This window comes from Myotis nattereri (assembly GCF_964212035.1).
Source record: "Myotis nattereri genome assembly, chromosome: 4".
In the NCBI taxonomy this organism is placed as follows: Eukaryota; Metazoa; Chordata; class Mammalia; order Chiroptera; family Vespertilionidae; genus Myotis; species Myotis nattereri.
In genome coordinates this window covers 43,356,744-43,428,589 of record NC_138079.1, presented here as the reverse complement: position 1 = coordinate 43,428,589, position 71,846 = coordinate 43,356,744, and the positions used below count along the sequence as shown (strand labels likewise).

The 71,846-nt window shown below is 44.3% G+C and overlaps 1 protein-coding gene and 1 long non-coding RNA gene across 2 annotated transcripts; one reads left to right on the top strand and one right to left on the bottom strand.

Moving 5' to 3' along the window:
- The first annotated feature begins 23,374 nt into the window (after positions 1 to 23,374).
- LOC308517485 lies at positions 23,375 to 27,807 on the top strand. The gene is made up of 3 exons (XR_013995831.1): positions 23,375 to 24,269; positions 25,943 to 26,012; positions 26,938 to 27,807. It is a non-coding gene; the product is annotated as an uncharacterized lncRNA (long non-coding RNA).
- THBS4 (thrombospondin 4) lies at positions 23,375 to 70,930 on the bottom strand. Its single transcript, XM_081088638.1, has 22 exons — positions 70,687 to 70,930; positions 64,275 to 64,478; positions 47,518 to 47,765; positions 45,097 to 45,205; positions 44,633 to 44,715; positions 44,254 to 44,305; positions 43,841 to 44,043; positions 42,235 to 42,372; positions 39,574 to 39,642; positions 38,570 to 38,722; positions 35,507 to 35,611; positions 34,803 to 34,910; positions 34,228 to 34,387; positions 33,107 to 33,225; positions 32,214 to 32,266; positions 29,545 to 29,738; positions 28,196 to 28,374; positions 27,543 to 27,591; positions 27,247 to 27,443; positions 26,477 to 26,649; positions 24,085 to 24,224; positions 23,375 to 23,592 (listed from the first exon to the last, which is right to left on the bottom strand). The coding sequence occupies exons 1-22, from the start codon at positions 70,769 to 70,771 to the stop codon at positions 23,531 to 23,533; spliced, it is 2,883 nt and encodes a 960-aa protein (XP_080944764.1). The 5' UTR covers positions 70,772 to 70,930; the 3' UTR covers positions 23,375 to 23,530.
- Between the last annotated feature and the right edge of the window lie 916 nt (positions 70,931 to 71,846).

Below are 71,846 nucleotides of genomic sequence, written 5' to 3'. Positions count from 1 at the left end.
GCCATCACAGCAACAGTAACTCTTCTAATTTATGGTTACAGCTTTCATGTATATAGATCTTTTAAATTTTCCTTAGTAGTATTGTATATCACTCCTGTTTTTATTAATCTTGATACTTCTAATCCTCATTTTTATGAGATTAGTTTCCTGAGTTTTACTAACAAAATTTATCATCTCAACTGTTTAAAGTGTGCAGTCAGTAGGGTTAGGTACATCCACGTTGTTGTGCGATCAACCTCCAGAACTGTTTCCATCTTTTGAAACAGACTGTATCCATGAAACAGCAGTCTCTCCTCCTCTCCCACTAGCTCCTGGAAACCACCATCCTACTTTTTGTCTCTGACTTTCTCATCTGCTCAGTTTTTCCCTGTTTCTTCCCTGATAGATGCTGACACTGTTGGCTTTGCATGTTTCATCCATCCCAGATGTACTTTGGGGTTCACCACTTTTTTGTGGTAAATGTTGTCCATGGGTTTCGGGCCGTGTTCTTATGTGGGGATTCAGGAAGATCCATTCACTCTTGAGTTGAACTGCAGTAAGGCTTTCACACACACCTTTTCTCAGACGCTGATTTTTAGGGTCATTGGTAGCCTCCATGTTGCTGAATTCATTGTCCTCATCTTATTAGACCGATTGGACTCGACATGGTTAATTCAATTGCAAACCTTATTCAGATTTAACTGATTTTTACATTCACTCATCCCCACATTTGAAAGTGATTATTGTAGTTATTCTGTTTCTGTTCACATTGCACTTAAAATCATGGGATTTTTTAGTTCTCAAGTCTCTGCTCCCACAAAACCACACCCCAGGAATCACCCCAGGAACATCATCCATCCATGACTGGACCTGATTTAGTTATTAGCTCCTCCTTTTGGGTCCTACTAACTTATTCCATGTTGAAAGGCCTGATTTGCAGCTGAATAGTTCAGCCTGCTCCCCACTCACAAATGGTTGGGAGCCCAGTGACTTCAGTTTAAACTGTTATTTTAGTGCAAGCTGGTTGCGTTTCTGTTCAGTTCTCTTAAAAACATTGTTGTCTGTGAATCTTCACTATGTTAACTAAAAACCATCCCCACCAGTCTTTTCCAGATACAGCACCCCTCCACTTTGGACTACAGGGCAGAGCTTGATATACCCATATTCTTGCACAAGCTCTTTGCTCTATTGTCTAGCTGACAAGATTAGAAGGCACACTTTTAAGATTCTTAGAAACATTTTTCCAGCCAGGAGTACATGAGAAGCATTTTCTGAGATCTTTTTTTTTTCTTCAATATATTTTCTTGATTTTTTTACAGAGAGAAAGGGAGAGGGATAGAGAGTTAGAAACATTGATGAGTGAGAAACATCGATCAGCTGCCTCCTGCATACCCCCCACTGGGGATGTGCCCGCAACCAAGATACATGCCCTTGACCGGAATTGAACCTGGGACCCTTGAGTCTGCAGGCTGACGCTCTATCCACTGAGCCAAATCGGTCAGGGCATTTTCTGAGATCTTAACAAGGGGTTTTATCTTGACCCTGAGGTCATATTTATATATATATAACTTTTTATTTAATCCAATATACCCAAATTATTATTTTAACCTCTGAGATCATATTTTACTTGTGGCATCTTAGAAATTATAAGTAGCTAATAATAAAAGTGTTGTTGAAAAATACTTCATTGAGTGTTTCAGATGTTAAATAAAATTAATTAAAAAAACTACAGGGTGTCCCCCCAAAAAATATATATATACAGACTTTAATAGCTGATAATAATTTTCATTCCTTTTCAAGTTTAACTGATTTGAAATGATGGGTGAAGCCAGACTAAGCTTTGAACAAAGAAAATTTGTCTACTAGTCTTTTTTATGGGGATACATAAAAGATAAAGTTTAAGGTACAAAAATGGCAAGTTGACGAACAGAATTATTCTTGACGTTTACGATTCCATTGCTTGGCATTATCAGCAGTGCCTGGATCAGGACAGTCATCAGTTTGAAAACAGGCATTAACTAAAAAATTACTCATTTCTGTAGATTCTTTTTAATTTTGAAAATGAACTGTATGTTAATAAACACTGTCTTTATAATCATTCAAAATGTGTATACATTTTTTGGAGAACATATGTATACATATATAGTGCAATCCAAATCCTGTGTGTGTAAAGTATTACAGAAAAAGTTTTTCAGATAGTTGTTACAATGGTAAGACTTTATCAAGACTATTGCAATGGGGGTTTTGCAATAGGGCAGAGAGCTTAGGTTCAACTCTGAATACAAGGACAAGTGGGGATTTATAGCTAGTGAGCAGAGGGAGGGGATCCAGTGGATGGAAAATTAAGGAGACACCAGGGTAAGGGGATTCTTGCTAAAGGTAGGTCAAGGATTTTTACATCGAAGGAGGGGGTTGAAGAACTTGATCAGATTTCAAGGGTGGGGGCACTCTTGCTAAGTTTGGCTATATGGGCATGGTGAGGACAGGATGGCCACAGAAGGCCAAGGTCAAGGTGGAGTCAAGAAGAGGGCTCAGAGGAGCCTGACTGAAGTTTGGTCCAGGAGGGAGTCTTGGTCAGAACGTACACCTTGCCCACTCAGAAAATGTGCCCGTGTTCACCTCCTGTTTTGTCTCCACAGCAGTGCCCCCACCCTGCTACCACCCCGCCCCCCCCCCCCCATATTTTTGGAATTGTTCTCAAGGTTATAGCAGGATCAGCTATGTTTTCATTGACCCAGGAGAGGATTTTCCGTCTAAGCTGGCCAATCAGCCTCTCTGGAATTTGGACTTGGAACTGACAGTGCAGCCTTAGACTGACTGTTAACTTGAACCAAGGAGTCGGGAAACTTGAAAGATGTTGTTAGTGGCTATTTTAGGCATTATGGAAAAACCAGTTTGCAGGAAGACAGGGGATTAAGGCGGTTGTGCAGTTGTGAGAGTGGGGCACAGAGAGAAAAAAAGAATGGATTTCTTAAGGTGATCCAGTCCCCAGTTCTATTACATTTCGGAGGCCCAGCTTAAATAATGATGATAGCTAATGTTTATTGAGCACTTGATGTGTGTCTGGTGTAATTATTACAGTGATCCTATAGACATTCTAGTTCTCATTTTACACATGAGGGGGAAAAGCAAACTTCTTAAAATCCTTAAGTGCAATTGTTACAGAGGCTGCCAAATCTCACCTCTCCCCCTACCCTCTTTCCCATCTTCTTTCTTTCCCATCCCCAACCTCCACCCACCCACCCCCACTCAAGGTCTTCCCCTTTAGGTCAATTTCCCACTTTTCTATGGAGAGCTTTTTCTCGGCTTCTCTGTTTGGATGATGATTATATCAGTAAGGAATTGCAGTTGAATAACAGACTGGACCTCAGTAACTTAAAAACCTTGGATTTGGGCCCTGGCCGGTTTGGCTCAGTGGATAGAGCGTTGGCCTGTGAACTGAAAGGTCCCAGGTTCAATTCTGGTCAAGGGCACATGCCCGGGTTGTGAGCTCGATCCCCAGTCGGGGACTTCCAGGAGGCAGCCGATCTATGATTCTCTCTCATCATGGATGTTTCTATCTCTCTCTCCCTCTTCTTCTCTGAAATAAATAAAAATATGTTTTAAAAAACCCTGGGATTTGGGTTCAAGGACGTCAGACCAAAGGTTACTGTGAATTCCTGGCTTTTCTTTTGTGGCCTCCAGGGGCTGCTTTGCAGACACATCTTATTTACATTCCAGGCCAAAGACCAAGGAAGGACTGAGGGCTCCCTGGGGAGAAGCACATTGAACATTTTAAGGCAGGAAATTTGAGGGCCTGGAATATCTTGTTTTTGCCAGAAAATAATACTTTCAAAGACCCTTTTGTAACAAGCTAAGTTATGTCTAGTAATTGTTACAGTATTTTATGTGCGTTTTTCTGCCTTTTGAGGTGAGTGAAAGACTTATGAATAGGACATAATAATAAAAATTCCAAAGAAGATACAGGTAATTAAATTTGAAATCATTGTTTAAGTTATAATTTATTAAATTCATAAGGTTAAACTTTAGATTTAGTGTGTTTTAACTGTTTAGGAAGATTTTGTCTATAGAAATATTAGTTCTTTTTGGGTGTTTGAAGGGCTTGAGAAAATTAAATGTATTAAAATTAGATTACACTTTAAATTTTCCAAAATTTAATTTTTTAAATTTGATAAACATTTGAATAGACTTTATCAAATGTATAAATAGGCATAAAATAAAATACAATATTAACAGAAAATTAATTCCATTTGTAAATAACAAGTTTAAAGGCTTAGAAACTAAGTTTTAAAATATACAATTTAAATATGTAAAACATAAGTTGAAACTCAACTTATTTATATCAGTGCATAAAAGCTCTCTTTAGACATAAGGAAAACTCAGGAAACACTTGGGTGTATAGGTCAGTGTAGGTAAGTTATAGTTCTGTGTTAACAAGCAACTCCAACAGCCTCAGTGGTAGACAGTGATAAATGGTTCTGACTCATGTCTCAGGTCTACTGTAGTCTAGTTCTTACTCATGTCATAGATCTATTGTCTGTCTGCAGCTCTGCTCAGAGTTCTCTTCATTCTGAGAGCCAGGCTGATGCTGATAAAGTGTTGCAAAATAGCCCATTTCGGCAGAAGGATTATTTTGAACTGAAGGCAATTGAGAAGAAGCAGATACAAGAAAAGTTCTGTGCCTTCCCCCTATTTTCCTAAAAGCAGAACATTCTTTTATAAAGGTGTGCTTCCTCCTCTCTTTACAGAAAGGACAAAAGTTAATCCCCAGAAGCTACTTTAAACCCTTATCAATGGAAAAGGCACAACCTTAAATCTGCATAACAAACCTTATTCTTGTTTACCACACTTTCCCTGGGTACTTCCCCATAATTGGCCTCCCCACAACTTTAGCAGAAGATATTTAAGCCTGAGTCCTGAACCACTCCTAAGAGTTATTCTTTTTCCCTGGATATCTCCCATGTGTACATGAGGTACACGTTAATTAACTTTTATTTTTTTTCTTTTTGTTATTATGTCTTTTATTATAGGGGTCTTGGCTAAGAGCTCAGAAAGGAAGAGAAAAATTATTTCTTCTCCCCTACAACATATCAATACATTTTTGTTTGTTTTATTTTTCTCTTCTTAATCTCTTTTGTTGTATAGGTCCCAGCCTAGAACTTAGAAGGATGAAGGAGAATTATTTTTCTCTCCTACACTCATGGAAGAGAAAGAGAACATGGTGGAAACACATGGTGTCTCCTAGAACTTCTGCTTAAAGGTGGCATTCTTCACTTCTATTATCACTGCATTGATCAAAGCAAGTCTCATGAACAATCTTTTTTAAAAAACTTATTCATTGATTTGAGAGAGAGAAACATCAATTGTTTTACCACTTATTTATGTGTTAATTGGTTGCTTATATGTGTCCTGACTGGAGATCAAACCTGCAACCTTAGTGTATCAGGACTATACTCTAACCAACTGAGCTACTCTGCCAGGGCCTCGTGGACAATCTTGAGGTCAACTCAGTGGGGTTACATAATCCTCCCACAAGGAGTTTGCCATAATCACATACCCAAGTCTGATGCAGTGAGGCAGGGAAGTATTATCTTCTCTCAGGCAGGGCAGCAATTATTTTGAATAATAATGCACTCTATCATAATGGGAATTGAAATTTTTAAAAATTCTTGCAGTTTACTTTTTTCCTGTAATATATGTTGTCAATGTATCCTAATGTATAGACGTGATTATTTTATTCTTTGGGGAAATGTCTATAATGAATATATATTTCTTTTGTAGCTAGATTAAAATTTATAAATTTCATTTGGACAAAATAGGCAATGTATAAATAATTTGTGGCTTTTAATATAGGAAGGGTGAAATGTATAAAACAGGGTTTTAGAAAGATATAACTCACAACATTGAAGAAAATAATATACTTTGGAGAGCTTGTATTTTACATATGTCTCTATTCAACCTGTCTGCTTTAAAAAAGGGTGGCTATGAAATGGAATGTGTTTGTTAAATAAATAAGTAATAAATCAGTAAATGATGAATGTTGGTTAGTTGGCTGGGGAGAGCATAGTCTCCCAATAGCTTAGAGACAGCCTGTATTACAAGATGCATTCTTTTGTGGTTATCTGGCTGATGTCATGAATTCTGACTTTTGCCAGTAGGGAAGATTATGTTTCTCCTTGGCAGGAAACCTCATATTTAGTACATCTTGGATCTCATTGCATATTGTCACAGCAAAACCTCAGTGCTTAATTGACTCTTCATTTGCTTCTGGCTTTATAGTCAGTACTGTACTGATCTTACTAGCTTTTTGTAATCCAAATTGGATCTCTGCCTAGTTGTATGTTTCTGTCCCAATTCTACTTGGTGGTCGAAATTAACTCATTTTTAGTTCGCCCCCAACCCCACCATTTTGGTTTTTCATTGTATTGAACTGAATTTTCAAAATGATGACCCTAAAGGATTCTTTTCTTCCTCTGAAAAATAGGTATGGTGGAAGGAAATGAAGACTCTCTAAACAAGAACAATAAAGGCTACCTGAGCTTCTATGTGGCTGGGGAGTCAGCCACCTTCACTTGCACTTGGCAGACTCAAAGGCAGACAGGAGCGTGGAAAAGCTTGACAGTAGAAAAAAGGCAGACTTCATTCGGCTCTGATTGGCTGCTGGTGGCACAGGGAAGCTCTCGGTGGGCTGACTAGCAGTGGGGCAGTCCATGTTACTGATCGGAAGGCACTTCTAACTTTCTCCAGTCAGTCCTAAGTTGGAAGGAGGGACAAAAATTAGGGAAGCTGTGAATTATTAATAATCAAGTCCTGGCCATTTTGGGTTGATTGCTACAAAGGTTATTATTTGGCTTCCTGGAATAGTTACTACAGGTTGTGGATCAGAGTTCTATTTTGATGTATAAGCAGGCCATTGTGCATTTGTATATTCCATAGTTCATAATGATACCTTTACTGGGAGCTTTTAAAAACTTAAACTCGCCTAGTTAAGGAAGGGGGGGGGCAGTTGGCCCTACGCAATTATCAGTAACTTTTCCTTTCTCTTGTTTGTGTCAGATATCATCGTCACCTTCATCGTTACTAACATTGGAGCACCTAACATATGCTGGGGACCAGGCCAGCCTGTGTTACAAATGAGGTGGTTCAGCCAGTAAGTGACACAGTAGAACCGGGACAAAGGCAGGATAAGAGGAAGTTAGGGGGAAATCCTGACAAGTGGGATGAGTAAGGGGGAGCTGACATCCTCTTATCGGAGCCTCCATTGCTGGGCAGGATCGAAGGGAAACAATTAGTGGCAGGAAATCCCTCCCAACCAGAAGGCAGAGTCACAATTTGACACCACAAAGCTTGGAGACACCTCCCCCACCCCCACCCCCTCCGCCCAAACACATAAAATTCCAAGAACTGGCCACGTGCACAACTCACTCTCCAGTTGGCCCGTGTCCCCGCTGCCACATACTTTTTGCTTCTTTCACAGTGGACCTGTGCCTGGCCTCTTTCTTTTTCTCTATTCCAGCGGTTCTCAACCTGTGGGTCGCGACCCCTTTGGCGGTCCAACGACCCTTTCACAGGGGTCACCTAAGACCATCTGCATATCAGATATTTGCATTATGATTCATAACAGTAGCAACATTACAGTTATAAAGTAGCAACGAAAATAATTTTATGGTTGGGTCACAACATGAGAAACTGTATTTAAAGGGCCAGAAGGTTGAGAACCACTGCTCTATTCGAATAAAACTCGCTCTATTCTTATTCTGTTTCATCCTTGAAATCTGTCCTGGGCAAGTGAAGGACCTGACTTAGGACTGACTGAGGTTGCCCAACTAGGGAAAGGTCCCGAACTGTGCAGGGGCAGGGCCAGCTCCCAGCTCCAAAGTGGTCTGGTAACCAGTCTGTCTACCCTGAGTCTCAGCCTTAGCCATTCCCTGGGTCACTTTCCCTTTCAGTTAGTTTTCACGCTCATGCTTAGTCATTGTAGTTAAGGGCTCCACCATTTCAGGTGGCCAGAGCCAGAGTGTGTGTGTGGGGGGGGGTGAGTAACAGTCTCCATGAACCTGAGTCTTCTGGAGCTGTTCAGCGGTTTCCAATCAGTGCCCTGCAAGAATTTTTAAAACACACAATACCTGACTTTAGTCAGAGGCACTGACCTCTTTTCCCTTAGTCTGAGAAATAAAAAAAATGACAACAGCCAACATGACAATAGCCGTTTAGTGTGAATGAATCAAATTATATCTTTTTTGTGTGTCTGTCAGATTGGCAAAAAATATATTCTGGTGTGCCGCAAAATTTTAGTAATTAGTTTATGTGAGCCATGAGAAGAAAAGGTTGAAAATCTCTGCTGTGGTAGATGGCATCCCCCACCCGGCCACCCGGCCAGCAGAGGCCTGGCTCCCAGTTCCCCAGTTCTGTTGCTGAGCTTCTGCCCACAGTGGTGGAGAACGCAGGTGAGGACGCCCTTGCCCTCTGTGCCTCACCCACGGGGCACGGAGATACCACGTGCAAGTCCCAGAGACAGAAATGGGGAGAATGGACTGGAGTTTCCTGTGGCTTTTGTAGTGATCTGGGCTGACCGGGCCTGTGCACCTTCTGCTCGGTTAGAGGATGTGCAGTTCTGTCCCCTTCCCAGAAGCGATCAGTGTTACGGATGGGAGACCCAGGTAAAAAAATACCCTCAGCACAAGAGGGAATGGAAAGTCTCTGGCTCTGACTCTGACAGGAGAGCCTGGTTTAAAGTTTATAAAGGTGATTGAATTTAACTTGCTTTTTTCCAAGGAGGAGAGAGACAAGCCAGGGTGGCCGAGGGGCCCCAGGCGAGGGGCCTGGTTTTGCGTCTCTGCTGTAAAGGGGAGCCTTTCCGCTCTGCCCCTGGGCCCAGCCTTCCCGGCCTGGGCTTCCCCCGGAGGCCAGATTGTGGGTTTCTCTTACACGTGTGTGGAATTGACAGCTGCCAACCCTTCCAGTGTTGAATTTCTGGTGTGACCAATCCATGAAGCACCCTATTACTTTTAATCTTTAAAGAATTAAAGATTATTTTTTTTAAAAAAATGTTCCCCATTTGCCAGCAGGGGCAGGAATCCCCTGAGGTTTGCTAGAGCCTAAGAAGAGTTCTCGATGGCCTGACCTCTGCTGATAGTTTTTTTGTAATACTCTTGCCAAACCTTCAGAGATTCAGCTGGAATTGAAATCATATTTCAGCACACTGATACCTTAAAAGAAGTGAAAAATAGCAGAAGTATGTGGTCTTTTATGCAGTAAACAGCAAACTTAGAGGAAATTTTCATTTATTCAACAAATTGTTGAACACCCCCTGTTTGTCAAATGCTAAGAATATAAAAAGGGAACAAGTCCTGCCCTCCACTTGTGCAAAGCCTGTTTGGGAAAACGATTATGCAGCTGTTGAAAATCCTGCTTTCAAAGAATTTGGGAGCCCAGTGTGGAACTGTATACCAATTATACTTCAGCACATAAAAGATCGGAAGAACATTCTTCCAAATGTTAAAACAGAGTATTTCTGAATTGTAGAATTGCAAGGTCATTTCCTTTATAGTTTTCAACATTTCCTACATTTTCTAGGGTGAGTTGCACGATTTTGATAATTAGGAGGGCAAAAAGGTGTCATTAAGAAGTGATTGCTCCTGATTAGCTACAGCCCTGCTCTCTGTTGTCTGCTGATCCTCTGCCTTGGGCAAGAGATGAATTTCATGAGCCTGGAAGCCCTGCCAGGAAAAGTGCAATTAACCAGCATGAATCCGCCCTGGGGCCTGGCCAGCCGGGGCTGGAGGGAGGGAAGGTGCACAGAAGCCCATCTGGAGAGGGGCTGCGTCGTTTCTCAGGGACGTGGTTTCTCAGGGATGCTCTAAAACTGAGTTGTGCACACGGATGGCGTCCCAGAGCCCTAACCAAAGGTTAATTGCTGGTGCTGGGCTGCAAGCCTGCCAAGCCCTGCCCGGACTCTGGGGCAGTGTGCCCACCGTGAAGTGTGAGGAAAAGCGGCTGGCCAGGAGAGCTCAGGGATCTGCATCCCCTGAGTCGCCAGGGAGAGCATCACACTTCCCTCCAAACAACCATCAGGCTGCCTGCTTGGGATCCAGGTTTCTGCCAGAAAGCATTTGAGATGAAGTACCTCCTGCTGTGTGTCTAGCGCCTTTCCACTCTGACCAGTAACATTTACATCGCCAGGGCCAGGGCGAAATGCAGAAGCTCAGGACGTTGGCCAGATGGGCTGAATCAGAATCTGCATGCTAACAAATCCCCAGGTGACTCAAGAGCTCACTGAGTGCATAGCGGGGCTGACTCACCTGTCAGGTGGTTGAACCTGCAGGGAGCCCTGTGGGCAGCTCACCTCCAATCAGGTGGGCTAGAAGCTTCTGAGACCAGGCCAGGACAGTTGGAGAAAGCTCGGATTAGTGTCTTGCTTATGCCATTTAGGGCAAAGTAGGCCCAACAATAGCCTATTCCAGGGCAACCTTCTCTAGGAATGTGGGGGCTTAGTGGCTAATCTCTCCCTGTCCCTCACAGGGTCCCTGGAGCTCGGTAGGAAGCAGAAGATATTATTTTCATTTTCCAGATGGTTTTGTGGGGGTTGGGAGGAGGGAGCTGGGACGTGGCCAGCCTAATGAGAAAGCTCAGAGCCTTCTTTGTCTAATGGTGCCAGCTGGCTCTCAAGCAGATCTGCAGGCTGCGTCCAGGCACACCATCATTCCAGCCCTCCAGTTGGGCTGCGGGGTTTTCTCCGGCCGACGCCCTGCACTGGGGCTGCTCACAGGTATATAGAGACAGCCCGGGCGTTTTCTGAGGGGTGGTGATGGTTTCAAATATATTATATGTAAACTGGCTGACATGTTGTAGTCTTTGTAAAATATTTACATTACAAATGAATGTTTAAAACACATACACTGTGGATGTAAATTTAACATTGTATTGGTTTGCTAGGGCTGCCATAACAAAGTACCGCAGACTTGGTAGGCAGTGGAGGGAAAGAGACCACACAGAGGTGAGCTCTGAAGAGTGAAGAGAAAGACAAGTAGGGTGCAGGCCTCAGAGCTGCCCCCAGCCCCTCTCTCCGCCATGAGAAGGGAAAGCCTGGGTGAGAGGTGCCTGCTCTAGCTTAGTCACCGAGGGTGGGACCTGTGACGGATTAAGCACCAAGGGCATTGTAACGACTAGGCCCGGTCTGGAGAGTGGCAGGAAGACAATGAAATATTACGTATCTCCCCACTTTGGCCCCCACGCCCCTCTGAAAGGGGCTGGTGGCTGACTCGCAGGCCCTTTGCCGCAGGTGAGGAATGTGACAGAGGAGAGCGAGACCCGGCCTCAGACTCGAAAAGCCTAGCATCACCGCCCCCTGCCCCCCAAGGACAGGCCTCTGGATCTAGCCAAAGTATTCAGGTTATGGGGGTTCGATGAGAGGGTAATTTCCTCTGGACACAACAGAAAAAGAATTCCTAAAGGGCCGGGGAAGGGAGGAGGTAGGAAAAGCCAAGACAGTATAGGAATGGTGGCTCCTATGGTGTGAGGGGAATACACTCTGCTCTGAGCCTGGACGGAGCCCCGGAGGCCCCAGAGAGGAGTGGCTGGTGCGGTGTGTTCAGACAGAGGTTCTCCTCCTGGTGTGGTTCAGGGCTGAGCGGGCTCCTTCCTGAGACAGCCACAGTAGTGGCAGCCAAGCTTCAGCCTTAAGGGGCCATGACCTTGAAGGGTACTGATGTCTCACTGGGCGTGGGGGGCAGGGTCTGTGTGGTAGGCTGAATTTCAGAATCCCTTCCCTCCCTGCACCATTCTCCCATCCCCTGGTTATACAACAAAACACCATTTAGTACGGCTGGGCAGGGGTTTCACAGGTGGAATTACGGTCACTAATCAGCTGACCTAAAATAGGGACATCAGCCTGAATACCCAGGTGGGCCCAATGGAGCAGCAGAAGGGGGAGGCGGAGTCTCGAGACGCAGCAGGAGGAGCCAGAGGTCTTCCAAGTGTGAGGAGGCTTTGCTGCCCCGTAGCTGGAGCTGAGGGGCCCTTGTGTGTGCAGGGCCCAGAGAGAGACCCCGTAGCTGGAGCTGAGGGGCCCTTGTGTGTGCAGGGCCCAGAGAGAGACCTCTGGGAGCAAAGGGTGACCTGGGCGGACAGCCAGCAAGGGAACCTCAGTCCCTCAGCTATGAAGAACTGAATTGGACCAGAGGCCTGATGATCTTGGGAGACCACAGAAGTCCTGCTCAGCTGGCACCGGGTTTTAGCCCCGTGAGACCCGTTAGACTTCTGACCCACAGAAACCGTGAGCTAGTATCTTTGTGTTGTTTTAAGCTGCTAAGTTTGTGGCCATTTGTTACCTTAACAACAGAAAATTTTGGGATGGTGTACCTGAGGTTGTGCAGGGCACAAAGTAAGTGACAATAGGTTACACCCTATAGACACATGGGCAACCAGAAGGCACTGAACACCCCATCCCTCAACGCTCGGACAGTTCGGGGGGATAGGCAAATTCCAAACTGAGGCCACGTTTCTGCTAAGTCAGTGGCATGGGGATACAAAAAAAAAAAATTCAGTGATAGGAAAGGTTTGTTTTCTGAGCACCTGAATTTGTGGCCTGAAATTGGGACCCACTTCAGGAACGTTTATAGAGATCTCACATTCATGGAGTTAGAATGAAGGTTTCCTAAACCCTGAGAACTTCTCTGTCCACATCAGCATTTTAAAGGAAAGGAGCAGGGGAGAGAGACAGAAAAGACAGCGCTTTAAGGGGGCCGCACCCGACCCACACCTGTGCCTGGGAACCTCCCAGCAGCCCAGGTGCTCCCTGTGTAACTGCTCTCCTGCTGGGGAAGCACGGGGTGGGGGTTGGGGGGCTTGTCTGTTGTATAGGGGGCTCCCCAAACTTCCCAGCTCCTGCTCTGCCTGGCTTCCCAGCTGGGAAAGAGCAGGGGGTTCTCTCCCACAGCCTGAGCACACCTGGGGGCAGCCCCTGAGTGAGGGGGAGGGGCAGGATTGGTGGTTGCCAGAGGTGGGTGGGGGGATGAAATCGGTGAACGGGGGGTCAAAAGGTGCAAACTTCTAGCTATAAAATAAGCGGGTCATGGGATGTAATGACAGCATGGTGACTGTAGTTAACAGGAGTGTATTGCTTGTTTGAAAGTTGCTAGGTGAATAAATCTTAAGAGTGTTCACCACAAAAACACTTGTAACCGTATGTAGTGACGGATGGTAACTAGACTTATTGTGGTGATCATTTCACAATATATGCAAATATTGAATCACGTTTCACACCTGAAATAATATACTCATACATGCAATGTGAAAGTAACAGTGATGGGGAGCGCTGACGGCCTCCTGTGGGTGGCCAGGGTGCCCGGGGCTCTGAGGCGAATGCTGCGCTATGTGCCCTGGCGCACGGCTCTGCTGAGGCTCCCACGGCCATCGACCCACCTTAGGTCCTCTTAGGGCCCAGTCTGCTGGGCCCCTGGGTCTCTGGGAGCCCTCGGGACCTCCTGGGGAGGGAGGCATGTGAAGTCCTGTGTTGTACGTATGGGTCAGGAGGCAAGCCCCACAGTCAGATGAACTCGGCGCGAATCCTGGCTTTCCTCCTCATTCGTTGGGTGAAGTTGCTTCTTAACCTCTCTGGGCGGTAGTTTTCTCACTTGTAAAATGGGGCGAGTAAGAGTATCTTCTATTTGCTTGGTTGTAAGGCTGGAAGGAGATAACCCATGTGAAGGGCATGCACAAGAACCCTTCCCCAGGGCGAGATTTTACGTTTGATAAGCTTCGAAGATCCTATGTGAGGTGTTCTATCAACAGAGAGAAGAATGTCTGTTTCCTAGGTGTCAACATGTGCTCCTGTTTGGTGATATTTGTAGTTCTGGGCTGCCCATCATCTACCCCTCACTTCCTAAAGGCACCTATCACTTTCCCTTGGGGACCCCACTCCTGGGTGTGGCCATGTTGGAGACAGTGTCCTCACCCTATAGAGCCCAAAGGGGCCAGATTCTCCCCTCCCTGCCCTACTGGGGGCGGGCAGTTAAACTCTGTCCTGAACATTGTCTCTGCTCTCTCTTTCTGGACTTCTATTAGGTAGATATTGATATTCTAATTGGTCTTTTTTTTTTTGTCTCCCATTTTCTATCTAAATATATACACACTTTAATAGCTGATAGCTCAATTGTGAAAATGAAATGTGAAATGTGTTTTAATAAACACTGCCTTTATAATTATTCAAAGTGTGTGCATACATTTTTGGGGACACCCACCCTATGTTTATTTTGTTTCCTTTACTGGGTCGGGTCCTCTATCTTCCAGAGTTTCTGGTGAATTTATTATTTTAGCTATCATAATCCTAACTCCCACGAGCTTTTTTTCTGTTTTCTGATGATTCCTTTCCCTCCCTAAATATAGCCTCTGTTCTTGTTTATGGATGCATATTGTCTTAGTCCATCCGGGCTGCTAACACCGAGTACCATGGACTGGGTGGCCCATAAGCAACAGAAATGTGTTGCTCACCGTTCTGGAGGCTGGGACGTCCAAGGTCACGGCACCAGCATAGTCGCCTCCGGTGAGGACCCTCCTCCTGGCTCATAGCCGGTCCTTTTCTCTCGGTGAAAGAGGCAAGGGCTTTCTCTGGGGCTTTTTTTTTTTACAAGGCACAAATCCTGTTGATGGGGGCTCCACTCTCATGACCCAAGTACTTCCGAGAGGCCTCACCTTCTAAGACCATCTCACCTTTGGGGGTTAGAATTTCAACATATGATTTTTAGGGGGAAGGCACAAGTATTCATATCTTATATTTCATGGGGAATATTACTTATAGGGTTGTTTTTTATTTCTTTTAAGTATTCCTCTAATCCTTTTATAGCCTCTCCCCTCTGAAGGGCTTTTATTCTGCTTGTTTGGCCCATCATCTTTTAAAATGAAGCACTAAAAAGCAAATTGAGGCTCCCTGGATATTCCTACCTTACCACCCCTTAATTTACAGCAGTCATGATGTTGCTTTCTCTGTTCCCCTTCTTTCTGCTGACTGTTAAAACACTTACCATTGTTTGATATGTTCCATTATGTTACTGACTATATTAACTTGTACTTTCCCAATTGGCTTGAAAATTTTTTATTTTTACTTTGAGAGTATGTTTATGAGAGCCGGGACAGTGAAACGGGAAGGGCTTAGAACAGAAGACGCAACAGGAGAGCTTGGGTGGGGCTGCTTTGGCGTCTAGATGGCTTAGAGCAGTGGCTCTCAACCTTGGCTGCACATTAGAATCACCTGGGAATCTTTTTAAAATCCTGATTTCTGGGCCTCATCCTCCGGAAATTCTATTTCTTTGTTATGGTGTGGGGCCACAACATTAGTAACAAAGCAACAGAATTCCTGGAGGATGGGGCCCAGAAATCAGGATTTTAAAAAGATTCCCAGGTGATTCTAATGTGCAGCCAAGGTTGAGAACCACTGGCTTATAGGAAAGGAACGAACCAAGGTGGGGCTGCTGGCTCACCGGAAAAAGGGCTTGGAGACCGGTTCAGGGGTTTTGCTGCCTGCTCTTCCCCTAATTGCAAGCCCCATGGTGGCCCCAGGTTTTTGTGTTTTTTAAAGAACGTGCCCTAGAGAAGGGCACACTCCAAAGAGGGCACGCCTAACTTCCCGATTGTTTAGCTGGGCGTTCAGTTTTTCCTCTTTTTCTCTTAGAGGTGAGTTTGCTAGATTGTCTTTCCACATGTGGCTTTCATTTCCATCTACCCACTGACTTGGAATCTGGGAATGGAATTATCAGGTCAGGAGCTTGTGGGTACTTTCATCACTCTTCCCTGTGTGCTGCCAAATCTCTTCCTAAAGGTAGTGCGTGCAGGCCCAGCGTCAGCAGAACAAATGAGCACACCCCTTCGAGCACGTGATTTTTGAGTCTTTATGGTTGCGAGCTTCAGAAGTACAAAATAGCACTCATTATTGTTTTAATCTCATTCTTGTTTAAATTCCTTTCTCTTGGGTCACTGGTGAGGTTGAACACTGCGTGTGGAACTGTAAAAGTGTAGCCTGGGGGAACATGAGGACGTGGAAAGGGACTTCCAAACAGACTCCACAGCAGCCTGTTCTGTGGTGGTGTGTTGGCGGCGGTTCCTATCCCGTGCGCCAGGGGCTGGAGTCGGTTGACTCCCTGAAATTATACGCAAAAATTTGGGGCCGTATGCACATGGGTAAGGGGAGGGTTCTTGGCTTTCTTCATAATCTCACAAGAATCTGGGTCTCCACAGGCTAAGTCATGTGGTGGGAGATTTCTGCCCTGGATAAGAAAAGGGCAGCCCCAGAAGGTCTGGAGGGAGACCTCCTCTGTTTGAAATCTCATTCTGCCTCTCTTCCGCTCTGTGGTCTCGGGCAATCTGTGAACCTCTCTGTGCTGGGGATGGTAACAGGGCAGCTAGTTCATGGGGTTGGTGTGGGGATTCAATGAGTTCATACAGATGAAGCACATTTAATAGTGCCCGGCACATAGTAAATGTTTAATTAATGTCTGTTATTAAAAACTATTAATAATTAGAACCTTCCAAGGATAGGGTAGGCTACCTCATGGAGTAGTGAGTTTCCTGTCGCTTATTGTTTGTGAAATGGATGCAAACTGCCAGGGAGACTCCTGAGAGGATCCCTGAATCGGGAGGGAGTTTCTGTGAATGAAGTTTTCCCTTTGGCAGGTGGCAAGGGTGAGGCACCTGCCAAAGGTCCTCACTTAATGAGCCAGCCGCCTCCACAGGGCGACAGCTGCGCGCGCTGCAGTGGCGCTGCGCTTATCAGCAAGCAGGCTGCTTCGAGAGCGTGCTCCTGGCACCCTCTCCTGAAGATGCAGAAGAGTCGTTTGGGACAGCAAGTGCAGTTTCTGCGCCATTATGCGTGGAGAGAAGGGGTGGGGCGGGGCGCTGGGAGCCGAGGTTACCTGCTTCCCTTGGCTTCTCTGATGAGCAGATATTTAAGGAGTGCCTATCAAGGTCTGTGGGCTTTTCTACCACTAATCCCTTATGTTCTTGTTTTCTTTTTACTCATTGGATTCTGGGCTAGTCACAGAGGGCATGGCTGCCGGATATGGATGCCTTTGGGATGGTTGGTTCAGAGAAGTTGGAAATGTCCGAGTCTCTGGGTGTGCTCACGAGCACAGGGCATCCATTCAAACATCTGATTCTCGAGCTCTGGAGTAAAATCTGTGTGGGCCAGTGCTGAGGGGGGTTTACTTCTGCTTTGTTTACCCAGAAGCAGACCCTGCGATAAGCATTGTAACTTGTATACCTGGAAGGAACCCTTGGTAGGGGAGTAGAGATCAAGGCAGGGACGGGAGGCAGTGACACTGAGGCCATCAGCTGGGGCTGATTCCAGTACATGGCTCAGGGCATTCCCACAAGGCGAGGGGCTGGTTGGGGACATTGCTGGGGGCTACTTGGGCAGAAAAAGTGGCCTCAGTCCCAGAGAAACTCTGAAACAACTGCAGGTGCTGGCAGTTTGACATCAGTGAGTGACAAAGGGTAAGAGAAATGGACAGGCCACCCAGAGCATCGGCGACAGTATTTTTTTGTGGGAATGAGTTTCCCTGCTGTGAGCAAGGCCATGTGTGTACTGGGAAGCAAGATGGAGCCCAGTGAGGTTTTTTCCAAGCCCGAGATAATCAGATCCTCTGTGTAGAGTTGTTGGGTCTGCCCTGGCCGGTGTGGCTCAGTTGGAGCTTCCCATGCACCAGAGATCCTGGGTTCAATTCTGGGGCATGTACGGGAGGCAACTGATCTATGTATATCTTTTTCTCTCCCTTTACCATGTCCCCCCTCTTCCTTCCTTCCTTTCTAAAAAAAAGCCACAGCCCTAACCGGTTTGGCTCAGCGGATAGAGCGTCAACCTGTGGACTCAGGGTCCCAGGTTCAATTCCAGTCAAGGGCATGTACCTTGGTTGCGGGCACATCCCCGGTGGGGAGTGTGCAGGAGGCAGCTGATCAATGTTTCTCTCTCATCAATGTTTCTAACTCTCTATCCCTCTCCGTTCCTCTCTGTAAAAATCAATAAAATATATTTTTTAAAAAATAAATAAAAAATAAAAATAAAAAAAAGCCACAAAAAGTCGTTGGGTCTTGTCCTTCATCAAGGCCACTGGCCAAGGAGGCTTTTGAAGGAGAACAGTCATCTCAGGCCTGCCGTGCACAACTGATGACAATTTCTGTAGGATGATTTCAGAGCCAGGGAACAGGCTTTGAGTCTTGCCTCTGCAACTTGTAAAATAGGTGTTATTGGCTAGCCCCTTTGCCATCCTGCGCCTCAGTTTCTTTAGTTACAAACAGGAATCCTCTTGCTCCCCGGTCCCTTCCCTGCCCTTACAGGGTGTTGTCAGGATCAGAGGTGATGTGCACAAGTGGACCGCTCTCCAAGTCTAGACATTACTATTATTATTAGTCTTCTTTCCTCCTGTCCTTGTTGGCAATGTGACCTTTTTTTCTGGGGCGGGGGATCCGGTGCCTGAGGTGGAGGGCCCTGAGGTGGAGCCTAATTAAGGTGGGATACATGTGCACCGGGGTCTCCTTTGTCCTGGGGCAAAAGTGGGGCCCACCTGCCTCTACTCTGCTTTCTGCTGGGAGGGGCTGGCATAAAGGTTTGGTCCGCACCCTGGTTCAGCTGAGTGTGAATAGTGGGGGAGGGGAGAGGATTGAGGCTGGGTTACTTATCCCCTGGGTTCCTTCTCCGTGGGGCTTTGCAGGATGGCTGTACCCCTCTGCCCAAGGCCACAGCTTTGCAGGATGGCCCTCACTGCACCCCGACCCTCTTTAGGAAGACTGACACTCTTTCCACTTGCTCAGGGATGGTGGGAACAGCTCCCGTCTTGTGCTTGGTGGGTGAGGGGAAGGGGAACGTAGTTTCCTGAAACCTGCCCCCACCTTCATAACTAGCCCCTTTGTTAAACTCTTCTCCATCGCCCAATTTGAGCCCCCCATCTCTTACTTGTGGAGTTAGGACTCCTGGGTTAGAGTCCAGGCCCTGCCACTCACTAGCTGTGGGACTAGGGACAAGTTACCTAACAGCTCGTCAGCCAGAAGAGTGGAGTCCAACCTTTCCATTGCTCTCTGCAGAAAGCCATGGGCGTGTGGAGTGGAGGGTCTCCGACTCAGGCCCCGAGAGGGGCCAGGCCGGAGACGCTGAGGAGAAGGGGACTTGGGCGTGTAAATGACATGCAAGGTTTCTGTGCAGGAATGCAGAGAGTGTGGCCAGAGCCTTTGATTTCTTTTAAAAGAGAAGCTGGAAATACAGATTTTTATGTGAACTTTGCCAAGTTTTAAATGTTTGTTCAAGTTAGCAAAACAAACACAAAACCAGCAAGAATGAAAACACTGTGCAGACCAAATGGTTTCTGACTCAACTTCTGTCAAGCCCCTATGCTGGCCTGGGAAGCTGCTCTCTGGCCTGGAAAATTGTTCCTCCCGGTGGGACATTAGGACAAGGCCCGTTGTGACCCAGCTGAAAAGTGTCAGGATTGGCCAGGTGGCTCCGCTGGCTGGAGCATTGTCCCTGACACCAAAAGGTTTAGGGTTGGATCCCTGTCGGGGCACATACCTAGGTTGTGGGTTTGATCACCCCGGTCTGGTTATGTATGAGAGGCAACCGAGCGATGTTCCCCTCCTCCCCCCACCCCCCGCCCCTCATTTTCTCTCTTCCTCCTTCCCCCAACCTCTTCCTCTGTCTCTAAAAAAATAAAAATCAATAAACACATTCTTGGGTAGTGATAAAAAAAAAACCCCAAACTCTCAGGATTAAGTAGGTGGGGGTTCTAATAGACAAATGCTTTATAAATAAAGTCAGAGGGAAGGGTATCTAGAGGTCCAATTTTAAATTCCTTTCTAAAAATATATTTTTATTGATTTCAGAGAGGAAAGGAGAGGAAGAAAGAGATAGAAACATCAGTGATGAATCATTGATCGGCTGCCTCCTGCATGCCCCCTACTGGGGCATGTGCCCTTGACTGGAATTGAACCTGGGACCCTTCAGTCTGCAGGCCGATGCTCTATCCACTGAGCTGAACTGGCTAGGGCTAGAGGTCCAATTCTAAAGTAAATGGTACTTTTGCAGTTACGACCAGTATTAGAATGAAAATAGTTTTCACTCACACAGAAGCCTGGCCTAAGTGTACCCTTTTGGATCCCTCACAGGGCCCAGCACAATGCCTGGCACAGAGTAATTGCTTAGTGTGTGTTTGATGAATGAATGATCAACCGATGGATGAATAGCTCTTTGCTTGGCTCTCACAGAAGACTGTCATGTGAATTTAGGTTGAGGGGCAAGGAAAGAGCCTGCTCTAGGCAATTCTTAAAGATAACAAAGAAAATGAGGTTTCAGTGTTCATTCAGAGAATAATTCACAATAATTCAAATTAGGTTGTTTTGTGGGTGGTTGTTTTTTGGTTAGTTGTATGTTTTGGTAAATAACAGTTCTTAAGCACAGAACCATTAGCAGTTAGCTAGGAGTAGAGGAAGTGTTTAATAAATTGTAGTCATTATTTTACTTTTCATAAACTTTAGAAATCATCTCAGCTAAAGGAGAGCAGCTTGTTCAGAATAGAGCTATTTTTTTCGCATTAAGCTTTATTTTAATGGATCTCAAAATTCTGTGACAGATTTTTGGTTAAGTTGTTTCCATTAAGAGGCACGGATTTTGAAAACTAATAACTTTAAAACTCCTCCCCCCTACACACAAACCCCCCAATTGGTCCACAAAACATTCTCCTTTCTTTCTGAAGATTTTCAATGCATTGAAATCATTAACCAGTCTTTTACTATTAAACAGTCAATTGAGACAATCAGTTGTGAGACTGTTCTTCATTACTGATTAAGACTGGGGTAGGCCATAGCCAGTTTGACTGAGTGGATAGACAGAGTGTCAGCCCACGGACGGAAGGGTCCTGGACTTGAGGCTGATTGTAGGTTTGATCCCCCGCCCTGAGGGTGCGTGTGAGAGGTAACCAATTGATGTCCACATCGATGTTTTTCTGTATGTCTCTCCCTTCTACTCTTTCTAAAAAAAGCAATGGGAAAATATCCTCAGGTGAGGATTAACAACAAAAAGACCGGTGGAAGGTGCTGGGAATAACTTTCATTTAACCTTCTTGGTGACTTTGAGAATAGGGCTATTTTTAAGGGATTGCTGCCCTCTACTGGATTCTTTGGAGAATTTGAAGCTTTCTGCTATTGGTCTTGTGCCTTGGTTTTTCCAATCAACATACAGTATACTTGATTGAGGGGCGGAGGGTGGGGCATGGAGATGAATATTGCATAATGCTAATCCTCCAGGAGCTCATAGAGAATACAGGACCGAAGGGACTTTTGAGATGTTATTTCTCAACCCCTGATCCTCAGAATTCTGGTGGGAGCAGATGGACTTGTGTGAGGATAACTCATTAAAATATACTAGTGGAAATACACACACACACACACACACATATACATACATACACACATACACATACTAGTGAAGAAACTTTTCAATGAAAACTTTCTATACATTTGTTTTAGATATTGGCAATCTGCTGTGGTTTACTCTAGGGGGTGCTATAAAATAAGCAATTAATATTTAGAAAAAAATCCCAAAATGTGGCAACAGATGCTCACACTCGGACAACTCTTGTTTTGTGGACACATGTGCTCCCGACAGTGATTTTCTATTGTGTTTTATGTGTAAATTTGATGTTATTTAGTGACTTAAACTTAGTGAAGGGGAGACTTGTGTGCTGAGCACAGGTTAGATAAAGGAGTGAAATGAATCCTTTTTCCAGGGTACTTTGCACTGGAGCTGTGACTTTTCCTGGCAGTGTTGGGAGGGACTGAGCTCTGCCAGCCATCTGGAGCACTCAGCTGTGGAGTTTATTATTTTAAACAATCATTTTTTAACTTTTTTCCTATCCATCTCCCCCCCCCCCCCCACACACACAACTATCAGCTTGTTCTCTATATCTATGGGTCTGTTCCTATTTTTGTTTTGCTTATTTGTTTTTTAAAAAATATTCTACACCTTAGTGAAATACAATGTTTGTCTTTCTCTGACTTATTTTACTTAGTATAATACTCTCTAGGTCCATCTATTTTGTTGCAATGAAGATGGTGATTCAGGAGATCAAATGTCCTGAATACGCGTGCAGGCTTTACACGTGAAGGGGTGTGTCCTGAAATCCTCCATATCTCATACTGGCCATGCATATGCCATTGTATTTTCTGACTATTGAAATTATAAAACTGTGGGGAGTGTTTATCCTTTATGATTTAAGATATTTCCAGGAATTTTGGAGTGGGAGACAATATTACTACCCAGCAATATTCTTTGAAACAAAATTCTTAAAGAATTTATAAAAATTGGCTTGGATCTTTGCCTTACAAATGGAATGGAAGAAAGGCTAGTACACAAATTAGGCAAGTTTCTGCCCTGTACATATAGCGATGCTACTGACATTACCATAGGTAAGCATATGTTGGGAGGAGCTTTTTAAGTTGTAGGAAGGCTTATGAGATCCATCCACACTAACGTCCTTGTTAGTTGAGGCGTTTATTGATGCAGTCAGCATTTACTGGCTATCTACCACATTCCAGGTACAGTCACCCCTCTGTATCCACAAATTCTGCATCTGTGAATTCAATCAACCACAGATTTAAAGTATGGGGGTGGGGAGGGGTGGGGAGAGGAGGTGGGAGGAAGGAGAGTTACATTGTTGCTGATGTGTCCTATGTAGTTAGGTCTATGATGGTTGGGTCTGTACTGAACATGTAGACATTTTTTCTTGTCATTAATCCTTAATACAGTCTAACAACTATTTACGTTGCATTAGGTATTATAACTAATCTAGAGATGATTTACATTATGAAAATATTTTGCAATTTTATTTAAGGGACTTGAGCATCTGCAGATTTGGGAATCTATAGGGAGTCCTGAAATCAATCCCCAGTGGATACCAAAGGATGGCTACAGTAGGCATTTGGGTCTGATTGTCCTTTATGCTCAATAAGCTTATGTCCCACTAGGGGGAGCCAAATACACATATAAATAAGCATAACTGCTGCCCCTGCGGGGATAGAAGTCCCTGTGGAGATGTGAGTGGAGGAGGGTATCAGGAAGAATTAAGCCCCAGGACAGGTCAGGAAGAATCTTCATAGGGAAGGTGTCTCTGAACACGTTTCCAGGTAAGGAGGCTGCTGAGGTGAGCATGGAACTGTTAGGTTTTTGTGTGATGCCAACTGGAGTGACCGAAGATGAGACCTTTGGCCTGGGCCTTGTTTCCTGCACATGCTCAGTCTTGTTGACTGACCTGGTCTGAGGAACAAAGATCCCCCTGCAGGTTCAAGGTGGATGCCTCAGGACAACACAGCTGTGGCCGAGGCTTTGATGGTGTGTAAGTGATGCCTGAGTGACACAGTTTTTAGAAATCATCTCTTCTTTATTGCTACGCTCATATAAAAAGTTTGATACATTTGGGGAGGTAAAAGAAAGCCACAGTGTATATAAAGAAAGTTGTAGGAAGTTAAAAAAAATATGGCTTTAGTGTTTGGAAAAGCAGTTATGAATTGCTCCTTGGGTTTACTTATCCAGGCGATCAAAATTCTGGGTTTGGAACTCTTGGAAGTCCTCTGGGATGGTGTCTGCGAACAAAAACAGGCACAGGGGTTAGAGCGGGTCCTTACACAGGAATGCTGCTCCATCCCACCCAGCGCAGGCAGCCTGTAGGGGGCACTGTCAGCCTGTCCAGCAGCCCAGCAACCATTTCCTACTTCAGGCTCTTTGGGGGACCATTGCCTCCAAGCCCAGGAGGGCTCATTCACAGGCTGAAAGGAAATCAGCAGGCAGAGTAAATGCTGAGTCTGATTATGTTAGAGCTGTATGCAAATAAAGGCTGCCTGAAAATTAAACCTCAAACCCTATGCCAAGAAGTTAAATTCCATGGGTCTCAATGTCCTCATCTATCAAACAGGAAAAATGAGATCTACCTTTTACTTCAGCTACAGGGACGACCAGGTTTTAATGAATATGTGGCGTAAATGCTGGGCTTCGGGGAGGAAAGTGTGCTATAGAAATGAGGTGGCATTAATTGATTACTTCTAGTGACATTGTGCAGTAACAAGAATGTACGTTACCATTGCAGCGATACTTAAGGTTGGACCAAATGATGTTTTCCTGGGAGAAGCAGAAGACGCCGAGCCGGCCTCCTCGCATGGTGGTGTCTATGGTGACTCCAGAGTCAGCCACCAACTCGGAGCCTTCATAGAATCGCACCCTGCGGACAACACAGCCCGAGCAGACCCGTGAGGCTCAAACCAAGGTAGGTGATGTGCCCATCCTGAGGCTCCCACTTCTTGGACAGGCGCATCTTTGCTCTGTTTCCTATTCTGTTTTTCACAGACTTGGATTGTGCCCTCGCTGTTCCCCCTTCCCTACTAGATGGGAAGTTCCAGGAGTTCAGGGACCATGTCTTCCCAACTTGTCTCCCCAAAGGCCTAACAAGACACTGGGCACAGAGTCCCACTCAATGGGTACTTGTTAGTCAGTTACAGAGCAACCACAATATGACCCAGGACCAAGAAGTTCTGTGGCTGCATTGTTCTGACAGTTACCTTGGCTAGTTGCCATGCCTAAGAAAAGCTGCTTTTCCTTAGGTCTGATTTATTTCGTTTGGTGGCACCTCGGAGCAATGACTTTCATTAGGAGCGACACTCCCTACAGCAGGGCTTTAGAAATTTGGCTGTCACTGTGGCATTAATGAAGCCAGGGTTGCTGGGTGGCTTACAAGGCCCTGGAGAGAGCAATCAACACTTGTCCTTCATTCTAGAGGACACGTAGGTAGGTGAGGAGCCTGTTTAATCATTACCGGGGCCTAGATTCTAACTTCCTTTTACTTGTGAACATGTATTCTCTGCCCTGTTTTGATACAGGGATGGGCAAAAGTTGGTTTACAGTTACTAATAATTAATAATAGAAGGATAAACTGTTTTGTGCACTCACAACTGTAAACCTACTTTTTGCCTGCCCTGTGTGCACTGAATTTTCCAGGGTAAGTTGAGAAACTGTTGAGTAAAAAAAAAAAAAGCTGTTCAAAAACAAACTCATGGCCCTAGCTGGTTTGGCTCAGTGGATAGAGCGTCGACCTGTGGACTGAAGGGTCCCGGGTTTGATTCTGGTCAAGGGCACATGCCCAGATTGCGGGCTCAATCCCCAGTAAGGAGCATGCAGGAGGCAACCGATCAATGATTCATCATTGATGTTTCTCTCCTCCCTTCTCTGAAATCAATAAAAATATATTAAAAAAACAAGCAAAAAACCAAACTCATGGATACAGAATAAACTGATGTTTGTGGGACAAAAAGACGAAGGGATTAAGAAGTATAGATCCAAGGTGGAGAGTAGTTACAGTTACAAAATACTAGTAGTCACAAGGATGTAAAGTACAAAATAGGGAATATCATCAATAATATTGTAATAACCATGTATGGTGTCAACTGGGTACTAGGCTTATGGCGCAGCTCCCTTCGTAAATTATAGAAATGTCTAACCACTATACATACACCTATGTTATACTATGCTATATAATATTGAATGTCAACTGTAATTGAAAAATTAAGATTAAAAAAGAGGCTGTTCACCATTTTAGAAATTCACATTCCTGTTGGCAACACCATTATAATATTGAAGTCACCATCACAATACTCCATGTTATTAGAACGTTACCTTCACAGTGATCCTAGGGATGGGTGCAAGTCTCTTTTTCATTGTGTGTTTTGGTGTGGTTAGGTGCAAGCATTTACATGATTTGGTTATAAAGTATTCTTAGTTTTCTATGATTCCATTTGAGACAGAAGAGGGGGTTAAAAATGTGTTATAAAAAAGGGGCCTTGGACTTAAGAGGGCTGAGAACAAGACCATGTTACTGTGAGACAAACAGGACATTCTATGTGAGGTCTCGAAGAATTAGCCTCATGATTTCCTTTTCCCCACTAGGCTGCCGTATCAGGAGACTGTAATCCATGCTACTTCGTAAACACACTGCATAAGCTGGAGGAACGAGAAAGTGAGTACACTGTCTGAATTCCACAGCTGTAGTCCTAAGCCATCCTAGCTTCTGAGAACAGTTTTTAGTTTGTTTTAAAAATAGCCCTATAGGGAAATAAGGCAGATTACAGTGACTTACATGAAGACTGGTGCATGCCGCGTGTGGAACATGCCAGGCACTGTGCCAGGTGCTGGCAGACCAAGATGAAATAAGACACAGGCACAGCCCTCGTGGAGCTTATGTCCAGGAGGAAAGACAGACTCTAAGGGATTCACTGCAGTGTGAAATATTCATGAGTAAGTGATCACACGGCGCAGGGGATCACGGGACGTGTGGATGGAGACTCAGCCACACGGGTCAGCCTGAGTCTTCCTCCCCCCTCTTTTTGTGAGCCATAGCCCAAGGTCTCAAACCCTGGCCTGCAATGCAGAATGAGGGTGTGCTTTGCGTCCGGCGCAAGGTGAGATGGGTCGTCCGCCTACCTGATGTAGCCCACCTGGGGCCTGTGCTGCAGGAACCAGCGGTAGGACACCTTGTCCTTCCAGCCCACGTTCCTGGAGTCCTTCCACAGCAGCCTGACCTGGTCGCTGGTGTCCCCAGTGTGCCACAGGGAATTTCGGAGATGCTCCCCTGGACCTGTCTGAGACTTAACAGCCTGGACAATGACAGGAGCAGGGTTTTAGAACAGAACACACAGGCCACTCTCCCTGGATCTGTGGGGGTGGTGATGAGGCAGGGAGCTAGTTCATGGTTACAATCTGGCTGCCTTGGATTTGGACAAAAGCATAAATTCTGAAGATGCCATTTCTACTGAGGTGATCCTAGCCCTTTGATAACCAGCACTTGCTAATATTCCACTAACCCATCCCATATTTTTCCTGCTATATATCCACTGCTCCCCACATTTGCTCCAAGAAGGTTCTGAAATACGCCTTTTCTCCAGCAGGAGGGAGAGGCAGCTCTCAGCCCTCCTGTATAAAGTTGGCCCCATCGAGGAAACAGTTTCCAACAGTGTGCCTGAGATGTACCCCCAAATCTTCTCCACCTCTTGGATCCTACTAGGACTGATGGTCTCACCACTAGAGCCACCCAGAAGGTAGCTTGTACATAGGAATGAAGGCAAGGACCTGGGTTGACTCTACTGTTCTCTGACTTGAACACTAGCAAGAATGCAACCATTGCCACATGGGAGACGATGGAATTTAAAAGGAGGGCGAGGGCACAGAATTGACATGAGTGACTTCACCCGTACCTTAAGCTGAATGCCAGGTTCTGCGACAGCCCGGAATGGGGTGGCCTGCCAGTACGTCTGCTCCGTCTGCTTCCACATGACCACGTAGAAGCTGGAGCTGTCCTGGTAACCAAAGATGAAGCCCGCATAGTCATCATCCGTCTGGGTATTGACGTGGAAGGTCCCTTCAAAGTCCACTCCATTAAAAGCTGTGTATCCTGTAGAGATCAGAATATAATTAGAAAAGCAGACAAGGCCACACGGGTAGCTGGGAAGAATGAATTCTACACAAGTGGTACTGAAGGCCCTGGACATACCGACTGCCAGCCCAGGGTCGCTGTTCATGGTCTGCACAATCTCCATGCCCTGCGGAGAGAGTTGGAGGAGTGAGGAGCATTCTTCAAAGGGGCAGAGTGAGCCCTGAACCTCAGGCATCGTGGGTGAGCGCTCAGCGACGTCTGACCTCCATGTAAAGACTGCATTATCCGAGGGGTTGTTCTTCCTTGTTTGGGCTCAAAGCCGAATAGAAATAATTTTGCTAAAACTGCCACTTAAGCTGACTCAATAAAGCCGTAATTGGAGAACATACACTTCTAATGAATGTCTTGCTGGGTGGTGTTGGAAATTCTAAGCCTCCATGTGCCTTCCTTCTTAGTTACACGGGGAGGCAGTCTCCTGGAGAAATCAGGAGCTTGGCTGTGGGGTCAGACTGCCTAGGTCCCCATTCAGCAATCTCAGCCTCTTAGCTGCAGTGCTATCACGAGCGATCATTAAGCTTTACAAGCCTTGATCTCATCATCTGTACAATGGGGCCAGTGAAAGCGCTTTGTCATAGGGCTACTGTAGGAGTAACTGTGACGTGGAATGTGCCTGACTCACAGTCAGCACTCTCTGAACATTACTTACCACTCTCAGGGGGCCTGTGTCTGTGTTCAGGCAAAGCTGAGACATTGGCAACCATGTGACCCACCTGGTTCAGGACCACCCAGTTGGGATCAATCTGGGCGTCCCCTTCAGGGTCCAGGACCACGGTCTGGTAGGCCCTGAAGTCGGTCAGGGTGACCTCAGCATTCTCCGGGCAGACGTCGATCCGATCGATGACCTTGTCCTGGTCAAAGTCTGTCTCACAGAGGTCTCCCACGCCGTCACCTGAGTGGGTTGGAAGAGGGGGGGAACTTGTAAGGCCTGCACCCACCATCACTCCTGAAGAGAAGGGGGGCTGGATACGGAACAGAAGCGAGCCCAAGGTCACCCCAGGGCAGGGCTTCCAACCAGTGGGGAAAGGAGGCCTTGACATGAGTCACGTCTGAGCCTGCCCCGGCCCACCCTGCAGTCCTGGTGAACCCTCTGTATGTGACCAAAAGAAGTACCTGGGGACTCAGTGAAGGGGAATTGTTCAAAATGGGCCTCACAAGAAACCCTGGGTGTCCTCTGAAACAGTGGGGTTAACCACCTGGTGGGTCTTAAGCCTGACTCTACATAAGCAAATGCCTATAGACCAGTGATGGCGAACCTTTTGAGCTCGGCGTGTCAGCCTTTTGAAAAACCCTAACTTAACTCTGGTGCCATGTCACATACAGAAATTTTTTGATATTTGCAACCATAGTAAAACAAAGACTTATATTTTTGATATTTATATGCCATTTAACAAAGAAAAATCAACAAAAAAAATGAGTTCACGTGTCACCTGACACGCGTGTCATAGGTTCGCCATCACTGCTCTAGAACTTACTACACAACTCTCTACACTATAACGTATAAAAAGCATGGAAGTTGTCACCAACATGTATCTCTAAGACCACAGTGGTTCTGAGGCTGAATCTGGCCCAAAGTATGTTTTGTTCAGATGATGGTACTAAAATATTGGAATCTGCATGGCTGTGGATGGGTGGGCCCTCATGGCTCACCACAGTCCTCACCGCTGTCTCATTTCTGGCTTGGTGCACACCTTTCCTTATTGGCTTGGTCCTTGCAGACATCTGAGTTTGTGACCCCACCTAAGCCATTGGCTGCTGTGCCTTCTCTCTCTCCTCCTTTTCTGTGACTCCTGGTGAGGGGAGTGAGATGGCAGAGCAGCTTTCCAGGCTCCTTGAGCGGGAGCATGTGGCTGCTCCCTGCCCACGTGCTCTCCTCCTAGGGCTCCTCAGAATTGCATAGCAGCTTTTCTCTGACAGTTGGAGAATGGTATCTACCAGACATCTACTGTCCACACAAGCTGTGGCTACTCAGAGAAGCTGGTGTCCTGGGAGAGGTGTGCCACCTTGTGCCTGGCCGAAGGGAGCCCGGAGTCCCATGCAGTCCTGGGCTGAGCCCACTTACTGTTGCTGTCCTCCTGGGCCGGGTTGGGAACCAGCCGGCAGTTGTCCGGTCCAGGGGGCACCAGGTCTGGAATGCCGTCATTGTCATCATCATCATCACACTCGTCACCGATTCCGTCCTTATCAGTGTCCAGCTGGGAACTGTTAATGACGGTGGGGCAGTTGTCTGTGCTGTCCTGGTGCCCGTCTCCGTCACTGTGGGAGAAAAGAAAGGCAGTTGGAGTCACAGGGCAGCGAGGGTCCAGCTCTCAGGAGGGAGAGTCTGGGTTGGGGGTTTTAGCCAGGCCTGGTCTTTGATCAGACACATGTGTCCTTAGATAAGGCTGCCTGTAGGCCTCAGAGACCATTTCCCACCTCCTCCACTGAGGAAATAATAGGTCACTTCCTAGGCAAGAAATAAGGGTCAAGTTTGTGATCTTGTGCTGAGATGCTCCTATCAGTTCCTGGAGGCTACTAGCTGATCCAGGACTGAGAGAATGTGCCAAGGGAACAGAGTGAGAGGTGGTGGAGCCAGACTGCTCAGCTCCTTAGCAGCATGTTGGCCCCAGGCAGGGTACTGGACCCCTCTATGGCTCAGTGCCCCATCTGTAAAACGGGAATAACAGAGCCTCCTTCATAAGGCTGTTATGAAGATTAAATGATTAAGATTTTCCACATTCAAGTTTAACATAGGAAAAAAACTCTTCTAAGTACTTGGTCTTAGGGAGCCCTACAACGTTTTCCTTTCTATTACTCTCCACAGTCCCTGGCCAGTAGACCCAAGAAGGATCAGATGTGGCAAAGGAAATAGGGAGCCCCTTCCTGAGAGGGGAGCATGGGGCTCGGCTCAGTCCTGGTCTACAGCACTTCTCAGAGTCCTCTCTCTCTGCCCACCTGACCTCCCTTCCAGGCCTAGTGCCCTGTCCCGAGCTTTCCCTGCTGGACAGAGACACCCCATGGCTATCTTGGATCAGAGCACATAACTCCTTTCACCTGGCTCCACCCAGGGCCTGCCTTGGGCTGGGAACTGTTCCTATCTCATCCAGGATGGGACAGGGGAGGGAAGCCAGGGGCCAGTCTATGGCCTTCAGGCCAGGCTTCCCAGCTGAGACCCAAAGAAAGTGAGGCCAACCTGGGCAACCAGGAGATGACACAGCTCACACGGTGGAATTCCCGTGCAGGCAGCAGGGCTGCTTTTAAAATCATAAGACAGACTATTTCCATTAGCAGCCATTCTATGTAGCCCTGAACATTTTCATGCAAAAATGTTCCCAGCCTCCTCCCCAAGGTTCAGAATTGTGGGGATTAAAATGTAGCAGAATGAGTCATTTAGTTTATGCAAATATCTAGAGGCTGATGGGACAGGATATTCTAGAAATTTTTTAGATGGCACTCAGAGTGCAGGATGACCTGCAACAGGGAACATTCTTGACATCATTTAGGGAAGTTATCAGGGTACCAGTTGCACCTTCCACCGAAAAGCGGACACTTCCTATGTCAGGCTGTCTCTGACTTGCCTCTCCTCATGCTGTGATAACAACAGCTACCTTTTCCGCAGGGCACCTGAGGACCAGCACTGTGTCGGGAGCTTTACCTACATTCTCATTTCACCACAATCTTCGAGAGACAATTATCTCTCCTTTGCAGATGGAGAAGTTGAGACTCAGAGACTGAGCAGTACGTTTAAGTTCAGGTAGCCAGTGTGTACTGTGCAGCAAGGACGTTGAGCACAGGGCGAAGATGGGGCTTTACAGGAACTGACCCTGAGCAATGTCCACCTGTAGGGCAACCTCTGGGGAGAGGTTGAGAAGGGAAGCTATGTTTCCTCCTGCTCTGCCTTTTGGAGTCCTCTCCCTGCCTAATCCCCGCCCTGCCGCCTGTGCCATGCTTCCCGTGGAGATTGGGAGGGTTTAGAGCCTGCTTCTGCAGGAGCGCTAGGGCAGAGCTGCACATGTCTGCATTTTTGGTGATGTCTCTGCAGCATCTGCTCCAGCCCTTGACCTAGAACTCTAACCATGTGGGGCCAACAGGGTTGACAAAATTCATCTACATTGAATAGTTCCACTCAAATATGAGAAGTGGAATGAAAAATTCCAAGGACGATGAAAACAACAACAAACAAACAAACACAGTGGTCCCGCAGCAAACAGACAGCTTTCTGTTTTGGGGTGTGGGTGAAGCTCTCCAGAGCCAAGAGAATATAATAGAAGAACTAATATCTATTGAGTGCTGTCTATGTAACAGAAACTGTAATGTGCACTTTTCGCAAAGTAATCATCATAGTAGTCCTATGAGCTACATGCTATTGTCATCCCCATTTTACTAGTATAGATGAGAAAATTGGGGTGCAAGAGATTAGGTAACTTGCCTAAGTTTATAAGTGAAGGGTTGGGATTATATCTAGCTGTGTCACTCTGGAGCCCATCTCTGAAGTATGATACTAGACTGCCTCTCCCGTAATAAACTTTCCCTTGCTAGAGTGCCTAGTGGCACTCCTGATACCATCTCCTCCCCCCCCGCCCCCCCCGCCAAAATACAGAACTTTCAAGGAGGTGAGGTGTCAGGGTCAGGGCTACTGTCCCACTGGCAGCTCCATCGACCCAGAGAGATCCCAAAGCAGCAGAAAGCTCTGAAGGATGAAACTCTCCAGATGTTTCCTCTGGCCCTGTGCAGCTGGGAGAGGCACCATACCTGTCCTGATTGGTGTCACAGGAGTCCCCAACCAGATCGTTGTCCACATCAGACTGCAAAGAGAACAGAACATGTTATTTATCCCTGGGCCTGTGTGCACAGAATGTTCCAGAGAAGGCAGACCCGGCCCATCATCACTGGGTCTCAGGATTATTTCTCTGGAATCAGGACAGTGCAAAACTGCAAAAGGACAACACCATATTGGTGTCGGCACAATTTTCAAGAAAAGCTTCCAAAATATCAGGCTCCACGGATGGGCTGCCTACACACCAGATGAGCTGATCAGAAAGGGCACCAGGGCCGCCCGATGGCAGGTGGGGACGCGGAGCCCTGGCACGGGTCGGAAGGGAGCCACCATAGGCACAGGGACAAGGCAAACCGGCTTTGCTTTGCTTGTGCAGTTTGGAATTGAGCCAGAGTGAAAGCGAGTCACAGAGGGCAACAATGACTCCCCTCTCTCAGGCTTTAAAATACATGACACATCACCCCCAATTATCCAGACAGGAAGGAGGAGTGGGAAGGGAAACAGCACGTCACTGACTGAACATAATCTGAAATGTCCATACACAGTCGGTGCAAGGGTTTGGGGACTAAAGGGACACGAAGTTTCCCAAGGATAATTTGCAAGTTATGGTTTGGGTGTCATTAAACTCATAATCCAACCTCATAGGCACCTACAGCCTGTGAGATTAGTCCAGAGGGGCCGAGATCTCCTGTAATGGTCTTCCTATCCCCTCCAGGCCCAAGTATGCAACTTCTGCTCTGGTAGGCATATGGCAACAGCAAAGAAATGAGCTGCTGGGCTCTGCTGATTGTTCGAGACACTGGTCTTACAGGCATCTTTGCATAGAGGCGTTCAGCCAAGAGTTCAAGTTCCCCTATGTTCCACTGACCTGGTTAGGGTTGCTGACATCAGGACAACTGTCACAGGCATCCCCCACGCCATCGCCATCCCTGTCCTGTTGGTCACGATTGGGAACTTTCTGGCAGTTGTCCAGAATGTTTTTTATTCCTACGAGAAAGGAACGCTTCTCTGAGTCAGGTGAACAGCACAGACGGGTCTGGAGCACACACTTCTGGGGGCTGCAGAGATCAGGCCCTCACAGGTATGTGGTGAGTGACTTCTGCCTGGGCCATCCTCAGAGAGCCACCACTGTCCCAGCAGCTATCTGGAGGTAAGGTCAAAGGATGGCGTGTGTGTGTGTGTGCGTGTGTGTAGGACAGTGGGGAGTGGGGAAAGGTATAATCTGGAAGACAGATACCCTACAACAGGGGTGGTCAACCTTTTTCTGCCAAGGGCCATTTGGATATTCATAACATCCCTCAGCCACACAAAATATCAACTTAAAAATCAGCCTGCTAGCCCTAGCCAGTTTTGCTCAGTAGATACAGCATCAGCCCTGGGATGGAAGGGTTCTGGGTTTGATTCCAGTCAAAGGCACATATTTTGGTTGCAGGCTCAATCCCCGGCCCCGGTGAGGGGCATGTGCAGGAGGCAACTAATTGATGTGTGTCCCTTACATCGATGTTTCTCTGTCTCTCCCGCTCCCTTTCACTCTCTCTCAAAATCAATAGAAAAATATCCTAGGGTGAGAATTAAGAACAACAAAAAAATTTATCCTGCTATATTTGGTCAAACATTTAATTAACTCACCCCTAATGCCTCGGCAGGGTCAGCCTAAATTATTTAACAGGCCTTAAACAGCCTGTGGGCTGGAGGTTCCCTACCCCTGCCCTACAAAGACACAGCCCTGACAAGACACTGCTAGAAGTACTTCCTACAAGGTTTCCGGCAATGATACAGAGTTCCAGAAACACCCAGGTTCTTAAATAGTGGCGTGGGCTGTGGAGTCTCCTCCCACAGACACAAGTGGACTTTGGGTCCCCAGATGCAGGCTGCATGGAACCACCACTAGGAAGGCCCTCCTAGTCAGAAATTCTCTTCCTGCTCCTCAAAGACAACAGGGCAAAAGGACCATAGTCCCAAATACGATACAAAACGAGCCAAACCCACCATCTCCATCCATGTCATCATCGCAGGCGTCCCCTCTTCCATCCCCATCAGTGTCTTTCTGGTCATTATTTAGGACATCCCGGCAGTTGTCACAGGCATCCCCAAAGATATCTTGGTCGCTGTTTCTTTGGTCCACGTTGTGAGTCAGGACACAGTTATCCTACAGGATCAGAAGACCGAACACTCACTCCGACTGTTACTGCTTCCCTACCGTGTACTTGGTTCTGTGGTGGATGCTGGGGACTAAAGGGACATGAGGTTTCCCATGGTTAATTTCCATGTTATGGTTTGGGTATCATTAAACTCATAATCCAACCTCATAGGCACCCTACAGCCTGTGAGATTAGGCTAGAGGGGCTCAGGTGGTCATGAGCTGTCAGAACTCAGGAGGCCCAACTTTGTCAGTTTTATATTTTAAACATTTGATGATCTTAGAATAAAAAGTTGCAGTGCTGTGGGAATGCAGCATGGAAACTAACATTTGGGATGATTAATAGAAATAGTTCACTTCAAGGGCTCTCTTCCATCATCCGTGGCATGTGGCAATTCACAGGCCCTCCCCACAAAGCAGGTACCTGCTCATTCAGGATCCCGTCGCCGTCAGCATCCTCATCACAAGCATCGCCAATGCCATCTCCGTCTGCATCTTCTTGGCCAGAGTTTGGCACGTACTTGCAGTTGTCCTAAGGGGGAAACACAGCTCAGAAAGACATCTACATATGTCTTTTTTAAAGCTTTATTGAGGATAATTGACACAATTGAAGATATTTAAAGTGTTCAGTGTGATGATTTGCATATGTACATATTGTGAAAGGATTCCCCCATTGAATTAATTAACAGATCCGTCACCTCACATATTTCCCCCTTCTTTTGCTGAGAACATTTAAGTTCTACTCTCTCAGCAAATTTCAACTCTATAATAGTGTGACCAACTATAGTCACTATATTAAACCTTAGATCCTCTGACCTTATTTATCTTATAACTGAAGGTCTGTACCCTTTTACCAATGTCTCCCTGTTTCCCACACCACCTGTCTACATGTTTTAAACTAAATCTCAGGACAACTGTGGCTGCCTGACTTTATTACTGATCGCTGTTTTGTTACAGCTGAGAAGTAGCTCCTGTAACAATGCAAATTTCAATGGAACCGACAGAACCTCTCCCCTGTATTAGTCATGGAGAGAGAGAGAGAGAGAGAGAGAGAGAGAGAGAGAGAGAGAGAGAGAGAGATTGAGATTGATTGAGATTGAGAGATTGATTCCTATTTGCCCCGCGTACCTTCTTGCAGTTCCTTGCAGAGCATGGCAGTTCTTCGTCTGGGTAACTGTCAATGTCCACATCCTTCCCACAGAAGTAGCCATCGCCAGCCCATCCGACTCCGCACTGTGAAGGGAAAGCCTGTCAGAGGCCTGGGAAGCAGAGCCTGGTGGCTGACAAGAGCCTCTGCTCCCGTGTGCACCTCCCCAGAGTGGGGCCCAGAGCCAGACAGCCTTGTTGGGAAGGATTTTAAAACGATTAAATTGTTTTTTCAATCGTCTAATGGTTCAAAATTCAATAGGTGCAAAGGGGCTACAGTGTAACTTCCCCTCCTGTTCCCTTAGCTCAGGCAAGCAAGGTAATCGGTTCCCAAACGCATGCTGAGAGACAGGCTACGCACAGACAAGCAAATGTACATCATTCCTTTCCTCTATCCCCTCACACAACTGGTAAAATATATATATATATGCCATTCTGCATCTTGATTTTTTAAAAGTTAACATTATATCTCGGAGCTCTTTCTGTACCACTTCATGTAGAGTTGTCTTTTTTAAGAATGGCAACAGATACCTCATACATAAGGTGGTATGCATGTGCCTCAATCAATTCAACCAGTGCTCTACTGGTGGGTGTTAGGTTTTAAACACTTTTTTAGATGGAAAATTATGCTGCAACGAGTAACTCTAGTATGCGTGCTGTTCTACACTGGTTTCTTAGTGAGAAATTCCTGGTTCAAGGTGTCTGTAATTTTGAGTTACTGTCCAAAGTTCTCCATATGATTGTCCAATTTCCTTTCTCAGGGGAAACGTGGCGCTTTCCTTATCCTTCGTGAACCACAGTCCTCTCTCTGAATCTAAGTCTTCCAGATCAGTTTCCACCAGAGGAGGGACCTCCTGAGGTGCCTGGCCTCTGCTTATACCCTTTTACCAGGAGGTTTCCAGAGGCACAGTGCTGGGTCTGTGTGTCGTTCACTCCTTCCCTGGAAAAGTCTACCCAAGTATCCCGGCCTCCACCAGCCGCCGAGAGCAAGCCTCCCTGTCAGCAGAACGGGCACTGAAACGCCAGTCCTTCCATACCAGACCCCACAGCCACTGTCTCCAATTGTTATGATGTTGCTGCAAGGTCTCTGTTATCCCATTCACACAAGCAGCAACCAGGCTCAGAGTGGTTCGGTCCCTTGCTCAGGGCCTCAGAGCTGGGACTTGAACCCAAGCCCAGGGTCTTCTGCCCTGTATATTTGGTTAACGGGCACTTTGAGTTCTTCCTCTGATAGTCCATAGTCAAACCAAGGAGAGAAGAAATCATTCCGTAAGTGGTGTCCTGGGTATGAGATGGTACCTGGGAGCTCAGCCCAGGAGCAGGCTGGGCGCCCATGGGAGGGGCAGACAGAAGAACATGGGAGAAGGGGCCTGGAAAACCACCGGGAGCTAGAGGGGCAGGGAGAGGAAAAAGAGTCTGAGGAACAGCGTCAGGGCCAAGGGAAAAGAAACTTCACATGAGTAAATGCTACATTTCCTGGCCTCGCTAATCAAAATAAGGTGATTTAAGACCAGTGACTGCCTAAGCGGCAGCCGGCCTGTTCTCAATCATCTGCACTCTCCTTCTGCGACCAGAGATTTAAGGCAGGTTTCCAAAAACCCCCTCCCGCAGCTCCCCTATGTCTGCTCAGTTGCTTCCGTGGGGCCTTCAGAAGGCCTGAAAAGCTCAGTTATGGGGTATGGTCCTTGACTCATTTTAATGAAGAAGAAATTTCCTCTAGGAACAAATATATTTTTAATGAGCTATTTTCTGGCAGATTAAATTATTTTAGTAGTCACACCAAGTGTATTAATCTTTTACCATCTGTCATTGTGCCTTATTACAAATTCAAAAACATATTAAGAGCCCAATCACCCACCATCCCAGGGAAATTGTTAATTTGTTCACAGAAAACGAGGATTTAAATATAGATATACACTTCCCTCTCGATGATGATAATCGTGCCCAATCAGTAGGAATTGGGGAAACTGGTTTTCCCCCTGACCCGGCTTGTTCCTTCATCAGCACTTTGTATTGCCAGAGAGAGCTGATGGCATCATATTTATTTCTTCAACTTAGTTTTGAATCTTCTCATTTCTCCTATTTGAAAAGTGGTAGAAAATTTTGGGGGCTCAAGGAAGTCAAGTTTGAGGAATAGCGAAGAGGGAAGAAGTCTCCGAGATCCATCCTGCCCCTCGGACGTGCTCACTGTGAACCTGTGAATGTCAGACTCAGGGTCGCCTGCCAGGGCCTGGCTCACTGCAAAGGGAGGAGGTGAGTGGCTGAACATGGCTGATGTCTCAGTGCCTAGAATCCCTAAGACTCTGGAGCCTGAGGTTTGGGAGTGGATGACAGGAACAAGCCTCCTCGCCAAGGGCCCAGGACACCAGCGTGGCACGAGACTCACGTCAGGCTGAGACTGCCCTGCCCTCCTCAGCCACCTTCTCCCCGGATCGGCTCCAGGGTTGGGAAACACAGGAAGGCGAGTGACCTCCACTGGGCTATTCCTGCACCTGGTGAAGGTAGACACAGAGAATGGCTCTGTCCCCACCTTCCCCCTCCCCCGGGGGAGACAGGCGGTCTCCCTCTGAGGGTTTACAGCAGCCTATCACCTCGCCCCTGCCACCCACCTCCTGGGGCCAGATTTTGAAAGGGGATGTCTTAAGGGTGAGGACAGTTAGAAATGACAGCAGGAGGCTAATAAGTTATACACATAAATCACCAGGGCAGTAGATGGAAGGGAGGGAAGGAGGCTCCTTGGCCTCCTGCTGCTCATTTCTCAGGCCTTCCACAGAGGGTGCTTGGGAGCAGGGGGCTCCACCACTGAGCTGCCCAAGGGGACAGTGTCAACCCATGGCCAACAGGGAGAGAAGAGGCAGCTGCTGGTTAGAGGAGCTTCCCATTGCTCCCCACAAACTCAGCTGACCCTCCTACTATTACATTCTATGTTGATCTTGATGGAAATGTTTCCATGTTTGAGTACTTTTGCCCTGAAGCAAGTAGAAACTGGGGTGATGTTTAAAACAGAGGAAGGTAAAACGGTAAAGCAAGTGACAAACAACTTACCACGCACGTCACATCCCCCTGCCTCTCCTCGATGCACTGCGCGTTGACACTGCAAGGGTTCAGTTCTGGGTTTCTGCAGTTTCGCTCAGGTTTGCATCCCCTCGTCTGGTCACCAGTGTACCCGGGTTTACAAGGCCCACAGCGATAAGATCCCTGAAAGGAGCAAAGATAAGATGATGAACCAGGAGTCAGAACTGTGAGCAAAGAAAGGTACTGCGATTGTGTTTACTTTCACGTGTACTTAATGGTGCCTGGATTAAGGGAGATCCATGCTGTCTCTCTGCTTACATGTATGTCTTATAAGATGGCGGGAATATTGGGGAAGACGTCACCAGATTGGAAGCTGCAGCAGGCCCTGTCGGCCTGAAGGAATAGAACAGGAGTCAGAGGGCTAAATGGTGAACCACCACTCTGACTGAGGGGGAAGGGAGAAGGGCTGAACGTTCCATCATGTTCTGGGAGGTGAAGTTAGAGTTTGCTCTGGGACAAGGGAGATGGTTTGATTAAAATACAAAAACGATAATATTTGTCATTAATATTTATCTAAAAGCCCAACACTGTGCCCTGACCAGTTTGGTTCAGTGGACAGAGCATCGGACTGGGGGGTCCCAGGTTCGATTCCGGTCAAGGGCATGTACCTTGGTTGTGGGCACATCCCCAGGAGGCAGCTGATAGGTGTTTCTCTCTCATCGATGATTCTAACTCTCTATCCCTCTCCCTTCCTCTCTGTAAAAAAATCAATAAAATATATTAAAAAAAAAAAAAAAAAAAAGCCCAACACTGCAACTTTGGCAGAAGAGTAAAAAAACAAGTTTGGCAGTCATAAAATTATACTTATGAAATTACTTTACATATTGAAAACTGTTTTTCAGCACAAACTCATTTGCCAATCAAATAAGTTATGCCCATATGTTCTATGTGTGTTTTGGGGTTATGATTCATAAACATACACTTGGTTTAATAACTGGTCTGCTTTGATCACATCAGCCATGAAAAATACTTACCAAAGTGTTAGTGCATATAGAGTTGAGAACACACGCTCCATTTCGACACTCATCAATATCAGTGCAGACCTAGTGCAGAAGGATTTAAAGAGACGTTCCTTTTAGTAGAAATGCAAATAAATTTTGCTGTGTTTTGATACTTGTCTGAAGTGAAGACAGGAAATTTCAGGCAGAATGGAAATCGGGGTGCCATTTTAGCCATCTCCCTGTGTTTGTGTCAGTCTGTACTTAACCTAATTTCAAGTGATAGTTGCCTACTTGGTATTTAAAGTGGTTCAGAAAAGACAACTTGTTTGATTAATCTGTTCCACAACCCTTTTAGTCAGGAAGTTTTTCCTTTCTCCTGCTTGGGACTCAATGTACTTCTACCTCAGAATTTTTGGAAAATTCTCAGCTTCCCTCTGCTCCTATTCCTTCTACTCTTTCTTTTCTTCTTCCTTTTTTTTTTTTTTTTTTTAAATCTTACCAGAGGGTATTTTTTTCCATTGATCATTTAGAGTAGGGGTGGGGAACCTTTTTTCTGCCAAGGGCCATTTTTCACATTTACTAGTATAACATCTTTCATTCATGGGCCATACAAAATTATCAACTTAAAAATTAGCCTGCTATATTTGGTCAAACATTTAATTAACTCACCCCTAATGCCTTGGCAGGGCCAGACCAAATGAATTCTATGGCCTTATACAGCCCATAGGCCGGATGTTCCCCACCCATTGTAGAGAGAGTGGAAGGCAGGGAGGAGGGGGAGTGGGAGAGAGACATCTACGTGAGAGAGACACATCAACTGGTTGCCTCCCTCATACTCCCCAGCTCAGCCTGTAACCCAGGTACATGCCCTTGACTGGAACTCGAACCCGAGACCCTTCAGTCCATGGGCTGACACTCTAATCACTGAGCCAAACCAGCCAGAGCCTTCTACTCTTTCATTAGAACTACAATTAAATAAATATTGGACTTTCTCATTAATCTCTTCTGTTGACTCAACCTCTCGTTCTTATTTTCCACATCTTTATTTCTCTGTGCAGCATTCTGGCTGATTTCCTGAGTTCTACCTTTGAAATCTATACACTCCCTATTAGTTGTCTTGCTCGTCTATTAAGTTTTTATGCCAATGGTTATCTTTTTCACTGAATAAATTTTATTTGGCTATTTCTCAAATGTGCGTACCCCCGCCCCCCCCCCCATTGCTCTATTATTTAAGTATGGTGTCTACTGCTTCCTTTTTTCTTTATCCTTTTGAACTTATATTTATCACATTTTCCCATGGTAGCATCTTCATATAAATTACCATTGTTGTTTATGAGCATTTGGTATTAGCCAGGACTCTGGGGATCTTACTGCTGCAGAGCTGGTTTTTGTGTTAATGTTTGGCTTGTATATCTGTATTATATGTGTAACACAGGTGTGGAGCTCACAACTGTATGTGATACAAGCTTGGAGCTTTGATTTGTTGTGGACAGTTTTCATTTGTGTTAACCTTGCCCCCAAACTGCCATCGGCTTCCTTGTTGATTTGGGGGGCTTGGAAAGTTTTCACATCTCCTTGTAACGGGGAACATAGTTCTCTGAGGATCCTGGCTTTGTTCAGGGTTGTTAGATCTTCCTATGGTTCAAGACTACATCTTCTGTACCCTTGTAGGTGCTAAAACCCCAGACCCCCACCCCTGGGACCTCTACCCAGTGCTACCTCCCATGAGCTGCTGTGACATTAGCTTCCACCCATAGCTCTGGTTTTGAGTTCCCTCTTCGTTTCTAGAACCTGGGAACATTTCTTATTACTTCTTTTGATATTGGTGATGCATTAAAATTTCCTGTTAAATTTTATCAAGGTGACTCCCTTCTACTTCAGTTCAATCTACCACATTGCTGGAAATCTACTGGGAAGTGCTCCTGAACAGCTTACATAAAGCACCTTCTATTTCTTTTCGTCTATTTTCCTTGGTTTAGTTCTGGAGATTTTGTTTTTGGAGGAGAGGAAGGAAAGCTCCGGGACATCACTCTAATGGCTGTTGTCATTCCTATCTGTCTGGCTTGCCCCTTCTTCTACTCTAAAACAATGATGCCCTCTGGAATCCCTTGATAGGCAGCTAGGAGATAATGAACCTGCCCTTCTTTAAAGCTAATAACTTCCCTAAGGTAGTAAAATATATTTATAGACCAACCATTTTTAAGGGCTGAAAACATCAAAAAGAATTTCACAGTCAGCCAGTTAAATAATGACCAGGATACAGAGCATTTGGAAATAAATGGAGACTGTCACAAAGTATTCAAATGCTTAGGGCAATTTATAGCTTATATAAGAAGCAGCAGGGGTGGGGGGCGGGTGGGGAGGTGGGAGTGGGGGTGGGTTTTCTCAGGGAATTATTTCTACTCTTGAAATCCTCTCATCTCTAAAACAGCTTCTGATCATGGCCATCTTCAGAGCTACCTCATTCACTGTTTCTCTAGTGATGCTCTGTCATCCCAATTTAAGAGTTCCCTCCCTACTAAACTTTATAAACATACTCAGAAATGAGTTAGTGAATGCCTGATTTGCTCACTGGCCCTGGGAGATTCGATATGGCATCGCCTGCTCAAGGAGGTAAAGGCTTATACAGAAGGAGGTGGGAACCAACCAGGGTTTCTCGGGTGGCAATCAGGGTAGAAATGAACGTCAGCCCACCTGTTTATTTGACTTAGCAAAGCTGATCCCCACACCCTGCACCATGGACCCTGTGAAGCCCACCGGGCAGGCGTCACATCTGAAGCCGGGAGCTAAGTTCACGCAGCGCACACCCGGGTAGCAGGGATGGTATTTGCACTGGAGAGAAAAAACATTCAAAGTCATTAGTCCCATGGAGAAAACACTCTCACACTTCCATTTATCTAGCTGCACAACTTGTTTATTCATTTAACTCAGTTTTTGGTGATCAGAATGGTAAAAGGAAATAAAGGCTTCCGATGTCATAGTTACCCTCGGAATCCCTGACCCACACAATCTGGAGTTGTTTTGCTGGGTTACAGAATAATGCACAGCCAACCGGAAAGGGTCTTAATGTTAAGCCCTCCACTTCCCAGGGACAAGTCCCTGGTATCTAACTTGGGATTTACAGATCAGTGAAAGGACAGCTCTCCCAGACCACTGGATGGCTGGCTGTTAGGTGAGTCCAAGGGCGTTACTGAACCAACACAACTACTCAAAAGACAAGACCTTGGAAACACAGAGCTAGGGTAACTGTTTCCTCAGCTGGACGTGATCCATCGGCGTCTGGGCCTGCCTCTGCGCCCTAGCCAGCCCATGGCAGTCCCGAGGCCCTTGGAGTCTAGGAGAGTTTTTTCTTTTTTAACCAGTTCAACTAATGTAAAAAACATGACCACTTCTGGCCCTTTCAAAAGGAGAAATTTCCAGCTCACGGATAAAGACCAGATGCAGTTCTGTGAACTGAGTACAGATGTGTCTGCAATTGAGGGATTACTAGAGGCCATCTTAATTGCTTACTACCTGGGGCGGTCATCAGTGGAGCTACCACAAACCTACAAGGGGGTGGTGTGTGTGTGTCTAAGGTCCTGGCATGTTCCTCACCCCCTCCACGTCTCCTTCTGACCTTCCTCTGGCTGGCTGGGAGGGGAAAGCACATTCTGATGGCAGCCTTGCTACCCACTATGAACACTACTTGGGGACTAGACTACTGACTGGCTTAGTCATGATCTTGAAACAGTCTGCATCGGCAGATCTGGCAGCCACGCAACCAGCCTATATTTGTTGTGTGGGTCTTTCTGGCTCCATCCCTGGCACTTTTAGTTACTCACAGGTTATGGGGCCTCAACAGGTCTCGTTGGTTTGAGACTCCCCTCTGCTTTTCTATTTTAGGAAGCTTGAAGAAATCAGTTGCAACCTCTGGAATATACCCTTACACAGATCTCCCCCCTCCCACATTTGCAAAAAGTGCAGAAAAAAAATCACAAGTATAACACAGACTGTTTAAGAAAAACAATCAATGTTAGAGTATAAAGCTGAAATCTCAGTATTGTAGCAACATGGACAACGAGAAGAATTGGAGACACAGAGAGATGTATTACGAACACGGCCACAACCATGTGTCATGCCTCCTTCCTCCCACTGCTCATAGTGGCTCATGGTCTCGAAGGACTCATCAGGAAGTAGTTTTTAAGTGGCCTGGAGGACAACCCAAGTCATCCCTTAGTCATCAGCCTGGCTTCTTTTTCCATTAGCTGTATGGTGTGCAAGATATTTAGGGAGCCTCTACCCTGTGCAGTTGAACTCTTACCTCATCAATGTCAGAGCAGGTGATCCCATTTCCTGTGTAGCCCTCGGGGCAGGGCCCACACTGAAAGCCGTCTCTGGTGTTGGTACATCGGACTCCGCGGAAACACGAGTTGGAGTCACACAGGCGCACTGGGGGTGCTGGGGGCGCAGGGGGTGCCTGGGGCACCAGTGTGTTTGGGGTTGGAGACTGCAAGCTAAGAGGACCTAGAAGAAAAACAATAGGCTTATTCACCACCAGGGAACATAACTGACACAAAATAAAATTTGGTTTTTCAATGAAGTTCTCTTCCCTCCACCTCTGTGCCAAACCTCCAGAAGCTGCAGCCAATGTTGCCTCACCCCAGGTTGGGCCCTTCATCAGTCTGCATCTGCTCGTCCAGCTCAGAATGAGCCAGTTACTAGAAAAGCACTTACCGCAAGCCTGGCATTCAGCTATGGTGTTTCGCAAAAATGATGTTTCCTTGACCTTTAGAAATGGGAAGAGGAAAAAAAAAAGATTGAAAAGGAGCACCTGATACATAATCCAGGAATGAAAGAATCCATGTGTAGCAAGCTGTTAAATACTTCTTAAAGTAGTTCTAAAGTAACCCTTGATGGCTCCCCCTCTGCCTGGAGCCCTGGTGTGTTTAGCACATGGTTGCCCATTTCCAAAGCCTTGGTGTCAGAGTCCCAGGGTGGGGGGCTGCACGAGCTTGGCTGCTGGTCTGCCCGCTGCTGTGCTGTAAGCCTTCTGCTCCAGGAGCTCACACACAGAGCTTCTCGGGCTTTTCTGATGGTATGTCCTGGTTGTTACCTGCTGTCTCAGAAGATCCTTCACCTCTCCCAAGAGCTGGTTTAGTTGTGTCATTTGCCCCAAGAACTGTCGATTAAAGTCTCCTATAGCAACAACGAAAGGTAAGGAGCATTCAGCCAGTGACAGCCATTTCTACAGTCACTCAAAAGCAAATGATTTCCCAGAGAATAATCATGACAAAATTCTAGGGTGTAGGAATTTAACTTGGTGTAATTCATCTCAAAAATAATGGTCATGATGCCACTGGAGACTTCAAAATCCATGTGAGTTATAAAAATATAAAAAAAGAGCAATGAAAATATTCTGTGCTCTGTATTTTGGCCGAAGAGCCTGATTTCTGGAGATACCTCCCGTAGGACCGCTTTGTGGACAGCCCACCCTTTGGTGACGGGACCCAGCCCATTCGGGGGCTTGGGGGTTTGTCTGTGTTGAAGAAGGTATGCAAAGTGCCCAAGAGACCACACCTGTGCTTGCGGTGGCCAGTGGCTCGCTCTGCTGCAGAAAGCAATCTTGCAGGCTGGCCACCTGGAACAGCGAGCCTCTCACCACCAGCTTTAGCTCTTCCAAGAAATCCTGGAGAAAAATCAGATTCATACCACACAGTGCTAGTGCATTCAAAGCCAACGTGTCTGCATATTCACACAACTTTCCTAACAGACTAGCCCTGTATACTTGGACCCTGACATCTTATGTAATGTTGTGGGTTTGCATTTTTCCTAAATCCTGCCAGCCCTATCCTTTTCACTGAAGCAACTCTGAACTTCAGCCAGGAGCTGAGGAAAACGCTGACATTCACCTTGGCCTCAGAGTTCATGAAAGTGGCTCTGAGAAGAAGACAGGCTTTTTCCTTCATGGTAAACAGTTATTTTGAGGAGCCACTTAAGAATTATCTGGAATTTGTTTCTGAAGTTTAGACTGTAATAAATATTTTACTTATTCATTCCGATTTTAAAGAGTATTATTTTCAGAATGTACTGGCTTCAGGTTTTAGCAAAGTCTCGGATTTTGTTGGCTTATGAGAATGAATAAATAGTATATTCTATGATTATTAGGTAGTTGGCATCATATTTTCACTTTACTGGTTCATGTCAATCATTCATTGTTAGTCACAAAGCCAGTTTCCTCACTCCTTTATTTTGTAACTTACTCATATCCATTATATCTATATATGACAGAGAAATGTTATATTATCTGCAAATGTAAAGTTATCATTTTTATTTAAAAAATGAGTATGCTAAGGATTTGCAGGGGAATTCTATTTAAAGCTAAGTTAAGATGTATTCAACATGTGCTACGCAACAGATAGTGTATTGGACACTGGACTGTAAGGTCTATGGAGGCAGGACTATGACTGTTTTGCCCACCACAGTGGCCTGGAATGTGCCTATTTGTTGACTGACTGAGTGAATGAGTAGGTGACTAAAGGTAGAGCACTGTGGTCCCTGCTGATAGTCTAAGAAGCTAGGACTTCTGAGAAATTTCCAATAAGCATAGTTTTTGATGACCCTTGTCATGGCTGACTCCTGGCTTTTAGAAATTTGACTTATTTGGTGCTAGACACTAATTTCTGAAATGGTCAGTGACATAATTTCATTTTGATTTTGGCTACTTAGGGAGTTCAGAAATAAAGTTTAGTATTCATTTTTTTCTCTTATATAAATCTACACTAAATACATATGCATAGAGCTATATCTATCTCTACAAAAATAAAAAATGTGGATTTTAATTTTCTTGGAATTTCTGCTTAAAAATGCTTCCTATTTTTTAAGCACAAAAGTCTAGTATCAGAGTTATAGTTTTTAAAAAATATTATCTAAAATGTTTCAGTATTCTTAGCTGTAATGGAAATTATTGCTTACACCCTGACTCTTTGTTCAAAGGGCTCAGTGCGGCTTGTAACTAAAGCACATGTAATAAAACAGAAATGGAAAATGAGACTTGATAGCGAGAGGACAACAATATTATGGGCCACAACAGATGAACATCGTTACTGATTTTGGCACTGACTTTCATATCAGATAAAATTCAGGAACTATGACCAGTTAGAGTTATAATTAATGGAAAGGACAAAGAATAGTAGTTCTTTATAGGAAATGAAGTATTTCCTAGCACGCAATTCTAAAATAAATACATGTGGCAATTTCTGTAGTAGGTGCAGTGATATAATGAAAAAATTACCATCATCATGGCATAAAAAAGAAGACAGAAGAGATGGAATTTTTAAGGGCACATGGAACTAAGTTGGCAATAAGATCCTGTTTGTTAGGGATGTTCTGATAAGATCTTGTGAAAAATGTTCTTATTGCTTGGCATTTTCCAATCATTCTTTTAAAATTTTGTTAAAAATAATAACTATAGAAAAATTAAAAATAGATAATCCTAAGATAGTCTTTAAATTTTTGTAATTTATTTCCAACTTGAAAATTGTATCCCAAAAGTCTGTTTATCATTAAAAGCAGTTCTCAATTTTTTTAATTCTCACATCCTTACCGAAGGACATGCATTGATGTTAGAGTGAGAAGAAGGGGGAGGGAGAGAAATATCTTCACAGCCGAGGTATGTGCCCTAACTGGGACTTGAACTCACAGCCTTTCAGTGTGGAGAATCATGCCCAACCAACGGAACCACACTGGCTGGGGCAGAAGTTCTCAATTTTGACTTCACATTAAAAATCAGTATTTTAAAAAACACTGTTGCCTAGGCATCACCCCTATAGATTCTGATTCAGTTCATCTTCAGGATTGGCCCTCTATCTGTGGTTTATCAAATTTGGCAGGCGATTCTACCATGCAGCCAGAATTAGACCTACTCATAACCTCCCTCTGTGTCCCCTGAGCCTCAGCAGCTCATCTTTTCACTTCGAAGAACCATCTGTGGGTTCCTACCTGTGCCCTCCTCTGGAAAGTTCTCAATTCAATGGATGCAGGACTCTGTGTGAGGCCGGAAAAGGCTCTGGGGAGATTGTGAACAGAATCCACTTGGGTGCAGTCCACATAGAGCTCTATGGAGCCAGCCCCTCGCTGCAAATTGCTCAGTTTCAGTAGGACCCTGTGCCGCTTGCCGTCAGCCAGCTGCAGGTTGTTGAAAACCACCAAATGGATCTTCCCATCATTCTTCAGGTAACGAAGGATGGCTGGAACCAAGCACAGATCAGTAAACAATGAGATAAGAGGGACGGGTCGGTTCTGTGCTGAAGGTGCTCATGGAGAGACAAAGTAGCAAATTTGAAAATAAACAATATAATATCAGATAGTGATTAAGTACAATGAGCAAACAGAACCCATGAAAAATCCACTAAATCGAAGTCAGCTCTTTAGCGCGTGAGTTCATCACCAAACGTTTACTGAGTACTACCATGGTTCTGGGGGCTGCCCTTACTTGCTTTGAACACTTAATTTCTACTCATTGCAATCTTTGGAAATTAGTATCTACAGAAGAGGAAAGTGAAGCTCAGGTAAGTGAAGGAACATGCTCAAGGACACAGGAAGTGGCAGGACTAGAATTTGAAACTGAGGATGGTTATTTCATGACTAAAAGAATGCTAGGCATGGACAGTCCTTTGTAAGCATATACTGAAATGGGTGTAATCTGTCATACTGTCCCTCAGCAATCCATCCTCAATTTAATAATGCTCAGCCTGAACATCAAAGGTATCCATGGTTGCAAACAAAACAAAATAAAACAACAAAAACCAAGGAGTGGGATACACTACTTTATCTTCTGGTGGTTTTTTTCCTTGTTTTTTTTTGTTTTTTTTTGTTTTGTTTTTTCCCCTATGCATGTAGCTATCCATTCACATATCTTGTTAAGCTCACTAAATAAATATTCATGCAAATTTTAAAATTCTGGTTTTCTCCCTTACTTTTTACTCCATTATTGTGCTGAATATATTGAGCCCTGAACTAAAATCTGTTCTTGGATGCTGAGCCTTTGGGAGTGAAGCCCATTGGGTGAGGTTTGCTATAAAGAGCAAAATAATTTGCTTCCAAGGCCTTGGTGAATCCACCATGAACACCTCTGGGTCCATCCACAGATACCAGCGCCAAGCTCAAGTTCATCACCAGAAACAATCCTAGGAACAAGGTCAAACACTGAGTGTAAATGTCACTGGATAATTAATGTAGTAAACACATAATTGCAGCTCCAAAGGTCAGAGTCAAAGTCTTCAACTGCCCAGGGTGTAATAGCCTTAAATTAGTATAACTTTTCTTCAGGCAATTTAGCGATGTGTATAAAAACCTTAAAGCTGTACAGACCCTATGGCCCAGCAATGCCACTTTTAGGAATTGACACTAGGGAAGAAAATCCCAATCTGTATGGACATGAACATTCACTTCAGAAATATAACAAACATTTGATACAGTATGTACATCCAAAAAGGGCTGGCTACTTAAGTAATGGTATAACCATAAAATGGAATGCTATGGAATTATTACATATTAAAAACACAAAAAGAGAGTAACCGCATCATGGCAGTGTGTGAGAACCTTTTGGTCTCTCCCCTGAAAAGTTACAAGTTGGACAATTATAATTCAACAAAGGATTCCCTGCCCAACACACAAACACGTCTGAGAGATACACACATTGAGACATCTGATGGTGGGCACATTAGAGCAAACGGGTGAGGCAGAAGGCAGAAACATCTGATGGTGGGCATATCAGAGCAAGTGGGTGAGGCAGCAGCAGTAGAGGCAGGTTGTGAAGGGGCAGAAGTAACTTCAGTCATAAAGATGAATGAAATATTACTATTTGTGACAACATGGATAGTTCTAGGGGGTATCATGCTAAGTGAAATATGTCAGAGGAAAAGGGAAAGAACTATATAGTTTCATTCATACGTGGGATATAAAATAGAAAGCAACAAATGAACAAAACAAATTCATAGACACAGACATCAGTATGGTGGTTATGAGAGGGGAAGGGGCTGGGGAGGATGAAGAAGGTAAAGGGGGTCAAGTACACGGTGACAGACGGAGACTAGCCTCTGGGTGGTGAACATACAATGCAACAGACAGATGATGTGTTATAGAATTGTACACTTGAAACTTATATGTTATTAACCAATGTTACCCCAATAAATGTAATTACAAACACGAAAAGACATTTTCAGTATTTTGTTGAGTGCAAAGACATTATGAGTCATTGTAGTTTCATTCAGAAAAATATGTGTACATATATAGATGTATATACCTATACATAGAAAATCACCAGGAGATAATGTCAATGTTAATATGGTCAGTGCCCTTTTTTCTCTTGCTCATCTTCATTGACTATTTTCTACAAGAAGCATGCATTACTTATACAACAACAACTAAATGAATTACATGTGTATACCCAGAATGTGCTGCTGTCTATCTGTATGACTTGTAGCAAGTATTCAGACCATTCTTCCTTCGGTACCTTTTCTGTAGAGTGTAAATGCCAACCTGGTGCTGCCTCACTGAGTAGCCAGCCAGGAATATTTGTTTATGTGGCAGTATTGCCAAAGAAAATAATCCCTACTATGAAACCTTAAGGCTTTTTCCACATCAGAATTTCTAGGTTGATGTTCCCACCTCTTTTAAACTCTGACTAAATTTGTTTTTCCATTTGACCATGACTGGAAAGGGCCAGTTCGCATTAGGATCTGTGTTGTACAGAGATGCTGAGAGGAGTCACATAGAAGATCTCTTCTGCATCTGTGGTCACGACTATTTGCTTATGGAAAGACTAGTGGCCCAGTGCACGAAATTCATACATGGAGGAGGGGTTCCCTCAGCCCAGCCTGCACCCTCTCCAATCGGACATCTCTCTTGCAATCTGGGACTGCTGGCTCCTAACCACTCACCTGCTGCCTGCCTGATCGCCCCTAATTACCTCTGCCTGCCTGCCTGATCGCCTCTAGCTGCCCTCCCTTGCCAGCCTGGTTGCTACCAACGGCCCTTCCCTGCCGGCCTGATCTCGCCCCCAACTGCCCTACCCTGCCAGTCAATTTGGTTCTGACTGGTCAGTTTCTATGCCAGTCAGCGTCAAAAGCTCCACCTCCTAAGCAGCCATTGGCTCCTCACAGTTCACCCAGATTTGGTTCTGACTGGTCGGTTTCTATGCCAGTCAGCATCTCTGGGCCTATCTCCGGGCCTGATCAGCAGTCCCTGTGGAGGTCTGGAGAGAAAGAGAAAGAGAGGCAGGGCTGCTGGCGAAGCCTGGAGAGAAAGAGCGAGGCAACAACTGATCAACAGCTGCCACAGAGGCTGTGGATCAGACCCTGCCTTTCTTCAGGCCTGATCTGCAGCCCCCTCGGCAGTCAGTGCTGGGTCACTGTAACCCAGCACTGACTGCAGGACTAATTTCTGGTGTTTGGTCGAGCCTTTGGTCAGTCATTATGGACACTGGGTTTTTATATATTAGGATAAGATTTGATAGGACCTGGCAGGACAGACTAGCTAGATCAAGCATGTCAAACACTCGGCCCATGGACTGCATGTGGCCCACAACGAGTATTTTTGTGGCCCAGCCAATGTAACAGTATGTAAGAAACGTTTTAATAAAAATTTGTAACTTAATTTTTATAATATCCTGTTATTCATAATTACGAAAAACACACTACAACATTCGCTAATGACTGATTACTATAATCGTGTTGCATGCATTTCCCTTACGCACATTACGTGCAGGAGCATCATTTCTCTCCACTAATACTAGCAGCAAATATTTTAGCAGCCAGTTGCCATGTCATTAGTCTTGGACTGACTTCTTTGGTGTGTGCAACAGGAAATATTTCACTTTTGGAGAACAAGAAAAATATTTGTGTTATGCTTATTAATTTGCGCAGTTATTCAGTGTCTGGTAAGTTAATGTTCAAGAAAAAATATTAATTTTTATTAAAATGTTCTATTATTTTATGTTAACAATTACTCATTTATTTCAGCCCTTTGTATTCAGCATGTCTCTATTGAAATAAACCTATGTTTCTATGAAAATTGAAGCTTTTGTTTTTTTATGGCCCATATAAACTTATACCTTGTTTATTTGGCCTATGTTAGCCTTTGAGTTTGACATGTTTGAGCTAGACTATAGAATAATACTATGTTTCCTGAAGTAAAGCATTGGTAAGACTTAAATAAATGTGGTATATTGAAAATAAAGATGTTAAGAGAAAGAAAATAGTGGGAGGGAAGAAAATAGACATGAATTAAAATTCTTGAGGTATTTTAAATATGGGTTAAACAGAAATTTTACCCCTTTATTGAATACTAGAGGCCTGGTGCATGAAATTCATGCACGGGGTGAGGAGGTCCCATCAGCCTAGCCTGCACCCTCTCTGATCTGGGACCCCTCGGGGGATGTCCCACTGCTGGTTCAGGATCGGGCCTAAACTTGCAGTCGGACATCCCTCTCACAATCTGGGACCACTGGCTCCTAACTGCTCACCTGCCTGCTTGCCTGATCGCCCCTAACTGCCTCTGCCTGCTGGCCTGGTCGCCCCCAGCTGCCCCCCTGCCAGCCTGGTCGCCCCTCACTGGCCCCCTCTGCCGGCCTGGTCACCATTAACTGTACCCCCCTGCCAGCCTGGTCACCCCTCACTGCCCCCCTGCTAGCCTGGTCGCCCCTCACTGCCCCCCTTTGCCGGCCTGGTCACCATTAACTGTACCCCCCTGCTGGCCTGGTCGCCCCTCACTGCCCCCCTGCTGGCCTGGTCACCACCAATTGCCCCCCCTGCCAGCCTGGTCGCCCCTCACTGGCCCCCTCTGCCAGCCTGGTCACCATTAACTGTACCCCCTTGCCAACCTGGTCGCCTCCAACTGCTCCCCCCCCCCCGCCAGCCTGGTTGCCCCTCACTGCCCCCCTGCTGGCCTGGTCACCCCCAATTGTCCCCCCCCCCCGCCGGCTTGGTCGCCCCTCACAACCCCCCTGCCAGCATGGTTGCCCCACACTGCCCCCCCTGCCGGCCTGGTCACCCTTCACTGCCCCCCTCTGCCAGCCTGGTCGCCCCTCACTGCCCCCTCTGCTGGCCTGGTTGCCGCCAACTGTGCCCCCTGCCGGCCTGATTGCCCCACGCAGCCTTGTGCTCAGTCGTTTGGTCGTCCCTCACTAACCCCCCTGCCGGCCTTGTCACCCCATTCAGCCTGTTTGGTCGTCCGTTCAGTTGCGATGGCACCTGGCTCTTTATATATATAGATTGTTGAAAATTTATAATACTAACTGCATGTCTGGAACTTGGACACATATACAATACCCAAAGAGGGACAAATTAAACCCAAACATGCACTGATTTAAAACTGGTATTTTTTTTTTAACTCTTTTGAACAGCTCTGCAAGTACCTGGAGTTTTTAATAGCTCAATAAAAATACCACTTAGACCACCAAACTTCAGTTAGGTCACAGACATGTATACTCAGTATCTCATTAGTCTCATTATGGCCACAATCTCTGTTCCTCATATTAACAGTTTAAGAGGATACATAGAGTGGCTTAAAACAAATACTCTTGGTTTTGCTACCCAAGCTGAGATTTCTGTGAAATTCAAAGAACACATTTTCAAGGGTATCTCACTTGCTTTTATAATAGGTTTTCCATGGCATGTGGGTGTGATTTATGCTCATAATTGAATAGCTAAGTTTAATTTTATAACTAGTACCTAGTGAATACTTTATACATAACAGGTGTACATTAAATGTTGTAAATATGAACTTTCAATGAATAATTAAATGATTGCATTAAAACTTTTCACATATAAAATATAAATGATTTATAGACTGGCAATTCAAGATTTATTGCAAGTAAGAAAACCTACTATTGTGTTCATGCTGCCATTTAAGGGTACTTATGCCTTGCTTTGTGTTGCTATGCAACAATAAAGTGACAAATTCCTTTTGCTCCTAGGTCTTGTAACAATAGCAAGAAGGAAAAAAAAGGAAAAGAAGAATTATGGAAACTTCCATCTTCACAACGTCTGTTAGCAAAAATATTATCAAGTGCTTTGACATTTACCATTCTTCATACTTGATCCAATAATTCTCATTTCTCTTATGGCTCCCATTTTTCATTTTTTATTGCAAATTCCTTACTTCAGTGCTTCTATACTTATTTTATCTTCAGAGCAGTAAAACTACCCCAGAGGGCAGATAGGCACCTGCTCAGAAAACTCAGTATTTTCACATCAGTCATACTGAATCCAGACACAGCTTAAGCTCTGGCCCAGGAGCCTGAAGCCTACTGGGTGACCTTCTCCGCGGCAGCACCTTCAGAGTGGAGACAACAGATGTGGTGCCTTCTTCTCCCCAGGTCTCCCTTTCCCAGTGCTCAACTCTCCCTGACTTAGCCCAGCACACACACAGAGCAGAGGGGGACCAAACAGAGATCAAAATATGACCGAGTGAGACAATCATTTCACCCTCCAAGGAGAAGAAAGGCCAGTGCCCTGAGGCTGAAAGGAGTGGTCTTCTGGGCCCACCACACCTCTGCCCATCACCTCCCCCAGAAGCACCATTCTCAGGAAAACAGTCACTGGGCACAGCACTGTTTCTTCAGCTGTGGCACATTCTGTTCTGCTCGCTTTTCATTCAATAGCTGAAACAAGTTTGTGTGGTGATTTCCGCCTGGTTCTCCCGCAGGGCGAGTAAAAAGAACTCAACACATCTGATTAGAACTGAAGGCTGTAGATCTTCAAATGGCATTTCTGCCTCTGCTCTGTTCATCCCTGGGTTTCTCTCAGATTCCTGACTCACCTTCCTATTTAAGGTCTCTTTCTGTAGTTTTTCTGGATTGATAGCCGGAGCTTCTTATAGGCCTCTTCTGACCAAGTTATTGCCTTCTCAAAGCAACATGAAATCAAGTAAATAAAATCCTTCAATAGCTCCCTGGTGGTTCCTAAATAATGTCTAAACTCCTTATCCCAGCACTGACCCCAACGTTCTCACCACTTTATAACTCTCCATGCTGCTGATGCCCAGCCAAGATGAACAACCTGTTCTGTCCGCCCCCTCTCCCGCCGCCCCCCCCCCCCCCCAGCTTTCTCCAGCCTCCCTCATCCTTTTCTTTCTGTGTGGAATGTTCTCTTCTCCATAGCTCTCCTTCCTTCTCCATATCCCTATGTATCTGAAGCCAAGATCCAGCTCAGATGCACCCTATTCCTCAAAGTCTTCCTTTTTCCTTATGGTTGAAAGGTATCTGCCTCATTCATATTCCCATTACACTTCCTTGGTACTTCCCTAGGTGTACATTTTTAGGACTCAGATTCCAGTTATGGCTCAGATACTTAATAGCTATGTGAGCCTGGGCTTGTCCATTTTACTCAGGGTCCATTTCTTAAGCTTCTACATGGAGTTAATAAAAGTTGCCCTTCCAACTTCATTTTGTTTTCAGTGGTGGTCAAATAAATGCAAAACTAACCACAGAAATACAAAAGATTATAAGGAAAATATTACAAACAATTATATGCCAACAAACTGGACAATTTGGACGAAATGGATAAATTCTTAGGAGCATACAATCTCTCATAACTGAATCAAGAAGAAACAGAAAAGATGAACAGACCAATTACAAATAATGAAACTGAAGCAGTAATTAAAAAACAAACTCACAACACATCCAACAAACAAAAGCCTTGGACTGGATGGTTTCACAGGAGAATTTTAGCAAACATTCAAAGAACTAATGCCTCTCCTTCTCAAATGATTTAAAAAAATTCAAGAGGTGGGAAGACTTCTAAACTCATTTTATGAGGCTAGCATTATCCTAATTTCAAAACCAGATAAAGATACCTCAAAGAAATAAAATTATAAGCCAGCATATCTGATAAACATAGATGCAAAAATCTTCAACAAAATATTAGCAAACTAAATCCAGCAATACATTAAAAAGATTATACACCATGATCAACTGGGATTCATTCCTAGGATGCAAGGTTGATACAATATCCACAAATCAATTAATGTGATATACCACATAAACAAAATGAAGGATAAAAATCATATGATCACATGAATAGATGCAGAAAAAAGCTTTTGAGAAAATCTAGCATCCATTTATGATAAAAACTCTCAGCAAAGCAGAAATAGAGAAAACACATCTCAACATAATAGAGCCCATATATGCAAACCCACGCTAAAATAATACTCAAGGGCAAAAACTAAAAGTATTTCCATTAAGATCAGAAACAAGACAGAATGTCCACTATCACTACTCTTATTCAGCATAGTACTGGAAGTCCTAGCCACAGAGATCAGACAAGAAGGAGAAATAAAAGGCATCCAAATCAGAAAGAAAGTAAAACTGTCATTTGCAGATGACATGATACTGTATATAGAAAACCCTAAAATTTCCACCGAAAAACTACTGGAACTGATAAGTAAATTCAGTAATATAGCGGGATACAAAATAAATATCCACAAATCAGTTGCATGTTTAGACACCAATAATGAACTATCAGAAAGGGAACTAAGAGAACAATCCAATTTACAACAGCATAATAAAAATAAAATAAGCCCTAGCCGGTTTGGCTCAGTGGATAGAGGGTCAGCCTGCGGACTGGAGGGTCCTGGGTTCGATTCCACTCAAGGGAACATTTCTGGATTGCAGGCTTGATCCCCAGTAGGGGGTGTGCAGGAGGCAGCCAATCAGTGATTCTCTGTCATCATTGATGTTTCTATCTTTCTCTCCATTTCCCTTCCTTGAAATTAATAAAAATATATTTTTAAATAAATAAAATAAAACACCTAGGAACAAATTTAACCAAAGAGATCAAAGACCTTACTTGGAAAATTATAAGATACAGACAAATTGAAGATACAAAAAAGAAAAAGTGTATACTGTGCTCATGGATAGGAAGAATTAACATCATTAAAATGCCCATACCACCCAAAGCAATTCCTATCAAAATAACAATAGTGTGGCTCAGTTGGTTGAGCATACTCCCATGCACTAAAAGGTTGCTGGTTTGGTTCTCAGTTATAGCACATGCCAGGTTGTGGTTTGCAGGGTTGCAGGTTCTATCCTTGGTAGGGAGCCTGCAAGAGGCAGCTGATCGATATTTCCCTCTCACATCAATATTTCCCTCTCATGTCGATATTTCTCTCTCTCTCTCTCTCTCTCTCTCTCTCTCTCTCTCTCTCTCCCCCTTCCTCCCTCCCTCCCTCCCCCTCCCATTCCTTCTCTCAAAAAATAAACAAATAATATTTTAAACATATCAATGGTGAATATCACAGAACTAGAACAAATAAATCAAAAAATTTACAGGGAACCACAAAAGACCCTGAATAGCCACAGCAATCTTGAGAAAGAACAACAAAGTGGGAGGAATCATGCTACCTGATATCAATTTATGTGTCCACTCTGATTGTGTAACCTACAATCCTTTTTAAAATGTGGGGAACAGTTTCTATTGGTTTATTTATATAAACCCTTTTCTTATAAACTTAGCACTTTTGTGTACTTAACAATTTGGGGCCTGATTTTAGAGCTGCATTTCCATGTCTGAGTACCAGCCTGACACAGGAACTATGTAGTCTAACCTGATTAAATCCCATCTCAGTGACTGGCAGGAGATGAAAAAGCAAACCCAAGCAATAAAGATGTGAAATATTGCTGTCTTGGGGATGAATTTTCAAAGGGGGATGTTTATTTTTTTTAAATGGACCTGGTGGTAAAAAATATTACGTGTTGAATGTCAAAGCAATGAAGCAGAGTGCCAGCTATAAAGAACTGGAAATGATAATATTTTGTCTGCTTGGGTAAAGAAGTTCAGAGTGACCTGGCTGCAGGCAGCAAGCTCGGGATTTCTGCTCTGCCTGGCAAATGGCTTTGCTCTTTCACACTTTTAAATACACGATGAAAGCCATTGGTGTCAACCTTTCCTCTTCTTTTTAAATAATTGTACATTTTTAAACAGCCTTCTTGCCATTAATGTCTCTTGTGATGGATATTCTTGTTCACCTTTGCTTATTTATCTTTATGCCCTATACACTAGGTCTTTGTAACTTTAGTGCTTTGGAAATATATATGAAAAGTAAATCATCAAATTGCTTTTCCTGAAAGTACTCTGGGTGAATCCCAAGTGTGATAAATGTAATCTGTGTGTTTTAAAAATTTCTTAAAGTGGTTTGAACAAATGCAAAGTGTACAGAACACACACACACACACACACACACACCCCAAAGAAATCATCCACTAAAAAGAAGCACAGCAATTATATTAAGCATCTACCGAGAGCTTTATATTTTGAGGAATTGTGAGACTCATCACTGTTAGAACTATCTGGTAGGTGACAAAGCAGTGTGTAAGCACAGAATCCCAAGGTCATGTTATAGAGAGAGCTGAAAAGCAACTTCTTCTTTTTTTCTTTTAAATATATTTTATTGATTTTTTACAGAGAGGAAGGTAGAGGGATAGAGAGTTAGAAACATCGATGAGAGAGAAACATCGATCAGCTGCCTCCCGCACATCTCCCACTGGGGATGTGCCCGCAACCCAGGTACATGCCCTTGACCGGAATCGAACCTGGGACCCTTCAGTCTGCAGGCCGACGCTCTATCCACTGAGCCAAATCGGTTTCGGCTGAAAAGCAACTTCTTAAGTGTCCATGGACCTCTTTAGCCTTAGAAGAGCCACAGGATATTGTCATTGTAAGTCATCCAGCTTAACATCTCACTTCCAAATTCCCTCAATACAAATGCAGCCTCTACCACCCCATTTCCAGTAACAAGGAACTCATTACTGTGTGCAGAAAACCATTCCACTTTTGGATTTCCCTCCAAGATTTGTCTAATACAGAGCCAGTATTTGTTTCCTCTGACTTCTACCAAACGGTCCTAATTTTACTCTTCAGAGCTATAGACAGATTTAATCTTATTCTAAATCCAAATGATATTCTTCAAATATTTTAAGTCAACTTTTATCTCTTTCACTTCCATAGCACCAAATTGTTCTTCTGTCTGGCTTTTTTATTTCTCCATTTTCTTTCACTTTTTGACTAATAATGTGGTGAAAAATGGGGCTCAAGGGTGTGCTGTTTGGGTGACTCTCAAGATAATCTTTGACTTGTTAGTGTCCCTGTGAAATGTGTCCAGAACTAGCCACAATATCCTGATGTGGCCTGGACAATTCAGAGTACAGTGGGACTATTAGCTCCCTTATATGGGCACATCTGTGCATTAACAAAACTATAATTAAAGAAACTTTTTAAAACCATTGCATCACTGTCTCTGTTTGTCCATTCAATCAGCAAACATTTTTGAGCAACTACTATGTCAGGTGCTGTGCTCAACACTGATTGGTTCTTAATGTTGTTGACCAGAACTCTTGGGATAGATCTCCCACATTCTGCACTTCTGCAATTTACTTTTCACTCCTAGATGGTAGATCTACATTTTTTCTTGTTAAATTTCATCTGACTAATGGTGGCATATTTTTCCAATCTGATAAGGCCTTATAAATCTTAATCATAGCATTCAATATATTCAACCGTCTTTTCTAGCTTTGTGCCAATTACCAACACGATAAAATACTATCCATGTTTTCATCTAAATCACTAATAAGTTGAACAGTTAAATGCCCAAGATAGAGACTTGTCAAAACCACTAGATAGTTTTCTATAAGGCAACTTACCAACTCCTAACAGTACTATTTATCTAGCTCATTCTTTTTTATATTATTCAGAAAGGTATAATGAGTAACATACCTTTTCTGAAGTCAGTATACACTGAGTGGCCAGATTATTATGACCATCCCATCAGTACAATGAAGTGAATTAGTTTTGCAAATAATAATAATAATAAAACCTTGAGAGTGTTTGCGTAGGAAGTTTTCAATATTCAGTATTTTTGGAAGTGTCAATGAAGTGCTGATGGGGTGGTCATAATAATCTGGTCGGTCATAATAATCTGGCCACTCAGTGTATATTATGCTCACAGCATCTTTTTGATCTGTTAGCTTAGAAACTTTACATACAAAAAACGGTTGGCATGACTTACTTTTAGTAAACCCTAATCCCAGCTTTCCTTTCCAGGTAATCATAAATTCATGAATAATTATTTAACCCTCTGGGCATTTGTCCTAAAGTTCACTAAAATTCTTTCATTTTCTGCATATAATCACTTTAAAATTGAGCTCATTCAAGGGTACCTCATAAGAATATTGTGAAAGTTAAAAGGGAAAATGAGTGTTGGCAAGTCTTCCGCACTGTCCTGGTACATCATAAGGGTGTCATGAATATTATTGTAAATATTTGAGGTGCCTCATTTTTTACCCGTCATTATTGGGTTCCAAATTCTAATTTTTAAACTGTTACATCTCTCCAAAGCCCTGACCTATCTGACATCTCCTACCCTTACGCTTACTTAGAAGCTTGACTGACACTCTCCAGTAATTACTGCAAAATCTTGGGTTCCCTTCACCTCCACAGCACCAAGTTGTTCTTCTGTAGAGATCAAATTAAGACTCAAGAAGCAGTTCTTAGTACAGATTGGTAATTACAAAATAGTCATGGGGATACAAAGTACAACATAGGGTTTATAATCAATTGTAGTAACTATGTGTGGTGCCAGGTGGGCACTGGAAATATCAGGGGGGACACCTTGTCTAACCACTATGTGGTACACTTGAAATTAATACAAAATAATATTGAATGTAAACTGTAATTGAAAAAGAAGTAAAAACAACAAATGAAGCAGTTCTTCTCACCTGTTTTTTCTTAAGGGGAAGCTTTCATCAAGAGTTCACCCAATCATCATCTTTGGAAGACAGCTGCTTAAATGGTACAGAGATATCTATCTCTCCCTTCCTTCTAGAACAGTGGTTCTCAACCTTGGCTGCACATTAGAATCACCTGGGAATCTTTTTAAAATCCTGATTTCTGGGCCTCATCCTCCGGAAATTCTGTTTCTTTGTTATGGGGACGAGGCCACAACATTAGTAACAAAGAAACAGAATTTCTGGAGATGAGGCCCAGAAATCCGGATTTTAAAAAGATTCCTAGGTGATTCTAACGTGCAGCCAAGGTTGAGAACCACTGTTCTAGAAGAAACTGGCATTTCTATTGAGCTTCATAATATAAAAAAGTTATTATCCTTCATATAAGTCACTTATTGCAATCAACCTGTGAGGCAGCTCTTATTTCATCCCCACTTCACAGAGAGCAATTGAAGCTAACAGCAGAGATGTATTCATGGTGGCACAGCCATAAGATTTTAACTGTAATTCAAAAGCAGGATACTAATTGGAAATTTGCTTCCATGCCAGATACTAGAAAAGCAGCAACCATATCGATCTATTCAGTCAGATGCTTCTGTAGAATGCTTATTTCTATCAAGATTAGACCACCCATGTTACTAATAATCTGATAAATAATTTCTATCAGAAGTACTACCTATATTTCTTTTCTATTCTCATCCAAATGGTATTCAACACTCATTCATTCAAAAATGAATCTGAATCAGACCTCAACATGACACTCTGTACTTCCAGAATTTGCACAATAGTGTACGTCTTCTTTAACAAACAAGGCTATTCTTCTCAGCCTCTATTTATTCTGTTCAATCTGCTCATGAACCACGTCCACGTATGAGGCCCTGTGCTCGGTGCAGCAGTAGACACAAAGGTGACTTAAGGGATGCTCAGTCTCTGCCTTGAGGGGGCTTACAACCTACCAGAGAAAAGACCTAGACGTAATTCAAGTTACAAGACAAACGAAGATTAGTGCCTTCCACAGAGATACAAAGTCATATAAGGAAAGGTGTCAGAAGGAGATTGAGGTAGGTCTTGCATATATAGGGTTTTGGTATCTGGAGATGTTTCAGAATGTGTGTGGAGGGAGCAGAGGTCAAGAGCAAAATGATGGAGAAGGAAAGACAGCATGCCTGGGTTCAGGGATTGGCAGCCAGTCCATCCAGCTGAAGTATAGGCTGCATGGAGGGTTGGAAGGAGGAAAGGCTGGGTGGGAGTCATGCAGGCGAAAGCCCTGAATGCACAGCTGGGGTGTTTATATCTTAATCAGTTTGGAATGGGAAACCACAAAAGGTCTCAGGGGTCAGGGCTTATGCTCTGCAAATAATAATGAGGCCACCATGGTAAGATGACTTGGAGATTGCCCAGTAACAAACTTATTTTTCACAGTCTTCATGGGATACACTTTAGTTTATTGTAGGAGCTCTCCGAGGGCCCTGCTCTTTGACACTATCTGTGTAGTCACCCACTCCCAATTCATTGCCTTTAATGGAGGGAAAGAAGGGTCCCATTTCCTACTCATATGCTTTATTTCTGACTGTTTCACTGTGCTCCATGCAAATCAAGAGGACAGATCAGCTGAGCCTTGCCAGTTGAGTAATGACGGGGCTCACCTGCTAGGAAGACGATTCTTTCCCCACCCTCCATAAACTATGTCAGGCCACCTGAATACCACAATGGGGCGTCACACCATATGTCATGTCTTTTCCTTGGACCTGTTGGACTCAGAGACTTTTTCTCATTTCAATCAGAATGGGCTGCTGCTCCTTCCTAGAACTTTCAGATTCACCAGTGATGGTAAGTCTCTGTACTTTTTCCTATTGCTCCAGTGAAACTTCTCTATGTGAAATTCTTCAACTCTCTAAACTCTAATACTAGTATAAATGCCTCTTTGTTTTCTGAGAATTTTCATTTCTGGATTCTTTTCAAACTCTTTTTGAAAATATTTTTTTCTAAGAGCTACCGATGGCCTCTAATAGGTTGGAGGGTGCAGAGGTGCCCAGCATTCCTCTTATCGTCTCCTCTAACATGGTGATCAGCTGGGATTTACAGCTGAATCACGACTGCTGGTTCTTCAAACAAAACACACTAACAATCCCCTTACCTATCAATCTACCTGCCCATATAGTATCTAGCTTTACCCCTGCTTACCAAACAGAAAGAATCAGTTCAAGGTAAGCTGCTTCCTTGTGTTTCCAGGCAATGGACTTTCCACAATGGGTTTACACACACTGGCCAGTTCAGGAGTAGAGGGTGAGACTCAGTGAGGGGGAAAGCTAGAAGCAGAGCTTTTCACGCTACAGAGAGCCTTTTGGCCACGAGGCTGAGAGAGCTAAAAGAAAATCTTCCATGCATTTAAATAGACAGTTTAATGAGAAGCTACTGATCTTTATAGGAAGATGGGTAACGTTTACTGATCACAAACTGAGTAGCTGGGTTGTTAGAAGATAAGCAGTTCCTTCAACAGATGTGTGGCAAGCGGGGCCGATTCAAGGCAGGGAGATGGGTGAACCCGCCTCCCATCAGGCCTGCTGATGGGGCGAAGGGAGGAGGAATGGCTGAACCATGAACCACGTAGAGCCATGAACCGTGTCCCCAGACTCCATTATGGGAACCCTCACCCCTGAGAGGCTGTGAGGCACAGAGAAATCAGACTTGTGAGTGGAGTGGGAAAAGGAAAAGAGGATGTTGGCATGTGACATAAAAGAAGGGGTTAAAACCTCATTCTTCTTGCTTTTAACTCTAAAGTCCCATGAAAGCTAAGAATTAGGCATGTCTTCCAGCTCCTAACACCTGCTGACTTAAGTGTTCCATCACAATTAGAAACTAGGAGCCTGGAGCACTGTAAGTATCTATGTACTTTGTAACGCAAACCGAAATAAATATAAAATCTAGACAGAAGGACTGGTCCATTTTTTATTATTAAAAGCAAAACACGTATCTGTCTCATTCCTCAATAAGCAGGAACAGGTGTTGTTCCCAAGGCATAGGTGGAAGGGAAAGAGATGAAAAAGTAGTGACCTTATTCTTTGAGAGTAATTTTTAGTGCTTGTAGTAACTCATTTTGACAGTAAAACATTTGACAGTAAGGGGACCAAACAGATGACAGGCCTGTGTAAATTGGCATGAAACAGTGGAAAAGAGCAGTTTATTTAGTTTTACTGGCTGAGGTATAGTCGCTTCATCAAGTCCAGGAAGGTGCTTGCAGAGCTAGGAGTTAGGTCTGCTAAGCCACATGCTTCCAAGGGAACATACAAATGGTTATGCATTGAATATTTGTGTCCCCCCAAATCCACATCTTGTAGCCCTACCCCAATGTGATGGTATTAGGAAGTGGGATTTGGGGAGATAAATGGATTTAGACAAGTCATGAGAGTAGGACCCCCATGATGGCATTAGTGTCCTTTTAAGGAGAAGAAGACAAAAAGCTCACTCTCTCCCAGTGGCACGCAATGAGGAAGGGTCATAAGAGGACACAGTGAGAAGGTGGCGGTCTACAAGCCAGGGCCCAGGTTCCCTAACCTGGAACCAAAGCTGCTGGCACCTTGATCTTGAACTTTCAAGCCTCCAGAACTGTGAGAAAGAAATGTCTGTTGTTCAAGCCACCCAGGCTATGGTGTTTGTAATAAGCAGCCAGAGCTGACTAAGATAATGGCCTCACTGTCCTGGCTCTTGTCTCTTCCAGAACTGGATCCAGAATAACAAGAGGGACAATATCAGAGGGCATTTTGGCCACAAGCATTTCTTCATTCTTTCTCCCAACATCAGCTCGCTCTCTCTGTATAGGTAAATGTACAATGAGAAGAATTCGGTATTGAAAACAAATAAATAGTGGATGAGAAAAAAAAACTGTACAAGGGAACCATCTTAAGAAAAGTAGACCTCAAATCCTGGAATAGAAAAAGAGGATTTTTAAGAAAATGATTTCTGCAAACGTGCTTACCTTTGTTTAAGCGTCCCATCACAGTAAATTCAAAATATTTGCTGTTGTCAGTTGAAGAGTAAAGGCCGAAGATGGTGGCTGAGCTCTTAGTCTGCAGTTTGAAGGTGGAGATCACATAGAGCTCATTCAGGGTGGGGTCGGTCAGGATTGGCCGCAGGGCACCTGGGTTCAGCCTCTGGCTGGAGGATGGAAGAAGGTCAAAGACTGGAGAGAATGGAGAGAAAGAGGTAATCAGTAAAATATTTAACTTTGGGGCAAACACCTTTTTTTGAGGGGGGGACAAATGGACAGAAAGCTATAAAGTAATGTAAACGAATGTGGTCATTTTCCACATTGCCAAACTCCCCAGGTCTTATCACTCTTACAGTGGCTGGCCATTTGGAACCAGAAGAGAGGTAGCACAGTGTTTATCACTAGGTTATAACCCCCAAGAGAAGACTAAGTTTGCAAATCCCAAGTGCATTTGGCTGAAGAAGTGGCTCTGAAAATGCCCACTGGGCAAAGCACTGGAGGCTTCAAGTGCAAGGGAACAGGTGAGAGCATCCAAGTCATTGCTTTTCTTAGGTCCCCACCTAGTGAATTTCTGGAGTCCTTGGGGTTTCTCATGCATCTCCTGGATCAAAGCCAACTGTATTTTCCTGGCCAGTGACAAATGACACAGGGGATGCAGAGGAAAGCATGGATGTGGTGGGAGATAAGTGTCAGAAAAATGGTTTGCTTCCTTTGTGCGACTTAAGTTCCCTTCATGCACGTACAGTTCTCCAATATTTCTGTTAAAAAATCCCAATGCAGAAACAAGACAATGTGGTCTCTATTTCCTGTTACCTGACTGATAGAGTTGGTTTACAAAAACTGGATTAAGTTGTTTTTGTTCACACCAGCAGCACTTTCTCTCCTACTTTTTAATACTTAAAGGTATGAGAGAGTACATCTAGAGTTATTTAAAAGGCAATGGCCAAATTTGGGTCTAACTCACTATAAGTTACTTAGTATTTCTGTTGTTTTATGCAAATATTGTTTGAACAGTTCCATAGCTGTCTCCTGGATACAATAATCTGGTTACTAAAAGTGTAGTACTATTCATAATTATAAATAGCTCTTAAAATCAATAATCATCCTTATAGAAAAATGGGCAAAAATCATGAAAAATCAATTTACAGAAAAAGAGTTACAATGGCAAATAATTATATACGTAAATGTTCATATGTTTAACTAATGATGAAGGAATTGCTAACTTAATAATACTCTCACTAAATTGCATAAACAATGAATACAATAATACCTAACTGTTGATGAGGGTTCAGGAAGTGGAAACTCATATAGTGGTGGGTAAGATCTAATTGGTATAACTATTCTGAAGACAGTTTACATAACAGTATCAAAGGCCCTAAGACATATATGCTGTTTGATTTAGGCATTCTACTCACATAAATTATCCTAAGGAAATAAAGGATAGCATGGTAAATGACTTAGGTACAAAGATATTCACCACCAGTAGTAATTCTAGAATTTCTGTGAAGGAAGAATTATGTCAAAATTCAATGAAAGAGGTGAGAAACTGGAGGCTGTGTGGCACAGCACTCTGTTATGGAAACAGTGTCCTTAGCGGAGAAAGAAGGGCTCAACAGCGATGAAGTCATCCCATGGCATTGCAATTGTTCGACAATTCGTTATTTGTGGGTTTTTAAAAAATATATTTTTATTGATTTCAGAGAGGAAGGGAGAGGGAGAAAGAGATAGAAGCATCCATGATGAGAATCATCTATTGGCTGCCTACTGCAGGGATCAAGCCCAAGCAGCCTGGGCATGTTCCTGGACCCCGACTGGGAATCCTGGTTCATAGGTCTACACTCAACCACTGAGCCACACTGGCTGGGCTGTCATTATTTGTAATATCAAAACACTGGGAACAGCTTATCTTAGAGCCCTGGATAAATACATTTGGCCCTTTCAAAAAGTGGAATACTATGTATTAAAAAAGGAAGTGCAGCTGACTACTTACAGACATGGCAAGATGTTTATGAGTAAGTGGAAAAAGAGAATATAAAACTATACATATAACAGGATCCCATTTGAAATATATATTTGGATAGAAAAAGATTTGAAAGACAACACAACAAAATACTAACATGAATAGTAGCTGTCTCTGCGTTGTACAGTTATAAATATTTAAATTTCCTTCTGTTTACCCAGTCCCTGCCCCCATTTTTTATTTTAACAGTGAACAGTATTGCATTAGTAATAAGAAAAAAGAAATAAAAGTTATAAAACCAACAGGCAAAAAAACAACTTAAGGATGTCTACTCTTGCTATCAATGAGCCTAACTACCATGATATGAAAATTGAATTCATACATACTAATAGGTTTAACAAGGTTAGCTCAGAGAAGGAAGGAGATAAGCAAATGTCTACTCTTGCTTCCTTTTTCCCTTTCAATTTTTGGAAAATTTAGGAAAAAAAAAAAAAGAATGTCTACTCTTTTTAAAAAACAACCTGTCTTCAGACTGAATCTGTATTGTTTCTTTCAGGGGTACGAAGAACCTTACACAATAATGAATTTACTACTAGATGTGTAGGAAAGCATAATACCTATTATGTTCCCCCTAGCACTCCACTTTCCCCAAACAGAAGACTTCTACTATACTTCAAAAGAGAAACAGAAATTTTTAAACTTGCAGAGAATGGAAATGTTACATTTCCACCAGCGAGGGCAATATGGCAATATGTTTAAAAGTTCTTTCCAGGACAATGCATCTTTAGAAAAGGGATGTGTGTTTAAAGTGAGAGAACTGCATTCATAACTAAACTCAAGAACTCCTGATTCTTGTTTTGACTATGATCACTTCCATAATTTAGCTCAAGCTAAATTTGCCGAATTTCAATCTGTTTGGTTTGTCTAATCCACTGGCTTCTCTCTCAAGAGGCAGAGTTGGAATTAGTTGGTAATGAATTTGGAGAGTGTTTTGAAAAGGAAATGAGATATATAATTTTCTTTTAATGTTATTACATTTTAGTAATAGCACCAGGATCTAAGCACAACCTTTTAGTGTTAGAGGTGAAATTACTGCTATCAATGAGCCTAACCACCATGGTATGAAAATTGAATTCATACATACTAATAAGATTAACAAGGTTAGCTCAGAGGAGGAAGGAGATAAGCAAATCATCCATTTGAGCTGATAATTGCAAGAATAATTAACTCAGTAAAAGAATCTATCAGAAACTTGACTTAATCAGATAATCTACAGCAACTACATTAACCAGATAATTTAGAAAGTACAGCCTAATTTCTTTTTTTTTAAAATATATTTTTATTGATTTCAGCAAGGAAGGGAGAGAAAGAGAGTGACAGAAACATCAATGATGAGAGAGACTCATTGATCAGTTGCCTCCTGCATGCCCCCTACTGGGGACCCAGCTCACAACCCAGGCATGTGCCCTGACAGGGAATTGAACCGCAACCTCCTGGTTCATAGGTCAATGCTCAATTACTGAGGCATGCTTGCTTGGCTAAATACTTTTTCTTTTTTATTTTTAAATGCCTTAATATGTTTCTAAATAAAATCCTGAACATTTTATAAAGGAAAGTACAGCCTAATTTCAAGTCTCCATAATACAGGTAGCTCTCTCTAAGGATAAGCAAAATCCGTACTGGTAGCACACTAGGAAGTTGTGTGTTCAAATGTCAAAAATTCACATAACACAAAATACTATACCCATAAATTCAAACCTGCCTAATCATGTCTGCAATAAGAAAACTTTTGAAATATGTGAAAAAGCAACTTTTCTGACACCAAAAAGGTTGTGGGTTCAATTCTTGGTCAGAGCACATACCTAGGTTGTGGGTTTGATCTTAGGTTAGAGTGTATATAGGAGGCAACTGATAGATGTTTCTCACATCAACATTTCTTTTTCTCTTTTTCTCTCCTCCTTGTTCCTCTCTCTCTAAAATCAATAAACATAACCTTGGGTGAGGATTTAAAAAAAACAAACAAACAAACTTTCTCATATAAAAAAGATTCTTCACAGCAAAGGAAATTTATCAACAAAATGAAATGGCAACTTATTAGATGGGAGAACATATTGCAAATCATTTATCTGACAAGGAGTTAATATCCAAAATATATAAAGGACTCATGCAAAAAACAAAACAACCCAATCCGATTTAACAATGGGCAGAAAATCAAAGAAGATATACAGATGGTCAATGGGTATATGTGAAGATGCTCAACATTAGTTATCAAATGCAAATCAAAACCATAATGAGCTATCACTTCACACCTGTTAGAAAGGCTAATTAAAAAAATAAGAAACAGTTGGCGAGGGCATGGAGCACAGGGAACCCTATGCACCATTGGTGGAAATGTAACTTGGTGCAAGTTGAAGGTTCCTCAAATTTAAAAATAGAACTACTGCCCTAACCCATTTGGCTCAGTGGATAGAGCGTCGGCCTGCGGACTGAAAGGTCCCAGGTTTGATTCTGGCTAAGGGCATGTACCTTGGTTGTGGGCACATCCCCAGAAGGAGGTGTGCAGGAGGCAGCTGATTGATGTTTCTAACTCTCCATCCCTCTCCCTTCCGCTCTGTAAAAAATCAATAAAATATATTTGGAAAAAAAAATAAAAATAGAACTACCATATGATTCAGCTTCTCTACTTCTGGGTACTTACCTAAAAACGAACACAAAAACACTAACTTGAAAAGATATACGCACTCCCATGTGCATTGCAGCATTATTTACAATAGCTGAGATATAGAAACAACCTAAGTATCACAGATGGATGAATGGATACAGAAAATATGGTGTACATATACAATGGAATATTATTCAACCATAAAAAAGGATGAAATCTTCCCATTTGTGACAACATAGGTGGACCTAGAAGGTATTATACTAAGTGAAATAAATCAGACAAAGACAAATACTGTATGATCTCACTTATATGTGGGATCTAAGAAAATGAAAACCCAAGCTCTTAGATACTGAACAGATTTGTGGTTGCCAGAGGTCAGGGTTGGGGGAGGAGGGAACCAAAAGGTAAAAACTTCCAGTTATAAAACAAACAAGTCTTGGGGAAGTAATGTACAGCGTGGTGACTACAGCTAATAATACTGAACCACATGTTTGAAAGCTACTAAGGGAGTAGATTTTAAAAGTTCTCATCACAAGAAAAAAAAATTGTAATTATGTATGGTGATGGGTGTTAAGTAGCCTTATTGTGGTGATCATTTTTCAATATTGCAATTTTTGAATATACACCTGAAATTAGTATATGTCAATTATACTTCAATTTTTTAAAAAAACAAAACTTTTCCTTACCTTCTTAGAAGCAAGGTCACAATGAATAAATATTGTAGACTATAGCATTTCAAAAATAACAATGCAAACTAAAAGCAGTACAGTACCTCCTAAAAACACAATCCTGGTTGCCTGATCTGGCATCAAAATGCGTTATTTGGTGAAATGCAGAGTTCAAGTGGGTGATGACTGCAATGGAGGGGAAGGGATTTGCGAGTGCCCTCACAGGCATTCTTCTTTCTAGCTTAGTGAGGAGTAAGTTTTATTGTGTCTCTTCCAGCTGTATTTCCTTAATCAGTAATAAATAACCCAGGGCACCAATTTCAAACAGATGAAGGTCATCACCTAAGGTCTTTTCCTGCTAAAAAAGTTTCTTCCTTTCGTCCTTTACAAAAAATCTGTTAAAGCTTAAGTGCTTTCTGCCTAATGGTTATTTTTCACCCCATCTCACACAGAGGTTTCAGGTTTATCCAGATGTCTTTTCAATTATTGTATTTATCGAATGTTTACTTCTTCATAGAAAGATGGATTTCTCAGCCCTTCCTGTTCTGTTTATCTCAGGAATCAAGAGACGAAGCCAACCCCCTAAGGAGGTTTTGGGGTCCAAGCAAAGTTAGAGCAAAAAAAAAGGCGAGTGGCAGGGCAAATGGAATAAGGCTGCGCCTTTCTCCGGGATGTAGGTCTCAGACTGGGTGAACGTCGCTCTGGCCCCACGAAGGATTTAGGGGGCAAGGGAGAGGGTGGGCCACCTGGACTGAGACTCAAGGGCCAGAACCCGGGTTTCACCCCACTCCGGGGGGGTATGTTAGAGGTCTGGGGCCATGTGGTGGGTCAGCTTTGAAGAAAACCCCACGTTTTTGCATAGACTGAAAATAAGGTTTGGAACACCCCCCCTCCCTCCAAACTATTGTTTAAGGAATTGATTTCATCGTTGGATAATGGAGTCTCAGAAATACTATACACAGAATGCTTTGACTCAGGCCCCAGAGGGACAGAGAGGTGCCCAGCGAGGCCCCGGGAGCCACGCCGCCAAGCTGGTCCCTCCACTCGTCCAAGCGGAGCGCGGGACGGCGGGCTCCGCGAACGAGGGGTCTGGGGCTCGAGCCCACTTACCCTGGGGCGCCTGGGCGCCGGCCCCCAGCCAGGGCTGCAGGGCCAGGTGCAGCAGGAGCAGGGCGGCTCCGCGCGGTGCCAGCATGTTGGCTCTCCCCGATCCTCGCGGGCGACCGGGAGCGACGGCAGCGTGGGCCCTGCCTCGGTGTGCCCGGGCGGCACGCGGGTCTGCGTGGGACGCTGGGCGGGCGGCGCAGGTGAAGGGTGCGCGGTGCGGGGCTGGTGCGTGACCGGCGTCCGCCGTGCCGTCGGGGGCGGTGCTGGCGTCCGGGCGCTGCGCGGAGCTGGTGGGCTGGCGGGCTGGCGGCTGGGCTGGGCGGCCCGGCCCGGTGCTTTATGGCCCGGCGGGTCCCGGGGAGGAGGGGGAGGGCCGAGGCTGGGGCGGCCCCCTTGGCTGGGATCCCCCTTTGCCGGGAAGAGGGGGCGGCCGGAGCGAGGAGCAGGGCGGCAGAGAGGGAGGCGTGAGTGTGGAGAAGCCCGGGACCTTCTGGGCTCTCTGCTGGGCGTGGAGGCGCCTGAGACCACCAGGGGTTTAGAGGAGGAGCAAGGATGGGCAGCAGGGGCCTGGCGGAGGCGTGCGGGACCGGGTGGAGGTGAAGGGGGAGAAAGGGGAGAAAGGAGGAAGAAAGGACACTGACGCCTAGCTTTGGGCACCATCAGGCCCCCACCTCCTGTCTTCCTTTTGTTTGAGAACATCCTTTGGACAGACTTTTTAAGGCTCATCTTGGTTTCCCTTCTGAACGAACCCTGAAGGCTCTCCAGCAACTCTCTCCTAAAGTGGTCCAGAGAGCAATTGGTTTCTTTCGTTTGTTCAGGCTTTTTTTGAATACCTCAAATGTTGAACATTTTTCTCATCAAGTTTTGAGACCTGAGCAGTGAACGCTTGAAAGTTTTTGCGTTTTTGATGGAAACAGAACACCTCTCAAAGAATCCATTCAGACAGAACCATTTCCAGGACGGTGGTGCTTTCTGGAGAATTTATTTTCAATTCAATTTCTGTCTGCCCACTTCTGTTCCACCCTCCCAAAAGATCCCTCGTGAGAGTTTAAAGGTATGGGAGTAGGACTTGAAAGAGAGGGAAGGAACATAAGAAATTAGTTTTCCTCCTAGGCAAAGCTCCCCAAAATAATGTGGATTAACTAGAATAAAAAAAAAAAATT

Coding starts and splice junctions, on each gene's coding strand:
- THBS4 (XM_081088638.1), bottom strand. CDS start 70,771: ATGCTGGCACCGCGCGGAGCCGCCCTGCTCCTGCTGCACCTGGCCCTG. Junction 64,479..70,686: donor CGGCGCCCAGGCGCCCCAGG/GTAAGTGGGCTC, acceptor CATTCTCTCCAG/TCTTTGACCTTCTTCCATCC. Junction 28,375..29,544: donor GGCCCAGGAGGACAGCAACA/GTAAGTGGGCTC, acceptor CAACCCACTCAG/GTGACGGCGTGGGAGACCTC.